At 36.0% G+C, this 71,274-nt stretch overlaps 1 long non-coding RNA gene across 1 annotated transcript; it reads left to right on the plus strand.

Annotated features, from left to right (window-relative positions):
• The first annotated feature begins 18,894 nt into the window (after nucleotides 1-18,894).
• LOC138140071 (uncharacterized) lies at nucleotides 18,895-20,147 on the plus strand. The gene is made up of 2 exons (XR_011162435.1): nucleotides 18,895-19,559; nucleotides 19,613-20,147. It is a non-coding gene; the product is annotated as an uncharacterized lncRNA (long non-coding RNA).
• The last annotated feature ends 51,127 nt before the right edge of the window (nucleotides 20,148-71,274 follow it).

Here is a 71,274-nt window from a genome sequence, read left to right on the forward strand (position 1 = left end):
GGGAGCGTTTCCGGAGCGGAGCTACTCAAGGTCCGGTTAGATGTCCCGAGGGCGCTGTCTAGGTGGAGCCAAGAGTGATCGTCCGTCCAGCTTGTCCGCCGGAGGAGCTTCTGGGGCAGAGCTATTCCAATGTCCGGGTGGATGTCCCTAGGGCGCTGTCCGGTCGGAGCAGAAGAATAATCTTAGCTCTTCTGCGTGATGTTCTGCAATTTGTAGGGTCTGACGATGGGAGAGATGGGTAGAAGGGAAGTTGCGGAAATGATCAAATGTTGGGGAGACGACGAGGGCGCTCGGCGCACTGCAACTTTGGTACACTACAGCCTTTTTTTTCGCCCTGGTTCGGAATCGAACCCGCGACCCTCGCGTTCCTGAGCCGAAACGGACTCCCTTAGGCTATATTCTGCCTATATTTTATTATTGTAGTTGTTAAACATACGTATTTTTGTAACATGCATTTCTTCAACCGTATTTTGTTCTGGTTCTTTATTATTTTTCGTCACTTTTTCTCCGTCCTTACCCGTTTTATCCGTCAGTCCATACATTTTTTCCTCTATATGTTCACTTGCCTCTATGTAATTCAATATAAGTATCTTTAATAGAAGTAATATTTAAAAGAAAACTTCACTGAAAATACCTAGAAGTTCAGATTCCGACATATTAGACGAAAATAATGTAGGAGCCTTTACCAATTGCTGCAATATCGGGATCAAGTTGTGCAGGTGGTGATACAGGACCGCCTCCAGTCATTAAACGACTTTGCCGCTCTTTGGTCGTAGCTTCCCTTTGGCTATGTTTTAAATTTGCCCACAGCTTTTTCAACTGCATTACTGTCCTCTTCAAATGTTTATAAAAAATCAACCGCTGTTGTTGTACTCTTCAGCAATAATCTTTCCAAGCCTCTTCTTTTTGACGCAACGTAACACCATCGCTCTTTTTATTTTCAACGATTTCAAATTGTTTCAATATCCCTAAAAATTTTTTTTCCATGGAGGTATAATGGCAATTACCTTTGCTGCCACAGTGAGAAGACATTTTACAATCATATAATAATGACACCACCAAACACCACTTTTTGCACAAAATTATACAACTTGCAACTATTTTGTGTATCTGAAGATACAGGTATAATAATTTTATTGGAAGAAATATGATTGGTTCAAATTACGATCTTGCCCGGAATATAAATAAGATGATCTTATTTGCCGTCTTATTCAAGACGGTCTTATTTGATATAAGACGAACTTGAACAAGATCGTCTTGGTCAACATGATCTTATTTTGTGACTATGAATGTGCGGTCCGAATAAGATCATCTCATCAAGCAATAAGATCGTCGTGACCAAGACGGTCTCAAGCAAATGCTTGAGATCTGACTATGAATACGGACCCGAGACTTATACAGGGTTATTATAAATGTTTGTAGTCAACGAGCCCATGAAAACAAATGAAATTTTTTCTTTTGCCGTTCCGTAGTTCCATACGAAAATGATACGAAGTAGATTATTATTCTTGACATTAGGAGGTTATGTTTACCTTGAAAAAAGATTCTTTGAATTATTAACCACAACAGCGAAGATTCGTTTAAAGAGATTATTCCAACGTTTTCATACCGTGAGTAACAGTGACTAAAATCCATCAAGACGGGATTTGTTATCAAAGTGAACTTTAAAGTTCATATGGTTCAATCCATCTCATACGGACAAGAAAATTTAATTTTCGGCCTCCCAATCTGGGAAATATGGCGTTACCTTACACTTTAGGTCAAGGGAGCTGCGATTCCCCGAACAATGTCAAAATTTTTTAGTGGAGTGTGGGAAAAATTTGGTGGAGTACGGGAAAAATGTGCGGACACCGTTAATTTATTCTTTTCACAGTTACTTTAAAATTAAAAGGTCCATACGTTACTTTAATTAGGTGTAAAAAACAGAAAAAACACCCTGTATAATTTTTCCGATAAATGTGTTTGTTTCATTTATATCGACCAATAAATAATCATAATCGTAACAGGGAAAATGCAACCTATTGGGTTGGCAGCTGTATATGTCAAAAAGTTTGACAATTGTTATTTCATAAATCTGCAAAATTGCACAATAAAACAAAACCACACAAGTTGATATGTATATGGTTTTGTGTACCTACTTTATCCAGTACTAACTATTAGTGCTAAAGTGCAACTGGAAAATAAAAATATACCAAACATTCTAACCTCAAAATCTTGTATTCACCTGAAGATGATTCGTTTTTACCAGGAAGTACAAGACATTTTAATAATTTGCAACATTATTAACATAATTTATTTTGTAAAATTACAGTTGTTGTAAACATTATTGTTACAATTCTCCACTTTAGAGAACAATGCAGAAATTATTTGGTTACTGTCAGCTTTCAGCTTTATTACTTCTGGGTTGAATGTCAGTATGTTGTACTGGTGTGATGGAATTGTCAATGTTGGTAGTTACATTGGAAGCAACTGCTAAAAATTCAAGTAGATTAAAGCACTGTATCGAAGTTTGTGACACAACTCACCATTGTTTGAGCTGTAGCTGCAACACAGTACATTTTGTTTTTGATGTTGAAGGAAGGCCATCAGTCATCACTAGACTTAGGCGAAAAATAGTGTCCATAGGGCAATCAAGGTTCAAATATTTGGCAATTTTATTTGAAATTGTTTTAATTGTATTAATACCAATTTAACCTAACTTCCATATATTTCTTCACAGTTTCAACCCAGTTTGGATTGGTAATGGCAAATGATCTACAAATATTGGTTTTTGCGTCAGTTATCAATATAATATCTTCTCTTGACATTTTCCATTTTTAGAGTATGTAACTCCTTTCGGAGACAGGCACCACAAACACCTATTAATAAAACTGTCTGTAATAAAATGTGGTTTATTAAAAATTTGTGAATTAAGGAATAGTAATTACATACTTTCATGAGAAGTAATTGTCTTATGTAACTTTCTTTCGATTTTGTGGTAATAATTCAGAATTTAGTCCTGCTACTAATCGTGCTGCTTCTGGTGTCACATTTAACTCACTTTCTGAACTAGACATTGTTTCAGTCGATTAACACACGCGAATTAAATTTTCAAGCACTAACAATGAAAATTTAACCTAATAAGCACAGCAAATCATTTGTTAGGAAAAAAACAAATGAGCGGTCACCGTCCTCAAGGAATTGATTCCACAGCATTCGATTCTTTATTGACGATGTCAAATTCTACAATAAAATTAGTCTTGATTAAAAAAAAAAAAAATATTTTGGTCAGCCGGAAAGTCTAGTACAAATGTCGTACGGGAGGTATTTCCCGGCGGTCCAACTAATCAGCCACTCGGCTGCGGCATCGTGGCCGAAACCAGTTGTCGCGCCGGAAAATTCACCTCCCGTACTCTAATGTAAATAACTATTTCTCTATTTCAGTTTTGTAAACTTATCCACTGGTGTTCAACCACATGTGTGTAGAACTGAATTGCTGCTGTTAAATTATTCAATGGGTACTGAATCATTTTTGTTTTAATAAGTTTCGAGGAATCAATGTTACCACAAGATTCCAAAACTCTTGATGGAAAACGAAAGAATGAAATCTTCGTGAATAAAGACATTTTATTTATGTGTTATATGGCAACAAATTAAAGCTATTTGACTGTCTAGCAAGGTTTTATTGTTGTTGATGTGCATTAAATTATTTCCAATGTTACAATGTTGAGGGACAGGATACACAAGATGGGAGACATCAGACAAGTTTCCTGTATGCGTTGATCCAATCTCGAATAGTCGTCAACGAAATCAGCAACAAACATGGAAGAGGAGGTATACTTATTAGTTCTAACGTTGAATACAATCAGGTTATGAACTTACGGCAGGACCATCAGTCCCTGGTTCAGGCTTTATCTTCATGATCGCTGCATCCAGCGTAGACTTGACAAATGGAAGTTTGGCACCTACCAGCCTCACGGCAATTCATGTTATACTCGGGCAGTCTGGCCTATCCCTATCCCTATCAGGCACCATCGCACTACTTCTTTAGATCTAAACTAGAGAGTAGACGAGTGGAAACTACCACCCAGTATGATATTGCCCAGCAGGTTGGTTATTATTACAAAAGGATTTTCACATATCACTTCATTTTAAATTTAGGTTTTTATCATTTTTTCACATTTCACAGTTAAGTTATTCACTCACACAGTTAAGTTATTCACTCACACAGTTAAGTTATTCACACACTCTTTTAAGTTATTCATGCACACTTCGCACTTTTAAGTTATTCGCACACACTCTACACTCTTAAGTTACAAGAGATGTTGGAAATGGTCTCCGTTCTGTTGTAGGCATAAAGCTACTCGTCTTTTTTTATTTTCAAAAATATTCTCTAATGTGCGGGCATCAATATTTTGACAATGATGTGTAATTTCAGCCATTAATTCCTCCTGAGGATGTAATTGCTGTTTGTATACGTTATCTTTTAACCATCCAAATATTGAAAAATCAAGTGGCGTCAGGTCAGGAGAACGAGGAGGCCATTCTGGATTAAATCCTCGACTTATGATACGGTCCGCACAAAATCCTTCCAAATATGCTAAATTTGCTCTTGTGGGAATGAGCTGTAGCTCCATCCTGTTGGAAATAACTAAATTGCAGCTCCTCATCATCTAACTGGTTTATAAAAACTTCTAATATTTGCTCCCTGTACCTCGTACCATTTATTGTGTCTTGGAAGAAAATTGGCCCAATCACTCTTCGACGAGATTCAGCCAACCATTCACCAACCTTTATGGGATGCAAAGGTGTTTCTTGGAAGACATGAGTATTTTCTGTACTCCAAATTCTACAGTTCCGTGAATTAACATACCCTGAAAGATGAAACCATGCCTCGTCTGAAAAGAATGACAAATTCAAAGTTCTGTTATCATTCATGTGGTTGAAAAACCAGTTGCAATATGCAACACGACGTGGATAATCTGCTGGTTTCAGTTCTTGAACCAATGACACTTTATAAGGGTGCAAATTTATTCTTTTCTTCATAATTTTCTGACATCTGCTCAGTGGTACACCTGACTGCGCTCACAATCTCGGCAATGACGTTCTGGGATTTTGTTTCATTCTCTGTCTCAAATCTTCAACAATATCTTTACCAACTTGAGGCCTGCCCGACGACTTTCCCTTCGAAACATCTCCAGTTTGGCAAATCTATCCACAATCCTTCGAATGTGGGTCATTAAAGATTGTTCCTCTACGTCTAAATTAGGAAACTTTGCTCCTTCGAATGTGGGTCATTAAAGATTGTTCCTCTACGTCTAAATTAGGAAACTTTGCTCGATATTCATCTTTACATGCTTGCACACTATAAAGCACGATTTATAGTTCCGTATACATATAGCATAACATAGTCAAAAATTATAAACATAACATTACTTTTAAAATTCAATTTATAGTGCATAACAAAACGTGATATGATTGTGACCTTTTTAAGTGTCAAACTAATTGTCAAATATGTTTTGTGAAGACGAGGTTTTAGAAGCTGCTGCCTGAGCTGTGGTCTTACACGAGATAGGTGGTAATAAAGAAAAATGGAAGAAACCACACCGTCCTCAAAGTCTTTGGAAGACTTATCGTTTCTATGGAAAAATATTAAAATTCCGTAACTTTCATGGTACATAACATAATAATTGAACTTGGCCAATTCATATGTAAACGGATACCGACTTATGTTATGTTAACGGATCTATAAATGAATACATTTGATTCAGCAGGATTCAATTTTGATATGTTATGCCATACGTACATGTTACGGAACTATAAATCGGCCTTAAGACCATTCTCCGTTTTCATCTCTTGTAGCATTTCGATAAAATGAAATAACAATAACAACAAGTATTCTGTTCCACGGTGTACCCCATTGCAATCCTAAAAATCCTTTTAATTCTAAAAAATGTGTCTAAAAGAAACTGACAATTAGAAGAGAGAATTTAGAAGAGAACACGGTTAACCCGAAAGTAAATTTATTTGAAACTTACGGAATTTTACTAACCTAACCTTGATCGCTGTTGTATTCTCGTCGTTGTCTGCTATAGTCGTCTGTGGTGTTAACTCTTAATCACAGCTCTTAATAAAGACTGATTTTTATTCGAAGGTAAAAACCAAACAATAAAAAGCGGCAACCAGTGGTTTGACACAAACAGTGACTTTTACAGTTTCAGTTGGTCAGGAGCTCACTCATGCCAATATTCCACTAGGTACAGTGCACAACCCGAACAAGCCGGCACAAATTCATGGCCTACTTGGACTACAATCATTTACGATAACCCTGTATAACTATTGTGCGAGGGTAGGGGGTGACGAATGGCCCCAAAGCAATGAGCGGTGGTCGACTGCATTCGTCCCAGTCGAGTTTTAGGGACCACAATTTTTGTAAAATTGTCTTTGCCGTGATTGTTATCGGCGCAACCAGACCCAGTGGATCGAATAAACGCGCAATGGTACTTAGAATACATCGTTTTGTTATCGATTTATTGATATTTTTTTTGAATTAGCGGAAAATTGAATTGTCTGAATGACAGTTCCACAGAATCTTAGCGTTTTGGTTTCCGGTTGCCGATCTAATGGTACATTATGGTTTCGTTCTGAAGCGTCAGATAGTATTAAAAGAGGGCTATTTACCGCGAATTTATGTAAATTAAATTCTCCCCCCTTTAAAATTTGTACGACTTCATCGCGAATTTTTAATGTAGACACGATGGACTCGTTACCCATTAATTGGTCATCCAAGTAGAGTATTATCTGGTGGGTGTCTGGAAATTGTCAGGCCTCGGAGCGCGCGAGTTCTCGCAGGCATTTTATTGCAAAGTACGAAGATGAGGCGTAACCATAGGTAACTGTTGTTAGCCTAAATGTTTCTATTAGTTTGTTTATGACGTCCCGCCAAAGTATCAACTGGTAATTTCGATGATCTTTGTCGACTAGGATTTGTCGGTAGGTACATCTTTTCGATGTCGGCCGTAATGACGTACCTACCGACGGGTGCGAAGTCCGTTGTGCGTTTTCATTGAACCATCAAAAACGATCCTCAGCTTTGTTGTTAAGCTACTTTTTTTCATGACCGGATGGTGGGCCAGGTAATACGCCTTTGAAGTGTCAATGAGCAGATGGTTTATTTTCTCCATGTGTCCCAAATTTAGGTACTCCCTCATAAAACTTGCAATAGTGCGATTGTATAGTCCGTCTTTTCCCATTTCGTGCGTTCCCGTTTCGTGCGTTTTTGGGTTTCTATGTGTTTTAGTGCCGTTTCGGGCGCCAAAAAATTGGGTAGTGCCATTTCGTGCCTCGTTCTTTATAGGGCTGAGGGAAAAATTATTATAAAATGTCTTCACGTCTAATGTGAAAAGTGAAAAACATATTTATTTTGGACTTAAATGCATTCAGATAGGTAGGTATAAAATAAGTAGAAGTTTGTCATAAAGCCTTTACAAGGATAAGTGTACCTTATTCTATCCTAAATATATAGTCAAGTGAACGAAATCAATCCCAACTTGAAGAGTTTTAGATAACATTATTTGACAGCGAAACATACTCGTAGTAAATACGAGTATCTAGGTAGTTTTTTTTCACCCCATAGTAGGCGTTGAAGGGCCGATTGTGAACGCACTGTACCTACTGATTACGGATCACGGTTCAGCTGTTTGAATCTTACGTTTTACACGAGTGGCGCGTTCACAATCGACTGTTCAAGGCCTACTAGAAGGTGAAATTTAAAAAAAAAAAAACCTAATATAATGTCTTTGATTGAAAATATGGGGTGGGTATTCGGTACATGACCGTATCCCGCATTGTCAGCGGACCAACGCACGAAACGGTACTCGCCGCAGGTAAATACTTGGGACGATACCCGAATCGAGAATATTTTCAGTAACGCACGAAACGGCACTAATTCGTATAGTCCGGACAAAATAAATCCTGATATTAAGTCAAATTATTTAACAACATGATAACGATAATAAAGATTTATGGTAGGTCCTTCTCGAAAAGGGGCAGGTAAAATATATAAATACAGGGAGTTTTCGAAATTCTACCTGCAACTTTGGTGGTGGATAACCATCTGTTTCCCATCATAAATCTTTATTATTGTTTTCTTTAAGACTGTTTGTTGTTTGTTTGAATATGTTGTTAAATAATTTGAGTTTATAAAGTCAGGATTAAATTTTTTTTTTCCGGAAAATAAACTGCTATTTCGGAAAAATTTGTTTTCTAAAGACTTGAATCGTTTTATGGCAAGCTCTCTCCAATGACCTAAATTAGGAGGATTGTTGCGAAAAGGAAGTTTCACGGTAAATCTCACGGACAATGGATCACGTTGGCTGGTTTCTTCGAACATTTGTTCGCAAAGTTCGTCATCTATTTTTGAGTGGTTTGTTGAATTGGGAGATTAGTTTATTTCCCAAAACCTTTTTAATTGTGAATCTATAGATGAAATTTTCGAAACATTGCAAACGGAATTTGAATTTATTTGTGGAATAGGACCGCTGACTATCCATCCATCCCAATTTTGTTTTTTGGATAATTGTACCCAATTGATTTACATGAATTTGTCCTACGGAAAGGAGTTTCCAAAATAGTGTGCCTCCAATCAATCAATAGGTCGATTTGTCCGGATTGGTTGAAAATGGGGTCGGCCAATTTAATGTTTTTGGGAATGTTTAGATTTGAATTGATCGACACCGATGGCAAGTTATCTGTGATCTTTCCGACTACTAAGCATGAGAAGGTGGATTTGAAATCATTGTGATTGGATTTGATTGACTTTGCGAGCCGTTGTCCAGTAAAGCGCGTAGTTGATCGATCTTGTACTTGGATCAGAGCTGTCGATAACAAAATTAGTTTATTAAACATGTTAACCGAATTTCTGGCAACGATTGACGATGTGGCAGCGAGTTCTTGAGATTGATTTGCATTTTCGGTGAGATGCAGTAACGAATTGTGCCTTTTGTGGCATTGTCTGCAATTGCCGGAGTTGCAAGACTCGGTATTGTGTGTGGCGCGTAGACAATTTTCACATAACTTGTGCTGTTTAACCGTATTTAGCCGTTGCTCTCTACGGAAAGTGATAAGAATTTTTGACATTGGTATAAGTTACGATTTTTATTGCACATGACGCATTTTACAGGATTGCCTGTTGTGTTAGCGTAAGCGTTTTGCTGAGAGCGAGATAATTTTTGATTCGTGTTCTTTGGAAATGAATTGACTTCGATGGATTCTAACGTGTGACATCTCTGCGTTAAAAAAGTCGTTAATTCCTTGACGGTCGGTGATTCCTTTGTTAAGGTAGATGCCCACGCGGTAGTTGTGTTGACATCAAATTTTGAGCTTATTAATTGAATTAAAGATCATCCCAACTGAGAGTAGGACGTCCCATCGACTTTAATGTCTCAATGTTTGACGTGAAAGTGTGTAACATTTGACGTAGACCTTTGTAGTCCTTGTGGTTTATTGGAGTTATGGAATAAATCGCGCGTATGTGATGTTGAATGATCAATCTTTTGTTTTCATAACGATCCACCAAAAGATCCCAAGCGGGCGCGTAATTTTCTTTTGAGGGGGTCAAATGTTCTATGGTCACTCGCGCTTCGCCCTTTAAACTACTACGCAGATAATGAAAACGTTGTACCGCGCTCAGATGCTGGTTCTCGTGAATTAACGATTTATAAATGGCGCGAAATGTTACCCATTCCGTGAATTAAACCATTGAAAATCGTGGAGGTGCAGATCCTGAACTCTCGGTTGACGATTTCGAGATGGACGCGATCAAACTTTCGGCTTACCGTGAAAGTTTTCTTCAAATTGAAGCAACTACTACGGGACGAAGTATTGGGTGATTCAAAATGATTGTGGATGAGTATAGCAAGTATGTACGAAAATTTATGTGGTAACTGTGTGGGTAGGATAGAGTTGACATTTCTTAGACAGTTCATAGTCGCGCAATTTTCAAAATTGTCAAATCAATGTGCAATTGTATAAAAAAATCAAATGCACGCTTATGAAATGTCATATAAACGTCAACTCTACCCCACCCACACAGTTGCCACATAAATTTTGGTACATAGTTGACCAACTTGTCCACAATCATTTTGAATCACCCAATATGTCGTACCAAACTTAACCTATTTGTGATAAAGCCATAATTAAACGATGCAAATTTGTAAATTTTGACTTATGTGGTTGTCATTTTTGTAACAATTTTATTTGTCCATCGACTGTACGATCGGCGGACAAAACAAAAACTGGGACAAAAATGACAACTGTTCAAATCCAAATTTGGCAAATGTGCTTGGTTTAATACAAGCTTGCTAACAAATAGGTTAACTATATGATGACATCAGACAAAAATGCTACGTGTGACTACAAACATCATATCCAATTTCAGATTTTATCCGTTTTCAGGGCCTTTTTTTAAATCCACAAAATTTATAAAAACACGTACTATGGCGGACAGTAAATTTAGGCCGCCGAGTCATTCGCTTGACATCAAAATGTGAAGCTGGCCTTCTATGCAACTATCCCCATTTTCGATTTCTGTCATTCTTGTCATCATGACAGCGATAATCAAAATTAAAACTGGGGAAAGAAGCATGCACCAGAGAGAAGTGCGTCCACAAATCAGCTATGGTGGTTCGTCATGATCTGTAAGTTACGAAAAGGGCGAAGGATATGCCAAACAGCTTGAAAACCTCAGTTTCACCAACTAACCCATGCCTCTTCAATGCCATTAAAAAGATACTCATTGTAAACATTCTATCTAGAAATTATTGAACGCTGTAGCCAGAGGCGGTATTTTCTATTAGAGCCTTGCCACAAAACAGCCAAGCAGTTCCTGGATATCTCTACAAGTGCTTTACAAGCATCACATGGATGTTTTGTATTGAACCAATGAGGGATTTAAGTTTCTCTCATACTCTTCAGCAACAAAATGAAAAATGAGAATGTTTTGGTTTAACGTCAATAGTAATTACAACTTTACAAATTAAACAAAACAGACCTGGAAAAACTAGTATTTGGTCATTGCAGCGTTAAGATTGAATGATAGATTTCGGTGGTATCTCGGTGCTAATGCCTGCCGGTAATCGCAGTCAGAAGTGCTTCCCTATTTCTAAGTATTACCCGTCGCTGTCACATGTTTCACCAACAAACCCCACATGTTCTCTATCGGATTTAAATCCGGACTGCGATTGGCCCAATCAAGGACGTTTATATTATGATTATATGAATAATTGTCTTGGTGAAAAATAAAATTATTATTTGCAGAATGTGGTTCTACAGAAGCTAGCATCACATTTTTCAAACATCAATAGTTAGCGTCTACTCTAGATGTAGTATTACCCCAGGACTGTCTACTGAAACCCACACCCACATGTTGACCGTAAAACGTCCACTACATTCGACCGAATCAACATAATATTTTTGATGATAACGGGTATTGGTTGGCCTATATACCCTTATCCGACCGTTGTGGCACGACTGGAAAGTCTTTTCGATGTGTGTAGTAATGCGAAACCAACCCTTTCTGCCACATGATTACGCAAGTCACTCGTCTTTATTCGTCGCCGAGCAGTTCTAACGGACCCTGGAAAATTTGTAACTCCGACGGCTTCAACGGTGTTAGTGAAGGGGCTATCCCGACCTACATTTATTACTGCTTCGTCCTGTTCACCGGAAGATATTCGGGGTTTTCCAGAACCTGGACGCCGATCCACAGTACCAAATTGCGTCCAGTCGCGAAGAATTGCTTGTACGCCGGTTTTTTGAAATACGCAAATGTGCCGCAATTTGTCTACCAGACATGACACTGTGGGCAAGAGTTACAATTTTCACTTTGTTAAAATAAGAAACGCCTGGCATTGTAAATAATGTGTAAAATTGAAAAAAAAAAATCAAATTTAATTGGCACATCAGTCATAATGACAATAAATGGTCGCTTGCATTGACTTTTTTGAAATGTCAGAAATTTGCCGGCCTGAATTCATTGTCCGCCACTGTAGATAAAGGTAAGTTTAATAGTTGCATATACAGGGTGTCTCAGCTAAGACTTTCGAGCCTAATATCTCGGTTATTTGCCAACGGATTTTTATCAAATTTAAAATACGGATATTTTGGACGGTGAAGGTTCAGTTAGTAATAATAAAATTACCTCAAGTTAAAAAATGTAATTCTAACACATGTTTCCTTTATTGAAAATTAAGCGCAATGATGATTAGATTGCTAAACATTAAAAACGGGTGTCTACACAAACAATTAACTAAATCACTCGTCTGATTCAACGAAAAGATTAGATTTTGTTGTTAAAAATTTAATCTAAATTTTGAAGGCATTTGAACAGTTACCTTTTGAAACAATTGATGAAAAATTGGCAAGCAACATTTTGTATACCTCTTAAAATCCTGCAAAAGTGGGCGCGCTTTATTAGGAAAGTGAAATTGTGTAAATTTATTGAAAATAGACTACTGGTGCTATTCTCCAAGCAAAAGTTGCCCACTGTAACTCTATAACCCTATAAGCTACAGTCTGTAACACAAAATGGTATTCTCTAAGCGAAATTGTCTCTGTAACATACATTCTATAGCTTACAGTCGCTGTAAATTTATGGTGGGATAAATGGTCACCATAAGCACTGTAAAGCCTCTGTAAGTCATAATAAATGTCAGTACATGTAATCTTTCTTAATAAATATTTCATAATACATATTTAAAAATAATAAATAAAGAATCTCATTGGCAATTCAACGTGGAAATGCTGCAAGTATTTTAGGCACTCTGCCTTATGTAACTCCACTTGAAGAAGTGCATTGTTTATGATTTATATTGTATAGGTACATTCAATTATTAGTCGTTTGATGATCTGCAATTTTATAATTGAATGCCGATATACAGTGAGCGGCAAAAGTATGGAATAAATTAAAAATTAAACAAATTTTTTTTTCAAAAAAATATTTGGACCTCAGGTCAATTTTAGTTTATAAAAATACATATTTTAATACAAAATAAAATTCCAAGTAGTCATTTGTTTTCGAGTTATGACGTTATCGATAGTTTTTTTTTAAATTTTAATAGCCCTTTTAATTCTCTAAACGTCAGTATAAAAATTTTGTTATCTTACATAAGGAAATTTTTGAGAAAAAAAAAAAAGTTGGAAAAAATAAATTTTATAACGAACAAAAACAAGTCAAAAACTGTGTTAGTAAGTACTTAAAATTATGGAATTAAATGTTCGAATTGCCATCCCCTAGCTTGTTGACAATAAGCAAGTTTATGAAGAAATTCCCCCCGTTTTAGTTTTATCTAGTTTTATCCCCGCACCCAATCAAAATTAAATTTTCTATACGTTGTGTTTCTGTTAAATGAGTCATTTTAGAAAACGTTTTGTAAAACAAATAACACATACGTATGAAATTGACAGTAACATTTGACTGTTTGATTTTTTGACTTGTTTTTGTTCGTTATTTTTTCCAACATCGCTTATGAAAAAGATACTTTCATCACTCAATTTAGTGAGGAAAATAGGCGTTTGCATCACTAGTGAGGAAAATGGAGAAAGTAAACTCACTAGTGAGGCAAATATATTTAACAATCTACTACATTAACAATCTACTACCTACTTATTAATATAAAAATTGGGATGGAGCCGAGTCGAAGACCCGGCCTAGTAACTTACCCGACATCAATTTAAACCAAGCTGAATTGACCCGAGATACCTACCTAATTTTCTGTTAAAATTATTACCGCCGAACTATAAACACGTAAATAACTTTATAAGCCGCCATATTGGACATTCTCGCAAATAGTATATATCATTTCCAACATAAAAACACATGCCCTTTCAACTGGTAATGTCAAATTTCCATGTCACCTCATTATTTTTTCGAGCAACCCCCGCCCTCTTCCACCCCTCGTAGTCGGATTGACACCAAACTCTATTCGGTGGTCACTATTACAGAGTTATTTCCAATGGCAAGATCCGAGATTATTTTGTTAAAAGTTTCAGCAGTTATCGCCGTCGATCTATGAAGACGTAAATAACCTTATAAGTCCGCCATATTGGAAAAATCCGCAAATGGTAAACATCGTTTTCGACATAAAAACAGATGCCCTTTCAAACGGTAAAGTCAAATTTCCATGTTCCCTTATTATTTTTTCTACCTACCCCCACCCTCTTCCACCCCCCGCGGTCCGATTGACACCAAAAGCTTTTCAACTCGAGAGACCATGGGTAAGTTTGTGTTGGTCAAATTTGAAAGCAATCGGTCAAAGCGTTTTTGACTAATCGTGGGAGAACGAAAAGTGGGACAGACAGACGCACAGACAGACATCATTCTAAAAACTGTATTAACGTGTTTAGGGGACCTCAAAACGTAAAGATCTGATGAAATTAGCAATTCGAAATTTTGGACCGATCACAATAACTTACCTACCTTTGGTCGGGTAAGTTAAAAATTTAAAACTCTGTTATTTGCATTAACTGAAACTCCAGATCCGGAAGATTCAAAAAATAGGGAAGTAAAGTAATTACATATAAAGAAATTTAAAATTGACTCCTCACTCGCTGGCGCTCGAGAGTAGGTATATCATGTATTGCTCGTTGAGAAATCAGGCACTGTCATCACTTACAGTGTAATATATTATTTTCCAAATTTATTTTTTTTTCTCAAAAATTTCCTTATGTAAGATAACAAAAATTTTATACTATCATTTAGACAATTAAAAGGGCAGTCAGAATCAAGAAAAAAAATAGGGGGTTTCCATTTAAAAAAAGTATTGATGACGTCATCACTCGAAAACAAATAACTGGTTGGAATTTTCTTTGGTCCTAAAACATGTATTTTTATAAACTAAAATTGACCTGTCCAAAGATTTTTTTGAAAAAATTCTGTTTAATTTTTAAGGAATTTATTCCATACTTTTGCCGCTCACTGTACCTAAAACGATAAATCTGCATTAAACAAAAAAGTAGGGTTTTTAAACTTGCATTTCTCCACTTCAAATTTAAACTTGGCCGCTTCTAATTCTAATTTCTTACAGCTGTTTTTCATTACAATTACCTTTTTTAAACTCTTCCAGCAACTCCTCTCCTATTCTTCTACTAGAGCGATTTTCTTTTGGCATTCTTGTTCTTTTAAATAGTTTTCTTTTTACATTTTCATTTTTTCTTACGCTAAATTGATCTTCACAAACAAGTTTACTTTGTTCAGTAGTTTTTTCGTTTTCCAACATTGCCATCGCTTCTTTTATATCATTCTCCAGTGGAATGCATTCTTCACTAATTCTATCATCTCCACCGCTACAATCAGGTTGGGGTGAATTATTTTTTCTTTGCTGCTGCAAACCCGCAAATACGAGAACTTCTGGAGATCCTGTCACCACCACATTGCCCTAGACACCAAGACCTTGATCTTCTAACGGTGACAATTTAATTTCTTCACCGACTCCGCCACCAGTTTTTAGTCTGATTGCGGCAACTTTTCTATACTTCGCTCTAGTGGCATTTTTCCAGTAACTGAATCACTGTCAATTTATAAATATGCAATAGATGAAGTAATGAAAATGTATTTCTTATATTTGCCCAATCTTTTGGCGATAAAACGGGACAGTACCAATTGAGTTTAACTTCTTGGACAACTTATCCCAAGACTTCCAAATGTAATTTATGGAAATGGTTGGAGTTAATTTGCCAAAATGAAAAATATCATCCGTTTCCATTAATTTTAAATATTCTCCGTACTGCTCGGAAATTGTATTTTGGCAGCTTTTTCGTTTTTTAATGTTCATTTTAACCCTTTTCTATTTTTGAAAGGTACGAAATTTGCATTGTTCACTCAGGCAAAGCTTACTTCACTAATTTTCAAATATATTAAATAGCTCTGTAAGGCAAATGCTTACAGAGGTATTTTGAGAATCCGAATTTTATGTATCTCTGTAAAGACGTTTCTTACATTGCTCTGTTAGCTACATACTGCAACTTTTTACATTATGCAGTGAAAATTTAGAGAATAGCACTCAAAAATGGCAGACATTTCAATATTGTTGAAAAAGGAATACTTATTTACACTACGAGAGAGGAAAGGTAAATCTTTTGTTCACGCGTCGTTTCAAGTGAACAAAAGCGGCCTTACTCCTGAGTGCTGTATTTGGTTTTGTTCGATACCTGACATAACTCCTTAGTAAATGAATCTGAAACTTTATATTCAAAATTTTAAATAAAATTAAAATAGATAAATAAATCACATTTTCGGAAAGATCTGTTGCTATTGAAAAAAATAAAATTCAAAATAAACAAAGTTTTGTAAAGTCAATAAAGTGAAGGTGTACACGTTGTGGAAATGGATGTTGAAGAATTCTATGTTCCTAATGATGTCAGATTAATAATGACAGTTCTCTATTAAATTTTTACGTGTTGCCAACTGAAGCGCATTAATCAGGGCTCTCTCGATTTTTTTTTTTATTTTCGATCGCACGGTATCTGCAACAAAGTTTAATTTTAGGCTGAGCCATCGTCCTGGATATTATCTTTGGCTTCATAACATTTTTGGCATGTATCACAAGTTTTGCACATTTTGAACATTTTTCCTATTATTCCCAGAAGATGATGAATTCACCGTATTATTTTGGTCCGCCAGTTCTGATAGACCCTGTATAATTTGAAATAACAGCCAAGTTCTTTAACAGGTATTTAATTGTTATTAATTAACATTTCACAATTGTGTCTTATTACTATCGTAAACATGAAATATCATAGTGCAGTTGTTATTTGCATTTATACTAAATTTTCCAAACGATGTTGAGTCACTTGCATTTGCACGTGTATCGTCTGTAGAAGTGAATGGCGTGGATTCGTTAAGTGGAAACATTCTTTTTGATATTTCGATCTTCCTATTAATTGAGTCATCAACGTAGCTCTCCGCAATTTGTGTTGATTTCCATGCCCCTGCACGTTTCAGCGTTAAAGTATCGCCACCGGCATCAACAACCATCGTTGCTCCAGTCCGTCTAAGTGAGTGACCTGTATACAGTACAGGCTCTTGTAATCCTAAATATTCAGCAATTTTCTTAGGTTTTGTGCCAACAGTATGCTGACCTGCATTTAAGGCGACACATTTTCCATTCCGATACGTTAAGAACAACCTCAAGTCCTCTTTTGAGGCCGTAAGGCCGCATATTTTCGATAAATAGCACAAGGTTTAAAACTACACCCATAGTCCGTTATTGTAAAGCTCCTAGTTGTTAAATTTTTGGTCTCGCGTAAGGTGACAACAATATATTTGGTCAAATCCTCCACGTCATTTAAAGTGAGGGATAGGAGCTCTTCTCACCGACAACAACCAAATACACCAAAAATGGTAATTAATGACTTTGGAAAGCAACCACTTCTCGTCAGGAGCTTCAAGGATAAATGTTTCCACTTGCTCCTTCGTCAGAACTTTAGCTTTCTTAGGAACATAACGTTCATTTTGTTTTTTCAAAAATGCAACCAGTTTATGAAATCTGGAAATAACAAATAAAAAGGTGACTTTTTTCAAATATAAAAGGAAACAAACCCGCGAACATCAATGTTTTCTCTAACTGCCAAACAACTCTTAACCATTGACCATTTTGACCATAAAGAATTCGGGCTTAATTTGTTGGATAAATTATTGATAAACTCTGTCCACTCATAGAGTGCTTGACATAAATGTTACTAAAAATGTTCACTCTACGCTACAACAAATAGATCCGGCGCGAAATTAAAAAAAAATGGAAAGAGTAAGTTTACACGTGATGTTTTATTATTATTCTGTTTGCACTTAGGAAAGACGAAATAAAACTTCAGTACAGTAGGAGTAATATATTAGGTTTTATTAATACAGGGTATTTCAAGAGTGATAATGTGCCCGACAGAATAAAAAATGCAACCCACAATACATTTTCGAATTTCCGAAAAAAGCTGGCTACTGAAATTAAAATATCCAGCTTTTTCCAGAAATGACTAAACACAAGCAAGAGATTATTTAATATGTACTCCTATTTAATGCACGACCAATGTAAGAAACTACATTTCCAACGTATGGACTTAAATCCCACAATGTTTGTATGTAGTCATGGTCCCACTCAGTAGCTACATATTCATCTTCAACCATTGCCACTGGATCTATTTGATGTTGTTTTTTGGCAATTTCAAATCTGCGGCTACCCTTACTCCCCCGCACAACGACGGTTAGGTGTTGAAGGGCAAAAGAGCACGGATCTCTCTCTCACTCCCCAACTGTCGCGACAAGTGGTTCGGTCTAATTTGCATATATTGTTCTTGTTATCCAAATATAGTGTGTTAAGTTTGAATCGCCTTCTTTGCTTGCGTACCCCTACCGAGAATAAGCGATAAGGCAAATATTATTGGACCTATCCAGCGATTACTGAAATTTCCATCCAAATAGTCTAACAATTCCATGAAAATGAGGTGGGGCTCCATTTTGTTGAAACCACATATGTTGTCTCGTATTCAGATCAACATTTTCCAACAATTGAGCCAATTCGTTCCGTAGAAAATGTAGGTATGTACTATTACGACCCAAAAGGCCACAAAACAGACTTCAGCGGTGCAGATTGGGGTGCGGAAGGGAAGAGAGACACAAAAGTCAAAAGACAGCACAACATTGATTTATTCCTCGTTACAGGGGCGGCTTGCCCGGTTCCTGCACCTCGCAGTGTGCGATTTCATTTAGCACTGGTCACTCCTCGTTTGGGCTTAGGTTGGTCGTCGTGTGATTCAGTGGGGCCGAAAGTGGCTCGAGGGTGGACCGTACTGTTTCCGGGAATAAGATGTAGTCGCCGGAGGGGCTTATCAACATTTTGTAAGTTTCTTGCCATATGGAAATATACAGGGTCTATCAGAACTGGCGGACCAAAATAATACGGTGAATTCATCATCTTCTGGGAATAATAGGAAAAATGTTCAAAAAAATCTATCTTAAATAGTGATTAGGAAAGAAGCAATTTTAACTAACCAATCCTGTTGTTGATGTTAAGTTACCTATAAATTAGTTATCCTGCTTTATTTGTAACTATGGATGCATTTCAAATGATGCATATGCATTGTTGGGTATCCGCATTGTTTGTGCAATGACGGACGTTTTTAGGTAATAGTATTTTTCAGGTTATAACGGGCCTTCAAATAAAATTATATTTAGACCTATGGAAGCTCAATTGTTTGCAACATTTTTCCAGCGTAGAAAATGACACAAGAATCGTCTGGTCTGACATTTAACGAAATAAAATTAGGTTAGAAAATATTTTTAATTTTTGTAGTGCATTCATCTCAGATTATTGAAATTCACATTAATAAATAATCCAAACATTATTGGACTTTACCCTGTAGTAAGGTAATTTGCGGAGCGAACAGTCGCCACTATTTCACCAACCTTTTCTTTTAACGTGTACGTTGTGTGTGATGCTACTTCTCGTATCCTTGACATTGTGGCCAAATGGAGAGACAGTGCTCATGATTCGAGAATATGGGCAAATTCATATTTAAAGGAACAATTTGAGGTATGTTTTTTATGTCTTAAATAAAGTGTGTGAATATTTGTTTTTTTTTGCAGAATAATCAGAAAAAGGGGATTCTTTTAGGGGACAGTGGATATCCATGTAGTCATTACATGTCGACTCCTCTTCTGCACTCTCATAGTCCAGCAGAGGAATCTTATAATCGCGCCCATAAGAAAATAAGGGTGATAATAGAGTGTTGCTTTGGGCGATGGAAGGGAATGTTTCGAGCACTCCAAAATGGCATGCAAGTGTCTTGGGAGACAGCTAAGGCATGTATTGTGGCAATGGCGGTTCTCTACAACATCAAGCTGGACTTTGATGACAATTGGGAATACGAAGAGGAAAATGTAGATGATGATTCCTCTGACGAAGACCCAGACCATCATCCTGCACAAGCCCCACCCTCCATTCTTGGAAATTTGTTTAGGCGACGCTTCATAGAGGAGCACTTTGCATAGATAGAACGGGGGAATTTTCTGGCATCTTTAATTTCGTTTCGTTTGATTCGTCGATTTTTCGTTTCGGTTTTCATCCAGTATAGTTTTGTTTTGTGTTACATGAATAAATACGGTTCTTTTTAGAACCCTTCATAGTCGTTTTATTAGTACCAACATGCGTATATCGTCAGATTTAATTGCTATTATACGCGATTTTAGAAGATGAAATTCCGACCTTCGAAAGTATGTATAAAATCGACTCCTACGTCCATAAAATAGTTTTTCAGTTTCTTTACCTTCCTATTGTGACAGACAACAGTAAGTTTCAAGTTAACCTTATGAATCAGTCCTACGATTCAATGTACTATCGCTGCCAAAAATATGGAAACACTTACTTTTTTACTTTGCAAATTCGTCTTTTGCTGTCAACGAATTATAGGCGTCCCCATTTTATTCTGAAATGAAGTCACAAAATATTAATTTATTATTTAAATTAGGAATTTATATTTAATGTTATGTTCATGTGTTTAGATTAACGTTGGTGTTTGCATAGGTATTTTTGGCCGCGATAATACAAATTTTTTATAATTTCAACGTCACATTTTTCCCCAAGTTCTACACTAATTCTGCTTTTACAACTGGATTATTCACTCAAATTGTGACTGCAGTAATTTTAGCTGCTAAAGTAAGTGGCTGATTTGCGGTCAGTGTATTCAGGGTGTAACTAAATACGGAACAGTGAATGGTTGAACAAAATAAAGTTGTAAATTCTCGGTCAAAGGATCAGCCTTTAAGTGGGATTTTTCCAGTTGGGTGGTGCGCAAGGTCGTCCATCTGACTTAGCGTTAAAAAAGTTCAAAAGTTATTGGGAGAAACAAATTTTAATGAGAATTTTAAATGTTGCTCAAGTCGACCTTAAGGCTCCCACACTGATTTTTTTTTTAATATCTCTAATTTTTCCAGTTCCACCTCATGCTTAGTTTCCAAAATTTCCGTTTCGTTGATGCGCCTCTCGTTGTTAATCCTGGCCTCTAAATGTGCCTTGTTCAGTTGAAGCATTTCTTCTTCAAAAGCACTCATCTCGTGCCGCCGTTTTTTGCCTTTTGGTTTTTTTACAGTCGCATTGCTACCGGGATCTGGTTGGGGTTCAGGACGGATGGGAAAACTATGACATATAAAATAAGAATTTTTCTGTAACGATGCATTAAATAAAACTTACTTTTGTGTCTCTGAATTTTCAATTAATCCTGTTGTGGGATCTATGAGACCAATGGATTCAGGCTTGATAGAGGAGGAGGAGGAGGGTAAATCCTACAAAATTTTCAATAGTTGCGATAAAAAATGGTAAAACAAAAACTTTATGGATATCTAATGAAATTTAAAAATAATTAACTAACTGTAAAATAGTCCGAATCAAACGCAGACACGTCTTCTTCAAAGTCGATGGGACAAACATTGTGAATTGCCCAATCCATATCAGAGGGTGTCTCGCTCTCTGATGGACCTGGACAACCCCCCGTTTTTCTTTGTTCCTTTTTGAATCGGGTAATGCCGGTTTTGGCCGCCTGTTTCATTCGAAAGTTTGAAGGAGATGGAATATGACCCGCTTTCCTCATTTTCTCCGCCAATTCTTCCGACAATTTCCTCTTTTTTTTTAAATGTTCGGATCCGCGGTTTTGCTCTCCAACACAACGGAGTGCTCCTGAACAAAAGCCAGCGTCATCTCCTTTTCTTCGGCAGAAAAGTTACCCGCCCGGATTCTTTTTGGTTTGGATGACATATCTTTGAAATGGAAAATAGGAATTTTGTAAAAACATACAGGTCGACCAGAACAGCTTGGCGAGTGACGCAGTGGACTGAAATCCCTCCCACTAGCGGAGCGCACTTGTCTGTTGGGCTGGAAGTGTTTAGATTGTGTACAAACGTGATAAAATCAGCGCTTCAAGCTTCAAGTCCGGGCTGTTTTGAGCAGATTTGCTTCGTTGAGTGTACCGTACCATAGCCATATCCTTGTCTTACAGAGAATCGCTCGTTTCCTCTTGTACGCATCTCAGTCGCCAAGCTATTCTGGTCAAGCTGTAAAATGTGACATAGGAACAGATTGGGCTGTGGAAAAAAAGGAATAAACAGTAGGGGAGACCGGTGTCAAATGTAACAAAAATTGTTTTGTATTTTTTTCCTGAGGAACCCCTTAGTAATTTTTATCAAATTATTTTTTGTCAACATAAGTAACCATTTGACATACTTATACCGATTTTATAATTTGCCTGCCAAAGATGTTTTTTTACAATAGTTCCAAAATTATCTCACGTGTCGGATGTTACTATTGACACCTATTTGGTGTCATTTCTAACAGGACTGGTGTCAATTGTTACAAACATTAACAACAACAAAAAATATACAGAACTCACGTAACTTTATTATAAAAATTTTGAAATTAAACAGTATTCATAAATAATACTAAAAAATTAATCTGAGAGACAATTAATGCATACAAAATAAGGATCTTCATTAGTGCAACTAACATGTGCCCATTGTTTGCAATCTCTACACTGGATCCAGTCTTCTTGGCTTGTGTTATAAGGGCCAAGACATACTAAACAAAAAGTTTCCTTATCTTGCTCATCCTCTTCAAATGAATCGCTGTCATGAACAGTTTTATTTTTTTTGGTCGGTTTTAACATGTAACAATTGACACCGTCTCATGTGTTACAATCGACACCATGTTGACATTTCTGATTCTCCACCTCCCTTATGATACATGCTGTATAACCTAACAAATTTAACGTATTCAACAGATAGCTAAAAGAACATGCATTGTGGGGTCTTAATCAGATTTGTAATAAGTATAATAAACCAGGGTGTAGACCGAAAAATACTTGTGTGCGGAAACTTACGTTTTGCTGCAATTATCACAAATCTTTTTAAATAAGAACAACGCGACCTACTTGCATTGCGCCAACCAATGCTCGATTGGTAAAGTAGATATGCCATACGTTGTTGAAGACTTTTCAAACTTTTTATCAAAAATGGCGCTAAAATCAACCCTGTAGTTTCGACACCTGTTACAATTGACACCGGTTACAATTGACACCGGTCTCCCCTACCTACATGTGTGTATAAAAAAAATGAGAGTAACATTCTGTTTTTTAAGTATATTACACATTTTTACAAAAAATATATTCCTGATTTTTCGTTATACAGGGGGTGTCCCAAAAATGACGTACTAACGGTGCACTACGGTGTAGAAGAGACTACCGTAAACGTCAGAAAAATGTTAAAAAAATTCTATTGGACTTATTTGCTAATTTGGCGGCCTTTGAAAGTGGCACTTAACAGGTAAATTATTTCAAAATATATGTATTAAATTGTCATGACAGCTACCTCTAGTCGTACATATTATCACAAAGTACAAGATTACTTACTACCAATATCTAATCCTGCATAATAGAGAATTTAGGAGCTTTGGAAATCGAAAAAAATATTTTAAATCCACTACGGTAACATTGCATGGTAATGTTGTGCGAGTACATCTTTGTTTACATTATATTACCGTTAATAATAATAATGTAAAAAGTTCGTCGTACTTCTTTTTAGTTCTTTTTAATTTGTACCTCGGTACATTTGAATTTGGCGCGCGCGACATGTGATGACAAAGATCGCGGCGTGTCGTTCTTAGCCTGTAACAAGAGAGGGGACCAACCTTCGAGATTGTTCGAAACGAAAGAAAGCGAATAATAGCTTTAATGCCGTTTCTCTTGTTACAGGTAAGATTGTTTTATATTGTAAATAAATTTGGTGATGGGTAGATTAAGAAAAATTGTTACGTATCAATAAAAATGCTCTTGTTACGGGAGAAACACACTATAGTTTTTTTCGCACTTCACGAAGACCCAGAAAACATTATAATAATAATAAAAATTGATTTTTTTGTCTGAAAATTTTTTTCCATATTTTTTTCGTGTACATTTAAACATCCTCGATACAGTAGTAAGTAGTTAGGACGCCATTTTTGGGACACCTGTATATATAATGTTACAAATTGTTTTGTCAATTTTTACCAAATTTGATTTACTCACTTCCAGAAACCACAACAGAAACACCTTAAAAAAGTATTAAATGATGTTGCCAGATTCTTTTTATCCATTTAAACATCAGAAGCTGTGATTAGCTAATTACGATCTAAACAAGGGGTCGTGATAGGTAGGTCTATGATTAAAGTCGTGATTAAATTTAATAAGGTGTTTTGCTAATCATAGCCTAATGACGGTGTCGTGATACGGCCCATTGTCTTTAAGGTTTTTCTAGTCATGTTATTTGAATTTATATTTATTCCTGCACTCCCTGATGTGTATGTGACTTTGGTGAAGGTTTTATTCAACATATTTGCTATTTCTTTTGTGTCCTCAATGACCCTGCCATTGGTGGTTATTGCTATTAAATTAGTTATTCTTTGTCTACCCGAGCTAATGTTATTGTTTATAATATTCCAAGATGTTTTAACGAAGTTATCGATATGGTATGTGGCAACCGATTTTCGGTGTATTTATGCTTAGCTTTTTTTAAAGTATTTTGATAGGCTTTGGCCAAATTGTTGTAATATAATCTAATATTATCGTCTCCGGTGTTTTTATATAACCAGTGTACATTTTTTAACTCCGCTGACATATTAATAATTTCAGGGGTAACCTAGTTTTTCGTGTTGTTCTTTTTGTATGGTTTAAGTGGAAAGGCTGTCTGTAGAAATGACGTAATTATTTCTATAAATTTTGAGTACTTCTGTTTAACTGCGTTCAAGTTGTATACTGATACCCAGTCGTGGTTTACAAGAAGAGAACAAAACTTGAGTTGTTCCTCGTGTGTGAATGATCTCCTGAGTTTTTGTTTATTTCTCATAGTTATTATGAGGTATGTTTAATAAAATTGCATCATGATCGGAAAGTTCTACAAAAAAGCTAACCGCTTCGCGTTCTTGCATTTGGAAATTTATAAAGATATTATCTATCAAGCTTTGAGAACTCCTTGTTGGTTTGTAAATTATTTGTTGAAACCCATATCTATGTAATACATTTTTGAACTTGACAGTATCGTTTTTATCGGACAGGAGATCAATGTTAAAATCGCCACTAATTATAATTTGTTCAAATTTTTTGCATGCTTTGTTTATAAAGTATTTCAAATCTTTCGAGAAACTGTTTAACGTCAGAACCTAGGGGTCTATAAAGAGATATCACCAGTATGTTTCGGCCCTTGTATTTTACTTGTCCTCCGGCATACTTGAAGCGCTCTTCCTCACACGGCACCGCCAATTGAGCTGGCTTGCAGATAAGAGCTCTGTCCACAAACAATGCAACTCCTCCATACGGTGTAGGTCTATAAAAAGAACTGCATAAATGATAGTTACTGAGTGCAAAACCATTAAGTTCAAAATACTTCATCCAGTGCTCACATATCGAGACGATGTTCGGCTTATGGGTACTAAGCAAGGCTTCCATATTGAGCCTCTTGTTTCTGGCACTCCGAGTGTTGAGCTGAAGAATTTCGTTGATTTTCAAAGCTATTGTTCGGTATTAGTCTGTTATGGGTTCAACCTCCAAACTGAAACGAACAGTACTACGTCTCCGATATTTATTAATTTTTGTGTTATATGTCTGTGTTATATTATGTGAATTTGGAACAGCTATATCTAAAAGATATGCTTGCTTTTGTTGTTTATTTGAAATTATAATGTCTGGTCTGCTATGCTTAATATGAATGTCAGTTAAAATTGTTCTATCAAAATATAACTTGTAACTGTCATTTTCCAAACGACTTTCTGGTGTATAACTATAATGTGGTTGTGTATTCTTTAATAAATTGAATTTAACAGCTAAATTCATGTGTATAATTTTAGCGAATATATCGTGACGTTTTTTATATTCGCTTTGAGCCAAAACGGTGCAAGAAGAAATGATGTGTTCAATTGCTTCCCCTTCAGTTCCGCAAATCCTACATTTATCAATTATCGATTGTAAACCGCATATGTGTTTTTTATAATTTCTTGTATTTATAACACGATCTTGTATTGCAAATATAAAACCCTCCGTCTCAGGGTGAATATTTGATTTCTTAAGCCATGCATGAGAGGCCTGAATATTAATTTCTGGTTGTTCCAGTTTTTTAAAGTATCTCCCATGTAAAGACTTCTGTTTTATATTTGCTATAGTGTCAGGTATATTTGGCTTAACAATATCTGAAATTATATTATCACTTAAATTTAAAGGTGTGTAGTCTTTATCGGCTGAAACCAAAGCATTAAAAAAGGTGTTATCACGAGCTCTATTGAGGAAATAATTTTTTAGTGAAGCAATTTGATTTTTTAACAGTATTTCTAGATTTGAAAAACCCCTACCACCGTTTTCGCGTGGTAAATTAAATCTTTCAATAGCAGATTTAGGATGGTGTTTACTAAATTTGGTAAAAAGAACTCTAGTTTTAATGTTTATGTTCTGTAAATTAGTTTTGGACCATTTTATAACACCGAAAGAATAGGTCAGTAATGGAACAGCATATGTATTAACTGCTTTAATTAAATTATTACCGTTTAATTTTAATTTTAAAATGGATTAAATTCTTAAATAAAATTGCTTTTCTAAATTTTCTTTTATAATTGAGTGTTGAATATTATTTGATTGATAATACCTAAATATTTATAAAATTCTCCTTTATTTAAATTTGTAATGATTTCTCCTTCTTGAGTTATATATTCTAAATGTTCGTAATGACCGCGACATATTGATTGCATTTTACACTTATCAATACCAAAACTCATCCCAATATCATTTGAGAAATTTTCAGTTATTGTTAGTAAAGATAAAATGTGATTCTTTTTTGATGCATAAAGTTTTATGTCATCCATATAAAGAAGGTGATTTAATTTGGATAGTGTGGTATTATTAAGTCTAATATTGAAACCATATCCAGTGCTATTTAATAGATTTGTCAAAGGATTAATGGCTAGACAAAACCATAAAGGACTTAAAGAATCTCCTTGATAAATTCCCCGTTTAATTTGAATAGGCTCGGATTTTAATTAACCATGAATGTGGTACTGAATCATAGGCTTTTTTGTAGTCTATGAATGCGGTATAAATATTTCTATTATTTTTTCTAGCTTGTTCCATTATTACCGTATCTATTATGAGTTGTTCTTTACAACCAAAACACTCTTTAACACAACCTTTTTGTTCTTCATTAAGTATATTTAATTTTTGACAATGGTCGTAAATTATTACTTTAATGCAAGATGTCATAATTTTATAAATTGTAGGTAGACATGTGATTGGCCTATATTTTGATGGATTTTTAGTATCGGAATCTTTTGGTTTCAGATATGTTATACCATGGGCTAAAAACTCTGGAAATGTGTTAGGTTCCCTAATAAATCCGTTAAAGTGATCAAGTAAGCATTTATGAATACAAGTAAATTTTTTTAACCAAAAGTTATGAATTTGGTCACCTCCAGGGGATTTCCAATTATGTGAACTATTAATATTTTCAACTAAAATTTCATGGCTAATTTGAATATGATGTCGATTATTACTATCTGGTATATCATTTTCTAAATGAGGAATCCATTCTGCCTGATTATTAAATTGAACTTCATTTGACCATATGTTTGACCAGAATTCTTTAATTTCGTTTATATTTGGTGTACCATTATTATTTCTAAATAGTTTGTTTTCAAATTTCCGTTGTTTATTATTTTTATATCTTTTGAGTCGTTTAGAATAAATATTTAACTTCTGTAATAAAGTGTCTTTGATCCCACCTCCATCCGGCGGACCGGCGTCTCGCCTCCGCATTTTGACTTTTTTGTGTTTTATGTTCTGTGTCAATGTTAAGGAATTTCCTCACGATGTGACATGAGTATAATAATATACCTTTTTGAATTTCAACCACCAATGTGTTCTCTAAGTCCAAAATGTTTAAATTTTTAAAAAGAGATTGGGGTACTATTCCTGTTGCTGAAATTATAAATGGTAAAATCGAAATTTTTTCTAAACACCAAAGATTTCTCATAGCAACGGAGAGTTCTAAATATTTATTAATTTTTGTATTATATGTCTGTGTTATATTGTGTGAATTTGGAACAGCTATATCTAAAAGATATGCTTGCTTTTGTTGTTTATTTAAAATAATAATGTCTGGTCTGTTATGCTGAATGTGAATGTCAGTTAAAACTGTCCGATCAAAATATAATTTGTAATTGTAATTTTCTAAACAACTTTCTGGTTTATAAATGTAATGTGGTTGTGTATCCTTTAATAAATTGAATTTAACTGCTAAATTCATGTGTATAATTTTAGCGAATATATCATGACGTTTTTTATTTTCGCTTTGAGCCAAAACGGTGCAAGAAGAAATGATATGTTCAATGGTTTCCCCTTCAGTTCCGCAAATCCTACATTTATCAGTGATCGATTGTAAACCGCATATGTGTTTTTTTATAATTTCTTGTGTTTATAACACGATCTTGTATTGCAAATATAAAACCCTCAGTCTCAGGATGAATATTTGATTTTTTAAGCCATGCATGAGAAGCTTGAATATTAATTTATTTCATCCTGTGTTAAATTTCAATACTTTACGTCATCAGTTTGAATCCGGGAAAACGCAAAAAACGGCCGGACGCCGGTTAAGTGTTGCTATTGGAAACACAAAAGTAACAATCGTACAAATCGCAATAACAATTATTCAGATTTAAGAAATGTTTTATTCAAACTAGATCTAAATACAAATTAACAATTTAACTATTTCGGCCACAAAGAAGATGATGCACTTACTTTCTCAGACTAAAAACGTTAGTTCACAAATAAAATAATACAACCATTTAAACCAAATCTAAAAAATAGGCCAGCCAGCATAACCTCTTCCGTAGGTAATTTTCTTCACATTATTTTCTGATTTCCATTTACAAAAATGGCTGCATTGTTTTTGATACCTTTCACCAGACTTGCTACTCTTGCTAGGTATTAATTCAGCACAGGCTTCTGCAGATTTTCTTACAATTTCTGGAGGATTTACTTTAGAAGTCATTTTGACGCACCAAATTATTTCAACAAAATAAACAATTGCCAAACAGCCGTTGCTAATCATGTTCCAAAAATGTGACTAGATTTGGAGCATTTGTTAAATTATTTTGAAATTAATTTCAATGTTTCTTTCAAACGAAATTTGAGGCAGGATGAAATAAAATACATAACGACATTCGTCCGTGAACTCTTTTTACAGTATTCGTTTCGAGTTTCAAGACTCGGCTCCTTCGTCGCCTCGTCCTTAAACGTCTCACTCATACTGTAAACTATGAGTTCCCGGACTTATAACGTTAATTACTATTCTGGCTGTTCTAGCTCTTTAAAATATCTCCCATGTAAAGACTTTTGTTTTATATTTGCTATAGTGTCAGGTATATTTGGCTCAACAATATCTGAAATTATATTATCACTTATATTTAAAGGTGTGTAACCTTTATCCGCTGAAACCAAAGCATTAAAAAAAGTGTTATCACGAGCTCTATTGTGAAAATAATTTTTTAGTGAAGCAATTTGATTATGTTGTAGAATTTCTAGATTTGAAAAACCCCTACCACCATTTTCGCGTGGTAAATTAAATCTTTCAATAGCAGATTTGGGGTGATGTTTACAAAATTTTGTAAAGAGAACTCTAGTTTGAATATTTATATTCTGTAAATTAGTTTTGGACCATTTTATAATACCAAAAGAATAGGTCAACAATGGAACAGCGTATGTATTAACTGCTTTAATTACTATCCCACCTCCACCCGGCGGCACGGCAATTTTGCCGGAGTACATACACTATTACGGATAATACTATCAAGTAATAGTGCAGTGCTTATCAACATAATTACCGGCGTCTCGCCTCCACATTTTGACTTTTTTGTGTTTTATGTTCTGTGTCAATGTTAAGGAATTTCCTCACGATGTGACATGAGTATAATAATATACCTTTTTGAATTTCAACCACCAATGTGTTCTCTAAGTCCAAAATTTTTAAATTTTTAAAAAGAGATTGCGGTACTATTCCTGTTGCTGAAATTATAAATGGTAAAATCGAAATTTTTTCTAAACACCAAAGATTTCTCATAGCAACGGAGAGTTCTAAATATTTATTAATTTTTGTATTATATATCTGTGTTATATTATTTGAATTTGGAACAGCTATATCTAAAAGATATGCTTGCTTTTGTTGTTTATTTAAAATAATAATGTCTGGTCTGTTATGCTGAATGTGAATGTCAGTTAAAACTGTGCGATCAAAATATAATTTGTAATTGTCATTTTCTAAACAACTTTCTGGTTTATAAATGTAATGTGGTTGTGTATCCTTTAATAAATTGAATTTAACTGCTAAATTCATGTGTATAATTTTTGCGAATATATCATGACGTTTTTTATATTCGCTTTGAGCCAAAACGGTGCAAGAAGAAATGATGTGTTCAATGGTTTCCCCTTCAGTTCCGCAAATCCTACATTTATCAATGATCGATTGTAAACCGCATATGTGTTTTTTATAATTTCTTGTATTTATAACACGATCTTGTATTGCAAATATAAAACCCTCAGTCTCAGGATGAATATTTGATTTTTTAAGCCATGCATGAGAAGCTTGAATATTAATTTCTGGCTGTTCTAGCTCTTTAAAATATCTCCCATGTAAAGACTTTTGTTTTATATTTGCTATAGTGTCAGGTATATTTGGCTCAACAATTAAATTATTACCGTTTAATTTTGATTTTAAAATAGATTTAATTCTTAAATAAAATTGTTTTTCTAAATTTTCTTTTATAATTGAATGTTGAATATGATTTGATTGATTAATACCTAAATATTTATAAAATTCTCCTTTATTTAAATTTTTAATGATTTCTCCTTCTTTAGTTATATATTCTAAATTATCGTAATGACCGCGACATATTGATTGCGTTTTACACTTATCAATACCAAAACTCATGCTAATATCATTTGAGAAATTTTCAGTTATTGTTAATAAAGATAAAATGTGATTCTTTTTAGATGCATAAAGTTTTATGTCATCCATATAAAGAAGGTGATTTAATTTTGATAGTGTGGTATTGTTATGTCTAATATTAAAACCGTATCCAGTGCTATTTAATAGATTTGTCAAAGGATTAATGGCTAGACAAAACCATAAAGGACTTAAAGAATCTATTAATGTTTTATTATATTCATTATATTTTAAACAATGTATTCGGTTGTTATCTAAAATGGATTGAATACAATTATTTAGATGATTAGAATTTATATCCTTTAAATATTGAGTTATTCTACCTAAATCTCGTCTGATATTGTTAATGCGTTTATTTAGTCTTCGTTCCCATTTTGGTAATTCTTTAGCTTTTATATTATTTGTCTGGTCAATTTCTTTTGAACCATTTAATCTGATAATTGTTAAAGCTCCACTATATATAATACTGTGTAATTTTTTAAAACTTGTGTTATTTACAAATTTAGGTAAAATGAATTGATTTAAAATTTCAATCATTGCAAAGAATTTTTTGGAGCTTTGTTGTTTAGGTAATAGTGGTCTATTAAATGGTTCTATATGTTCAAATTCGTTCAGAGTTCTATTAAATTCATCTTCAATTTGTTCTTTAAAATTTTGATGGTAGTAAAAATTTTGATTAATAACATGTATATCATTGTAACTCAAGTCTAAATTATTTATGTCGTTTTGTATCGTGTTTGGTGTTGAATTATTTTGATAACAGAAAGAGTCATTATAATTTGGTAAACTTTGCGGTTCAACAGAATTTTCAACTAAATTATTAGAAACTTCATTATTGTCAGAATAATTAATTGACAATTCTAACTTTACATCTTTTTTGATATTTTCTAAAATTGCCGAAGGGATATAGTTTTTCTTCATAATGACTCTCCTCTGGTCAGCTAAATTTTGAATAGTAAGCCTGTAAGTACTCACAACATCCTGTAGTTTTGTGATCCGAAAATATTCCCGTATAATGAAAATATTCATTTCCATAGTCCATTTTTTGCGTTTTCTAACTTCTGTAGCACCATTGGATTGCAGTGTAGCACTTGCAACAACATTTGGCGCGTTTTTATTAGAGAGCGAATTTATTGACATTTAGACAGTTGTCACGGCACTCTATACAGGGTGTGGCACAACTCACGCCCTAGAGGAAACTGACTTGTGCCGACAGCAATAACATTACTGGAAAGACTGATTCCTTTTTCTTATCTGCTTTTTTAATCGACTTAGAAGCATATCAAATTCACCAATCCCGTTAGTCAAGCTCGGAAAAACTAGGGGAGAACAGAATGAATGAGGGCGTTGCTTGGTTTCCAAAAATATTTTCATTCTACTCAAAATATCTGGTCGACTGTATTTTATTGTCAAATTTAGCACATTATTGCACTGTCAAAAAATTTAGGTTAAGAATAATGTCAATAAATTTAATAAAAGTTGTCATCGTATAGCCCGCAACTATTAATACAAATTTATTATTGGGCGGAAGTCCTAAAGCAAACAACAAATGGTGGTTCTAAAAAGAAGCGAGTTTAATAGAACGAAAGCAAATAATAACAAAGCGAAACACAAACAAAACTCAAAAAAAGAAGAATTAAAGGAGATGCTCAAAATGTCCACCATTCATTTCGAGACACAGTTGTGCACGCCGTAGTAAATTTAATTTAGAGGCCCTGACTATTTCAGGTGTAATTATTCCAAAAGTTTCTCGTAATCTGTTTCGAAGATCCTCCTCGTTATGAATGGATCGGTTGTAAACAACGTTTTTCACGTACCCCCCATAAGAAAAAATCCAGAGGATTGAGATCCGGAGATCGTGCAGGCCAGTGGCGTAGACCACCTCGTCCGATCCAACGATTAGGATACATTCGATTCAAAATAACTTGCACATTGCGACTGAAATGACACCCGGTGCCCCGTCATGTTGGAACCACTGATTTACGAGAAAAATCAATGGAATATTTTCAAGTAAATGAGCCAGTTTCATGTTTAAAAAGTTTGCGTACACAGCTCCTGTTAAACGCATAAGGAATTCAAAAGATCCGATCTGAAAATAAAGAATACCTAAACACGCTTTCTTTATTTTTTACAATCTTGACTTACCACTGAATCTTCCACTGGTCCTGACCACAAATTTACGGAAAATCGACGCTGAAATGCACGCGGATAAGTAGTTCTTGGATTATCGTACGACCAGACATGCAAATTTCGATGGTTGAAACATCCCTGCCGACCAAAACTTGATTCGTCCGAAAACAAGATCCGTGAAATAAAATTTTCATCTTCTGTCGCTTTAATAAGCAACCAAACACAAACATTTCTTCGAGCAGGGTAATCTTCTGGTTCGAGATGTTGCACACGAGTATAGTGGAAAGGATGAAGTCTGTTCTCATTCAAAACGCAGTACCGATCTGCTGGAGATATCTACGTCTTGGGCAATTTCTCTTATACTCCTAGTTCCATCTTCTTCAACGATATTCAGTATTGCCTCTTCATTAGCCAAGGTCCGTGCGGTTCGTGCACCTCCGGCAGTTTCATTTCGATTCGGCAAAAGTTTCCGTGTTTCTTGAGCCCTAGCAAGTACTCTCAAAATTATTTTGTGATCAGGAGAAGGTCGGTCAGGAAAACGATCAGAGAAAATTCTTGCTGCCTCCCTAGCGTTCAACATCTCAACATAATCGGCAGCTGAATACATCTCGGCAGAGAGAAGAAAGCCTGTAAGTCGAAATCCGCGTCACAACGGGAAACTGGCCTGGTGTAGGAAACTCGGCAGCGATCTTTACCTCAGATGGTGGTCGGCTTTCACGTGGTGGTGTACGGCGTGGTGGTGTCTTCGCTATCCGACCTGAAGACGCGTGCTCAACCTTCTCAAGGTTGCGAAATGACAAAATGTTCGTCCAAGCAGCACAATGGAGGTTCGCTGGTGACCTAATCCGACGTACCTATCGTCGATGGAATCAACCGGCCAAGATTGCGGTTGCAAAATCCAATTCGTCACCAGGACCGACAAGACACGCACTCTCACTTTTGACCAACAAAACCACAAGTGACATGGCCGCCCTTCCGCCCATAATGCTCGACGGTTCGACTCAAAAACGGAAAAAAGGAGAAAATCACTAGAAAAGTGGGTTGGTCGAACTGAAGAGACGCGGCGTCAAGGTGGAGGTGGAACAGGAGGTCAGAATCGCTGACGGAGTCCGCGGCCATCCGATGTAAACAAACAAGATAACCTCAAACGGCTCTGACGACGGGGTGGAAACGACACGTTACAAGTTTAGTGTCAGTGTTATTTTTTATTTATATTTTCATTTCTGTCACGTTGCTATAGTGCTAAAATGTATGTAAATTTTATTATTCAAATTAAAATCGATTCACGATGAATGTAGATGAGGGATGGCTGTGATTTATTTTTTATCATGTTATATAAACCGACTCGATTTTATACACTGCCCCAAAAAAGTTAAGGATATTGCTGTTTGTGAACAAGAAAGGAAGAACAGGGATCATGATCGATACACATGTGTAATTTCATTAATTTTCAGCCAAATCAGTACAGAATGGAACTAAAAATAAAGTAAAACCTTTGAAATTAAATAAAGTTATAATTAAATTAAATAAATTTTGTTTTAATTTCAAATAATCGGTATTTCGTCCTCGTACCCGTATAACTTCTCTAATACGACTGTTGCGCGTGAATCAAAGGCGAATAATTATTCTATGATTTATTGAGACACACACTAGATGTTTGCCGATCTCTCGCATACATGAATGACTTACACTTTACACTTGATCTACTGTCAAGCTTTGAATTATAAGTGTACAAAAATGACTTACGCTTGCTCTGATGTCAAGCTCTGAATTGCAAGTGACTTATTCAAAAACTACCACTATTATATAACTACGAGCATGGGGGGTAGGGTGGCAAATGGCCGACGCCTCAAGCCAAGTTCAGGTAAACTGAACATGGTCCCGCCGTTGAAATGCTCTGATTTCAAAACAATATGATTAATTGACTTAAATTAAATTGATATGTACAAAAATGATTAAAACTATAAATATGAACAAATCCTTAATTAATTAACCTACAATACATATCATATATACATAAATCTTTGAATCATTGAATCACAAATGACAACAACACTAGACCGGTAAAGGGCTCAGTTTGTGCACTGATCGTTTCACCACACCACTTTTTGTTCGGACCGACACAGTACGCACTTTTCCATCGCGTCCAGGTTGCACTGCTTCGATGCGACCGAGACTCCAACACAAGGGGGGTATGTTGTCCTCGTGGACGATGACGATGTCACCTACAGCTGCAGGGCGCGTTGATGTGGCCCATTTTGAGCGTTGTTGCAGTTCGACAATGTATTCACGAGACCACCTTTTCCAAAAATGTTGGCGTACTTGTTGGATTTTCTGCCACTGGTCCAGTCGATGGATGTTGATCTCGGTCACGACAGGTTCGGCTGGGGCGGTGAGTGCAGTTCCAATTAGGAAGTGGCCAGGTGTGAGTGGGGATAAATCATCGGGATTTGAGGATAGGGAAGTTATAGGCCGCGAGTTGAGGCATGCCTCAATTAATGTGAGACATGTGTACATCTCTTCATATGTAAACAATGACTGACCTATAATTCTCTTGAAATGAAATTTCATGGACTTAATACCTGCTTCCCAAATACCGCCCACATGCGGAGAACGAGGAGGTATAAAATGCCACTCAACATTGTTCTCAGCACAATTCGAAATGAAATTTTTGAAAAGTTCTGATTTTGTGACTTCCTGATGAATGAATCTTAATTCGCGATCGCTTCCCTTGAAGGTGGTTGCGTTATCAGAGTACATTCTTGACGGTTTACCTCTGCGGGACATGAACCTTTTAAATGCTCCTATAAATGATGATGACGTACAGTCGGTAACCAACTCTAAATGAATTGCCTTGGTAGCCAAACATATGAATAAACAAACATATGCCTTTATAGACCTCTTTCCACGACCTTTTCCTTCTCTTATAGAAATAGGTCCGGCGTAGTCGACACCGCAATCGCGAAACGGTCTGATAAGATTTACTCTGGCGTCAGGTAAATTTCCCATAATTTCCTCATAAGTGATTGGGGATGCGCGTCTACAAAGTACACAATTATGTAGTATTCTTCGGATGGTATTGCGACCGCCTAAGAGCCAATAAGATTCTCTAATTGCCGCTAAGGTGGCTTGAGGTCCCGCGTGTAATTGACGCAGGTGTTCTCGTTCTACAATTAAATTTGTTATGTGATGTCTTTTTGGTATGACAATTGGAAATTTTTTGTTGTAAAAAATGTTTGCATTTACCAATCTCCCGCCTACTCGGATAATTGAGTCTGCATCCAAAAATGGGTTTAATTTTATTAGTGGACTAGATTTGGGCAGTGGTTTATTTTTTACGAGACAGTTGTATTCGTCGGGGAATGCTTCTTGTTGTACTAATTTTACAATAACATTATGACTAAACCTTATTTCCTTAACAGACAACGGTTCGGTTATTTTTTCACCTTTAATTTTGTTGTAAAATCGAAAGCAGAGGGCAATGATGTTAATTAATTTTTTGAAAGATGAATATTTTAATAACAATTCGGATGATTCGTCGTTAATTACTGCTTTTGTGCATACAATTCGACTTCGTTCTTCTGTTTCGGAAGGATTAATGATATTTTTGATATTGTCCGAATGATCGGTTTCGTTTTGCCACAAAAATGTTGGTCCATTCAACCATAATTTATTGTCAATCAATTGTTTAGGAGTACAACCACGAGAAATAATGTCAGCTGTGAACGCGACATGTTCTCTAAAACGTAAAAGAATGGAATACAAATCTGACTGAATTTTGGGACCAATTAACAACAGGTCGTTTAGACTTTTTTGATTGGAGGTTTTCGCCGACGCATCAAATACCACACGCAATTGGGTGGTCGTACTCTCTTCCTTTGTTACCCCATGATGCGGTAAATAATAACAAGGATTGTCGAGTTCGTTTGCCGGTACCTGCTCAGCATGTCCCTGTCGGAAGTAATCTTCAATCACTTTCGCATAGACCGTTTTAAAACCTTTGTCCCTTCTAAATTTGCATTCTAGCGATTTGAAACGCTTTATGGCACCCGCTCTAGAAGTACCTAAATTACGTTTTTCCTGTTTAAATGGTAAAGGGACCACGTATTTACCCGTCTTCGACCGTTTATGATGGTCAGCAAATATTTTCTCACAGAGAGCTTCGTCTTGGTTTATGATTGTTTCGTTTTTAAAAGAGTCCAGTTCCCAAAACTTATTAACCATCTGTTCGAGAGCGGGTTGTACAAAGTGGCATAAATTTCGAATTGCAATATCCTGTCCATTGTTGTAACAGGAATTTACAACAACCCAACCAAGTTTCGTTTCTTGCAGAAGAAAGTTTTGTGCCAAAGATTCGCGATTAGGCTTCAAGAGTTGGAAGAAAACTTGAGCACCAATTAATAAATCTATTGCTCCTTTCACATGAAATGTAGGATCTGCTAATTGGATGTGTTGTGGAAATTTTAAATTCGCGGTTGAAAATGAATTACATGGCAAAAATTCGGAAATTTGAGGAATTACTACGCACGACAAATTTGAATTGTAATCTTCATAATTCGACTGAATTTTGATATCTGTTACGTTTGACGCATTTGTTAGGGACTGATTGATGCCAGCGACTGACAGAACTACGGGTTGTAATTTTAGTTTTAACAACTTTGCTACTCGTTCTGACACAAAATTTAATTGAGAGCCGCTGTCTAAAAGAGCCCTAAATACGTGTTTTTTACCCCAATGATCATAAACTTGGACTTGTGCCGTAGGAAGTATGACGTTGCTAAAATACACTTGATGTGAATTTATCTTCAAAACAGTTGGTGGTTGTTGATTATTATTTCTCTGTGAAAGAGTTTCATGTAATAAAGTGTTGTGCGATTCCTTGCAAATTTTACATCGATATTCCGATTTACAAGTGGATGCTACATGATTATCGCGAAAACAATTGTTACATAAGTGTTTTGAATGAACGAGATTGATCCTGTCTTTTACCGTTAAATTGATAAATTGTGCGCAATGAAATAAGTTGTGATTTTGCGAACAACACGGACAAGTGAGGATTTTGTTGTTGTCGGAATTTGATTTTTTGCCTTTGTTAGTCGACACATTCGCGACTACTTTAGGGTTCACCTTTTTTGAATTATTGTCATGACTAACGGATTTGTTAGACATTAGATGTAATGTTTCTAATGTTTCACATCGCTTTTCTAAAAATTCCTTTAGTTGATCCCATGTGGGTGGTAGATTGGTTGTTAATTTAGACTGCCATTCTCTTTTAGACACGAAATCTAATTTTTCCGAAATTATTGCAACTAAAGTAACGTCGCGGAACATTTGTGGGGTGATATCATGTACATTGAGAGCTTCTAAATGACTTGATACAGTATCTAATAACTTTCGCAATTCCTGATACGATGGTTTGTTTAAATTGTTGTGATTTAAAATGCCAAAAATATGCTCTTGAACAATTAATCTTTGATTGCTGTACCGATTTTGTAGAAGACTCCAGGCAATGTAATAATTTTCAGCCGTTACCTTTAGCGATTCAATTGTTTTAATTGCGTTACCCTTTAAGCACGACTTTAAATAGTGAAATTTGTGAATTTCTGAAAGTTGCGTGTTTTGATCGACTAGAGCTGAAAAAGTGTCGTAAAAAGAGGTCCAGTCAGAATATGAACCATCAAAGGACGGTAATGTTAATTCTGGTAATTTGACTGGAACTGATTTTTGATTTACTTCATTTGAATTTGAAATCGGATTTGAAATTGTTGTTTGTTGACTTTGTGGTTTATGTTGGGCTTCCAAAGTGCGTAATTTTGACAAAACACTGTGGTAGTCCTTATCAAAAGTCGTACCTTGATCTGCAGTAGAAGTTTGATTAAGAGAGATTTCTATATCTTCAATCTGCATTTGAATTTCAAAAAACTCATCATAAATAGGTCTTAATTTTGTTAACCGTTCTTGAATTTCCATTAAACATGATAAATCTGGCAAGGCATTTTGAGCCAATGTTAATTTGCGTTTTATAGCTCCTCGCTTTATGTTTAACGATGAAAGTGTTTCGGCAGTCATTGTTTACTTATGAATTGTAACGTTGATACCGAAAATTGATTGAAATTGGGAATGGAAAAATGGATTTGAACTGCACTTACTGGTGTGAAGTCTGATGTCCACGCTGCTGAGGTTGACTTGGACGTGAAGCTGCTCGTTGATGTCCACGCTGCTGAGGTTGACCTGGTCGTAAAGCTGCTCGTTGATGATGTTCACGCTGCCTAAGGACGTCCTCGTCGTGGGTTTTTTCTTTTTTGATGTTACGGTGTGGAAACACTTTGTTTTATGATGATAATGCGAGAAATCCGGCTCGAAGGACCAAAATGTTGCGCGTGAATCAAAGGCGAATAATTATTCTATGATTTATTGAGACACACACTAGATGTTTGCCGATCTCTCGCATACATGAATGACTTACACTTTACACTTGATCTACTGTCAAGCTTTGAATTATAAGTGTACAAAAATGACTTACGCTTGCTCTGATGTCAAGCTCTGAATTGCAAGTGACTTATTCAAAAACTACCACTATTATATAACTACGAGCGTGGGGGGTAGGGTGGCAAATGGCCGACGCCTCAAGCCAAGTTCAGGTAAACTGAACAACGACGAATTAAGTTGTCAATCTCTTCCTGGGGGATCTCTTGCCACAAAATAGGAAACAAGTCACTCAATTCCCGAATATTCTCTGGATAAGGCAAATAGTCTGCGAGAGTGTTTCCAAGGTCTCAGGCGGGTTCAATGGGGTTGAAGTCCGGAGATCGTGCAGGTAGCTGAAAATGTTGAATTGCCTGCAAATCTAAAGTTTCCAAAACCAATCGTATCCTGTGCAGACGAGCGTTATCATTCACATATCGAGAATATCCTTAACGTTTTTGGGGCAGTATATTTTTTCCTGCCAGAAATTTGACATGATTGTTCCGGCATCCAAATTTGAACTACGTTGTTTAATTTAATTAGATTAAAAAATTCTGGATAGAAGTTTTCTATTAGTACCATATACGAGGGCAGTTCATCAGTTATTGTCCTTAACATAGAAGCATACAACTGAGAAATTTGAAATTATTGTATTTTTTAACATAGTCCCCTGAAGGACTATGGAAAAAATCTTTGTCTTGTTGCTCATTCACCAAAGTCATCACCTCTTAGCATCAGAAAAATGGGTTCCTCGAAGACGTTCTTTTAATTTTGAGAATAGGAAGTAGTCAGTAAGGGGCTAAATCAGGAGAATAGGAAGGCTATTGGAAAATTTCAAAACCTCTGTTGTGAATAACAGCTATCGAAACACAGCTTTTGTGTGCAGGAACGTTGTCTTGTTGGAACAGAACGCCGCGTCTCAATTTTCCTCGTCTTTTTTCTTTTATGCCTTGCGAACTTTTGGTATTAATTTTGCATAATATTCACCAGGCATGGTGTGCCTACGTGGTAAATAATCAAAAGGAAATACTTCTTCAAAATCACAAAAAACTGTTTCCCATTATCTTGCTGGCTGAGGTGGGGACGCGAAATGTTCGAGGGGGCAGTGAGCCTTCGTGCCTCCATTCCATACTTTGGCGTTTTCACACTGGATCATAGTGATGGACTCAAATTTCATTTACCAAGAAAACATTTTTCAAAAATTTATTTGGGTCTTTATTAATTACCGCCAAAATGGTCTCAACGAGGACGCGCCGTTAAAGTTTTTGGTACCCAACCTGCCGAGATTTTTTTGAGTCCCAATCCATCGTGCAAAATTTTTTCCACCGTACCTAAGGAAAGGCCACATTTTCCACTATAAATCTGACAGTAACTCTTCGATCAGTAAGAACCACAGCATGGGCTAAATCAATATTTTCTTTCGTAACGGATGTTTTCGGAGCACCAGCACCTGGTAGCTGTTCACAAGACTCTCTTCCCAATTTGAAATCTCGGGACCAGTTCTTAACAACTTGATACGAAGGCGTAGAGTCAGTCACCTAACATTTCCAACGGTTCCTTATAAATATTTTGGAACGAAAAGTCCTTTTTACAGAAGTGCTTTATCACAGCTCTTGTTTCAATTTTTAAAAAATCGCAAACACCACGACGAAATTAATTTAACAGTTTTTAAACAGAAATACACAGATAAACGTAACTTGTCGTACGTTAATGTTAATAAATGACAGTTCCGAGGAACACAACTTTTCATCTGTCAGACAACGGCTTCTATGTTAGGGACAATAATTGATGAACTGCCCTCGTAATACATATAGCATTAATCAACTTTGCACATTTATTTTTATAAATATTCAAATTCGAATTTTAGAGGCATTCATACTCAAATTATGATTCAACTCGAAATACGTTCAAGCTGGCAACGATGTTACCGTTTCCGTCACATAATTTAACCTTAATTGAAATCAACCTAACCTAACACGAAAGCTATCAATTGCTATTAGGGAATTTTATTTGTTTTGTAGCTACTACCAACAATGTTACCAAATGTCATAGCCACCCGTTATCCACATTCATCGTGAATCGATAATACCTACAGCAACTATGCCAACTTTATTTAGCAACTATGCCAACTTTATTTACATTTAGGTAACCCTCCCCGATTTGAAAAAGTCTGAAGAATTTTTTCCATATTTTTCTCGTGTACATTTAAACATCCTCGATAAGGTAGTATGTAAGTAATTAGTGCGCCAATTTTGGAACACGCTGTAAAGAATTTGTTGACCTCATCACTTGTAAACGTTTTGGATTTTTTGGTTTATAATTGTCAGACATCCGTTTTAAAAATGACACAAGTTTATTAAATTTGCTGATATGGATGTTGTGTTTTACATTAATAGTGGCTTTTAACATCGAGTAGGTGGACCATAATGTTGGAGATTTTCGGTTCTGATTTTTCGACGAAGTATGCAAGTAGGATATTTTCATTCACTTTTCCTGGACACTTTTTCCTTTACACCATTTCGAAAAGATGCGGTAGGTGTGTTCATACACTTCTTTCGTTTTTTGAGGTAGAAGCCCGGCAATTGCGGCATTTGCCGCTTCAATAATTTCAGAATCTTCATCTGAATCACTCATTTTCACTTTTATTGAGAGTGACATAAAAAAGAAAATTTCAATAAACATATAATGTTTCCTTAGTTACCACAACTGGCCACCGCACTTGACCAAAATGGAAGCACATAAAATTACAGTAAAAATAGGTTTTGATTTAGTGGAATTTAAAACAAAAAATATATAAACGACTGGTGTTAGCGTGCTTTTTTTTTCATGCGTGTGAATTATTCAACTCGCCTACGGCTCGTTTAATAAACTTCCACACTTGTGAAAAAAAGTTATACCGTGCCTTCAAATAAATTCGGAATTAGAGTTGGCTCTGATTTTATTATGAAGTTGGTAACATGGAATTTTTAAAGACACAGCAGTGACCTTGGACAGCACAATACACGTGTTTAAATGTCTATTACCAACCGTTAATAGACAAAAGATATAAATCACAGCCTACTCTAATTCCGAATTTATTTGAAGGCACGGTACTTCTAACACACGTTGTCTAAATAACTATTTTCGGAGGTAATGCACAATCTGGCGTTGCATTTATGACATCCCAGACGACTGGTTTCCGTTTTGCAATACCTGCATCTTCCCCTTCAGAAATAGACGGGTCAATGTCCAGTGGTGTCCTTTCGTGACAGATCGTCTGGCCTTTGAGCCACAGGATGTCGTATCTTTTCGAGTGTCTTCTGGCTTTCTGCGCTTGGTCTTCCTTTAGCAGTTTGCGCTAAAGATTTAGCTACCTCCATCCTAAATGTTTTCAGGGGCATATGTTTCTTGTTTATGTTGTTAGCTTTGCAATCATTCCGGTATAGCAGCCACCCATTTAGTCGTACAACACAGATCTCCAGCATGTAGGTGAACAGGGGGAAATACCATCTTCTAGCTTTGCTAGGACTCCTATACTGCCTCATCAAAGCATTTGCCTTATCCACACCTCTCATTATGCTTATTATATGAGAGTATGTATTCTTGAAGAACAAGGTACTATCGAATTCGTGAAAAATTTGGACAGCAAAACGTCGTAGTTATGTCAACTTTTCAAAAATGTAGTGTAACGTTTCTACGTACTTTATGGCCCGGTTGTATAAAGCGATGTCAAGTCGTTGTTAAAGTTAATAACGGGTGATTATTAAAATTTTCACTTAGGTTGGCTATGGATCATTCTTTGTTTTCCGTTGCACCTTAGACACTGACAAGTTTGACATTATGATTAACATTATAGGTTATGTTTCAATTGTACTGACTGACATTTGTCGTTCGTTCTTGCGTGCGTCTAAAGACTCTAAAGTAACAAAGAAAATAAAAACTCGTTCAAAGCCAACTCCAAGTGAAAATTTTAATAGTCAACCGTTATAATTGTTGTCTGATTGAAGGATATTTAACATTTTATTTGAATCAGCCAATCAAATGGGCGGATTTCCGACTTGACGCGTTGTTAGCTGACACGATGTTAACTAAGCTTTATACAACTGGGCCTATGTTAACTGGTTACTAATGTCGTAGCCAACGTTAAATAACTAGCCGTGCTGAGAAAAAGGCAACGTCGCAATCGTTCAGACTGGCGGACCGGGTGAACCGCCGAACATTGAACGCCTAACAAACAAAAAGGCGCGTTTTTACACGTTCTCAATAAATTGAAATTGTTTATTAGATGATTATTAGTATTACAACAATTCCCATCTTACCCCCATGGAGTGAAGAATTGATGATATCTAATTTTACACTGTCCAGCAGTAGCGGCTCGTAACAAAATCAGAAGGGGGAGACAGAATAGATATTTATAACAAAGGTGCTGTGCTACATACTTTTCCTCATCACCGTAGAGGTAGAGTGCAAGATGCGTTTTTCGTAACAAGTGACTAAATAACTTGTGGAGTTAATTCTTCTCCTTTTATAAAAACTTTTACTTGAAGACATTCATTAATATAAATTTTTGTCTCAATATTTAAAGAATTATTAAAATTCAATGTAAAAAATATATACTTACCAAATTCAACAATTTTATGTTCCCAGCCAATCAAAGTAAGTTCAATTGAAAATGTTGTTATTAAATCATTAAAATTGTTTATTATATCTGCTTTCATAAAATTCTCTACTTCATCGTTTTGCCTTTTAGAAATTGTTTCACGCCTAAACTCTGGATCAGTTCTCTCTTTAATTGCTAGCTTTGATAGATAAGACGCTAAATTTGGAAACACGCTAGGAACAGCCGCATCTTTTAGTCTGGGGCTTTTTAAAAGCAATTGTAGGCAGCTTCCATCAGGTTGCAAATGTTTATCATATAAAATCATATCATCAGAACTAAAATGTAATTGACACTTGAAGCTGAAGTTTTTTCAAGGGATTGCTTTTAACCATGCTTGTTTGCGCTCTACATTTTTGGGAAATTTGAAAACACTTACACCGCGATTGTTTTGTGCATTTCTTAAAGACGAGTCGTAATTACTTTTACATCCTGTTACACAAACACCTACTAGGCATGTTTGAAAAATATTTAAATTTTAAATACCTGTTACAAGTTCGAACCAACGATATTTCGTTTAACACACAAAAGTTAGGTTAGGTTTGTCTCGGTTTAACTTCCACCAAGTTGACGGCTTTAATTCCAGAAGAAAATGCCACAATTTATTTCACAAACTCTATACTAAATTCCCTTCAACTTTTAAACAACTTGGTACCTTAAAATTTTGGAAATAAACACAGTTTTCTGAAGTTAAAACGTTAAGATCACTGTATACTGCATAAACTGACTCGGTCCTAGGTCTGCGGGCATTGTTGCCAAATTTACTTGAGCACGGCTAGTTCATTTAACGTTGGCTACGCTAATGTCCAACATGTCAAGTAGATAACCTAAATACGTTTGTGGTGGTTGGTCTACCTATTGGCACGGCAATAATTCGAACTGTCATAATGACAGACGTTTATATTTGACATTTTCATGTAGCTCAATTTACTCCCAACAAAATTTTGCTGTACTAGTTTTTCATGAACTCGATAGTACATCCATTTTCCATTTCTGTTCTTTATTGCACCTTTCACCGACTTCAAAGGTTCAGTAAAAAGTCGTTGGTGAGCGCCTATGCTCACTATCAGGCAAGGTCGATGACAATGAGATAAGAAATGTAATGAATAAAAAATTATGAGATTCTACCATAACAATGCTCCCAATCCCGTGATTAATAATAATTGAATAGTGAAACGAAATTACATCAGCCGCGCAGTTCATGATAAAATGTACTAGAAGGAATATAATTTTTGCACGCCGCTCGGTCAGTAATAATGATAACAACAAGGAATGAAAGATTTTGAAGCGACGGCCCTCAATGATACCTATATGCAAATGAATTTCACCGTTCCTCCGGGACCTGGATCCGGTGGCGGCTGAAGTGTAGGTTCCTCCAGGTGAGCCTCGGGGACGACGTCGGTTAGTAGACGCCGATGTGGATGTAGATCCGCTCTTCGGCGTTCAGTTCTGAAGAACCTTACGCGGTGGGGCCGCTGATCCGCAGTTCGCGCTTGGTTCTGGAGTTCCTGAAGAATCGTCGCTCCAGCCAGCCCTCGTCGACTCCACCACGACACTACACCAGCACCTACTGGTGGAGACACCCGTAAAAGCCTCTAAACAAAAGGTCGGAACTGCCCTCCTCGTCGCTGGTTCCCTCTATTTATAAGTTTCGCCCCTCTCCCGTTCTCCGCTGAGGTTTTTGGCGGAAACGGATACGATTCCAATGGTGCGATGGGGTTCTAACACGTTCTAGAACATTTGCGAAGATTTTAAAGCGCGCGGCGGTTTAAATCGTAACAGTACCTCTTCAGGATTTGATCAAAACCTTATCAGTCTCAAGAAGACAGCTTCCTATTCTATTAGATCTAATTGTACCCAAACTCAAGATATTCATTTCATCTTTCAAAAATACAAACAATTGCAAGTTTGAAATAACACGTGTTCAATCGAAAAGTTCATCAAATCGGCTTTGATCTTTGTTGCTATCTTTGTCTAACCAACTTAATTTACGATGTTGTTGTCTTTTAAGAAATAAAGTCAAAGCCAACTTGATTGATTTCAGTTGAACACTTGCTAGTTATTAACGTCATAAGGTCGATATGAAGCAAATAACAGACGCAGCTGAATATTGTAAAATCGAGGCGAAAGCCGAGATTTTATAATCAGCCGAGTCTGTTATTTGCGTATCGGACGTGTGGCGTTCAGTACACAGATAATAGACTTATATAGTTTATATAGATAGACAACTCTCAACACAACATGTCAATCTTGAATAGTTGATCCCGGTGTCGCCATGGCGCGTCTAGCGGGATATTCGAATGCTTTTTTTACTTATGTACTTGTTAGTCTTCCATACCATTATTGTCTATACTTTGCAAGCCTTTAGTAATCATTCTAATAAGTTGTGTTATTAAAATAATTGTAAAAACTACAAAATACAGACAATAATAGTGGTGTAAAAAATGTAGAGGTACCAGTAAAAAAAAATGTTTTAGAATTTATAAAAAAAAAAAAACTAAAATATTTAATGTATACAAAAGTAAAAACTTGGACATGAAATAGTACAAACAAATAAGCAACTATACAAGTTGCTTGATATTTTTTACATAAGTATATTGTCACAGGAACACATGCTTTCCGTATTTGAAGGAGTTTGCCGCCGACTTGCGGTAACAGAATGGACTTGCCGGGTTTTCCTTCGACCCATTGCTCCCCAATTCAGTCGAACACACGCACGATAGGAATATATATTTATTTATATAAAAGAAAATTAACTTGTGGTACAAAACCAAAAGAATTGCTGTTTTTTTTTATTGACAGTTACGTATTATTAATTTTTTTGTTTTTTAAAATAATCGTCGGTGCCTAGCGTCCCGCTTCCTGGCAACAATATACAGGGTTATTCTAAATGATTGTAGTCGAAGTAGGCGTGAAAACTCAATGTAAAATTTATGGTTGCCGCTCCACATAAAAAAACATGAAAATTATGTGAGTAAGTGAGTACACACGGGAGTTAAATTGGGTGCAAAACAACTCAATATTTCTGGATTCAATCGTTAATTCAACAAAAATAAATAAAAATCTCATCACCGCACTTTTCACCTAAAAAATGACAGTGACAGCGACAAAACTGACAGTTCACATGAAAGCGGCAAAAATGTAATAACATGGGCATGGCCTACTTCGTCTACAATCATTTAGAATAATCCTGTACAAACAATACTGCAAAATGTTTATAAAACATACCTACAAAATCATGATTATTTTGACACTGGGGTATATTCAAATTAATGCGTTGATACAATAAATTTAAAAGGGAGTCATTTACATTATTAACTAAGTTTGGCATATAAAAATAAGCAACTTGGTAACACAAATTAAACAGAGTAGCAAATTTATTCCTTGGGCGAATAAGGGAATGTTTGGTGTAATCTCTAAACTTGATCAATTTGTGTTCCTCAATGTCCTCATCTGATGTCACTAAAATTTGTCGGCATTCCTTACAAACACCAATAATTTTAAATATCCGTTTGCAAATATAGCCAGTGATGTAAGATTCCACTTCACTCAACGTCCTGTTGCAGTGACTTTTCTTTGTCGTGCTTGTACAACTTTTAACGCAGCACTTAAAAACCATGGTGTAACAAAACCAATTTTAAAAACACACAACTGAAAAAAATAGACACGTGAACGTGAATAACCGTTAACACTTAACACTGCAATTTTGACAAACAAAATGTTTGACAGACAGTACGCGCATGCGCGCTTCAACTAGTGCATAAACTAGTGTCGCCAAATGCGACACCGGGACGAACTACACAAAATCAACGACCTTGAGCTGAGTGCGCTAAGCCTGGTTCTTGGTTCAGTACTTTTCCTGACGTGGCTCAGGGTGTTGTCTTTCCGGAAATCGCTCTGCGCATTCTCTGGACGCCGCAGCTGCATTCTGCTAGCATTGTCCATACATCTGTGAGCTCGTTATTTCCATAATAATAACCCATTCTCTGACAGTATTTTTGATTTTTTTTGTCAATTCTAATTTCTAACAAATCAGCGCAAATTTGAGCAGACCGGTTTCAAAAATTTCAAAAAAAAACCTTATTGTAACTTCATCGCCGTATACATTTTATTAAGGTGATTTTGCCTAAAACTCTTTAGAACCCCGCATTCTATCACATGTTAAAAGAACCGCGTCAGCTTCGAAAACACTGTATTATCGGAATCGAAGATGATTTGATCTTTTTCAAATTTATGGGAAATCATATTAGATATAGCCCAATCCAACTCAGTTACAGCATTCTTTGTTTCCAATGGAGGTCTGCCGCCTGTTTTCTGTCTGTAGGTTTTCACTTTGGAAACATTTTTCTTTGCCATCTGCTTCATTCTTACATTACATTTCTGTTGTTATTATTAAACATTGCTGCGAATTGGTCATGGATTTCTTTTCAAGCTCTCAATTTTCGGGTGTTGTTATTCGTGTCCGTTGTCCGTTTTTCTATCACAGGTAGCCTTTTATTTATGCGAAGTATAAGCATGTCCTTCTCTTCTTGGGACCAGTTGAATATTCTTAATTGTTTTTCGTGTTCTCCCATCTTAATAATCTCCAATTGTAATAAATTATCGCCAACTTTCGCATTTATTTGTCACTTTGACATTTGTAGAGCAACGGCAACGTTGTTTGTTGACTATCGTTGAATTAAATGTAACCACACTTTAATACTCGATCCTTGATAATGAAAAATTAGATACATGGTAATCGCTGCTAGCTTGTGTTAATAGTATCGGGCCTTCAAATAAATATATATTTAGAGTAGGCGTAGGCGACATTCTAATTCTGTTAACAGTGTAAAGTCATTTTTGTAGGTAATCAATTATTCTCCGGAGTTCCAGAGGTTAGATAGTAAGCTTTCTTCCAATTTCATATTGTCCTATTCCATGGAGGGGGAATAGGGAGAATGCACTACAAAAATTAAAAATATTTTCCAACCTAATTTTATTTCGTTAAAATGTCAGACGTTTCTTGTGTCATTTTCTACGCTGGAAAAATGTTGCAAACAATTGAATTTCCATAGGTTGCTCTAAATATCAATTTATTTGAAGGCCCTTTATATTACATACCGAGGCGGAAAGTATTCCATTCCTGTTGAGAGAACAATAGTTTACCGAGAGGCTTGACCTCGAGGTGAACTAGTTCTCGAGACACAGGAAATTTAATAAAACAAGCAACATTACAATAATAAAAAATAAATAAAAACCAACCGTCACAGCCATCTCTACTTACAAGCCGTGAAGTTAGAAATCTGGAAACGTCGCGTGTGTATAAGTATTTAACAATTCTTGAGCAAAAAGAATCATCAAAAAGTACGAGTATTAACCACATTAGCAATTAAAAGTATAAAATCAGATAACCTTTATGTTGATTTTAGTGTTGTATGCGAATGTGGAACACCATGTGAAAAAATATACGTCCTTGCGGCATTAATTATGAGCAATATAGTGTTAAATAATTATAGTAAAAATAAAAATAATGCTTGTCGACATGAAAAACTTAGTACAAAGAAAAAACTTACCACTTTGAATAATTAGCGAATATGTAGGTACTAAGTATTAAAATCGTTGAAATCTTAATAATGTTTTTTGTACGACACTGTCAGAATTTGAGAATTTTCTCTTGTGTGAACGGATTTTGATAATGTCACAACTTGTCAAAATGAAACGTCAAGCTAATTTTAACGATTTTTATCGAATTTTGAGCCTTTAAGAGGCTAGTCGAACAAAAAAACGTTGTATTCAACTCGCTCGTGTGTAAATTTGGCATTTTTTGGCACTCGTGGCCCTTTAAAACGCGTTTCACTCGCGTTTTAAACTGGCCCACTCATGCCAAAGAAGGTCCAATTTACACGCAAACTCGCTAAATAAACTACAATTTTTATACGTTTCCCTTTTATCCATCCTTTATTCATTACATTACTATATGAAATTTAAAAAAATTACCTACCAAAAAACGAATTAACTAGATAAGGCGCTTTGAGCGGCCTGGCGCGTAGACCCACTTGAAGGCGACTAAGCGATGTTGCCAATTTTAACTTCACGGCTTGTAAGTAGAGATGGCTGTGCAACCGTTTAAATGCAGGTACCAAGGTGCATGTCAGGGGGTGTTGGTTAGTAGCGCGCCGCGGTCAGTTTGCCCTTTGCTAGAAATTTGATGGCCCCAAAAGGTACAGGACACTTGCGCACAAATGAGGGATTAAGATAATAAAATACACCTATACCGTTAAACAGGTAGGACTACTTATTGCCCTTTGCAATGCACATGTTTCTTTTCATCTTGCTATTCTTAATAAAATCTGTAGGTAAAGTCGGGTTGTTTTGTGGAATTCTGAAATTTGAGAAAATCTCCAGGGGGTGGATAAATACAAAAAATAAAATTCGAAATATAGGAAGCGTTACAAATAGGTATGTAACCAATTTAATTAAGTTCTACATGTAAGAATAATGCTATCGCTCGATTTGATTTTGTAAAAAGAGTTTGTTACCAATATTGCAAGAAATAATATAAATATTTCCCCTAACATTTCAGTGTTTTATATAAATCTATCACCTAGATGTGATTCGCAGGTAAACTGACCGCCGCGCGCTACTGACCAAAAGTCTATTACTAACGGGTGACTATTAAAATTTTCACTTGGAGTTGGCTTTGAACGAGTTTTTATTTTTTCTGTTACTTTAGACACACGCAAGAACGAACGACAAATGTCAGTCAGTACAATTGAAACATAACCAAATTAAGAGAAAAAACATTTATTGAAATGTCAAACATGTCAGTGTCTAAGGTGCAACGGAAAACAAAGAATGATCCATAGCCAACCTTAAGTGAAAATTTTAATAGTCACCCGTTACTTGGCGCGCAACTGCTCTGTAGGATTAAGCCCACCCGTAGATTTTTCTGACCGCGGCGCGCAAGTGACCCATGCCCGATGTCAGGTCAGGTAGCGAAATGTAGAGGATTATCAGAGACGGGCTAATTACACGAAAATGAAACACAAAATGTTTGCTAGAAGTTTGACGGCCCCAAAAGGTACAGGACACTTGCGCGCAAATGAGGGATTAAGATAATAAAATACAGCTATACCGTTAAACAGGTAGGACTACTTATTGCCCTTTGCATTGCACATGTTTCTTTTCATCTTGCTATTCTTAGTAAAATCTGTAGGTAAAGTCGGGTTGTTTTGTGGAATTCTGAAATTTGAGAAAATCTAGAGGGGGTGGATAAATACAATAAATAGAATTCGAAATATGTATAGGAAGCGTTACAAGTATGTAACCAATTTAATTAAGTTCTACATGTAAGAATAATGCTATCTACCGATTTGATTTTGCAAAAAGTGTTTGTTACCAATATAGCAAGAAATAATATAAATATTTCCCCATTTCAGTGTTTTATATAAATCTGTTACCTAGGTGCGATTCGCAGGTAAACTGACCGCCGCGCGCTACTGACCAAAAGCCTATTACTACTTGGCGCGCCACTGTCCTGTAGGATTAAGCCCACCCGTAGATTTTTTTGACCGCGGCGCGCAAGTGACCCATGCCCCTTCAAATATGTTTATTGAATATACAAATTAAATTTTATTATAATACGAAACTGCTTTCGCATAGCGTGTTTTTCCATATTGCATCACACCAGCTTTAAAAAAATTGCACAATTAATAATCAATTGTTTTTTCACTGTTAATAACTTTTTGATCATTCATTGTACTCAGAGACAAAATGTTAACTTGTCACCAGAAAAATTGATACTAAGTATTTGTATACTTACCCTTAATTTTAAGTGGGGTGGGTAGGGGTACCTACCTTATTGAAAATCTTGGAAAAAATTAAACATTTCACTGAATTTTAACTGGTGGCTAATGGCCAGTCCCGATGGACCGCCGCCGCCGGTCTCTAATCCGATTACAGGTACTTGGAGGAATTCGTTTGCCGATAAGGATCAAAAAGGTTGAGAACTGCAAAAATTTGACCGCCTGGAGGAACTCATTTGCGACCGGCAAAATGTTAAAACTTAGTAGGCGCACACGATTGAGATTGTATTAAATTTTAGTTCACAAAAGTCAAACCAAATTGACATTTGCTCAGATTTTTTAACAAACAAAAGAATCGGCACACAAATTAACACTCAATGTCTTACCTGAGAAAAGTAAATTACGATCCCAAAAAAACGTACAGAGATCTTCACAATTGGTGTGGAAGTAGCGCCCTCACAGGTCAGTTATGGGTTTTATTACTAACCGATTACGACTCATTACTGACTCCTTTTTTCACTATTATTGACCGGTTGAATTGTACGCGGTTAATCGCTCACTTTCCAACCTTTAAGGGGTTCGAAAAGCTGTACGTTACTAACCGATTGTGAATAATAGTATATTATGATACGAGTTTATAAGAAAGCCTTTAAAGCATGCGCGACGAGTTTAAGAGCACGACACTTAGCGGAGTGCTTTTAACGTCGCAAGGGCTTTAAAGGTCCTTATAAACTTGTATCATACGCTATTTTTTATTATACCTGCACTAAAATCTGAAAATTATAACAGAAAAAGTAAATTGAAATTCCTTTTCCGAAGTAATCTGTGTCATTATGAATCGTTGATATAGAAATGGTCAATTGTTGTTGTTTCGTTACTATTATAAATTTTATACAGGATCTATCAGAACTGGCGCACCAAAATAATACGGTGAATTCATCATCTTCTGGGAATAATAGGAAAAATGTTCAAAATGTGCAAAACTTGTGATACATGCCAAAAATGTTATGAAGCCAAAGATAATATCCAGGACGATGGCTCAGCCTAAAATTAAACTTTGTTGCAGATACCGTGCGATCGAAAATTAAAAAAAAATCGAGAGAGCCCTGATTAATGCGCTTCAGTTGGCAACACGTAAAAATTTAATAGAGAAAATTCATCTTAAATAGTGATTACTGATTAGGAAAAGAAGCAATTTAAACTGACCAATCCTGTTGTTGATGTTAAGTTACCTATAAATTAGTTTTCCTGCTTTATTTGTAACTATGGATGCATTTCAAATGATGCATATGCATTGTTGGGTATCTGCATTGTTTGTGCAATGACGGACGTTTTTAGGTTATAGTATTTTTCAGGTTCTAGTATTTCTGCTAGGATGTTCCCTATTGGGAAAACGAACTGCGTACTCCTGAGCAGCAATTGTGGCACTCTCATCACACTGTCCATATAAGACAAGCATATCAAAATATTCTGAAGAAGTAAACATTAAGCGTTTTTAATGACTTTTGTAATTGTCAGAAATAATTTATTATGACATAAAATTCAATTATTATGCCTTTGCAACAATCAAATTTGTTTCGATAGTTACTAATATAATTGCTTAAGGTAATTTTATAGCTACACGCGATTGGTCAATTAAAAACGTTCTTATTTTAAAATCCAATGAGGATGGATTTTTAAAAATATTTTTCCTATGATTCCCAGAAGATGATGATTTCACCGTATTATTTTGGTCCGCCAGTTCTGATAGACCCTGTATAAAGGTCTATTTATCATTGTTCAAAATGTAGGTGAATTCATTGTTACCTAAGAAACCCTTAAAACTTTAGTGTTTTAGAGGCCCTTTTTCGCACGCATTTTAGTGTCAAAAACACGGATTATGATTCAGGTATAATAAAAAATTAAGAGAGATTGGGAGATTTTAAATTGAATTAAATTAACCCAACATTACAAAATGCAGTAGAATACATTAATTAGAGCATAATTCCCGGGCAAAAATGTTACTGCTTGAAGGATATAATTCAAATTTTACGTGCGCTAAGTGCTACTTCCTCTACATACAATTTAGTGATTTTTATGTCAACCAATCTCTCGCTGGACAAACTATAGTAGCGACCATAGGATTAGTAAAAAATTGTCAGTGAATAGCACCCTATATATACAGGGTGATTCTGAAATAAGTTTGGAAAAAAATGTGAAGTATCCTTCACACAAATTAATTCTGCGTAAATGACTTTTAGAAGTGAACTCAAAAGGATGGAAATTACCCTATTTTCTTGTATTTTCAACGCCTATGAATAGGGAAAATTTGTCCGAATTTGTTCATTTTATTGGCAACCATTGTTACATCAACTCCACAATAAAGCACACTGCTTTATTTAAATGTTTCTATGGAAATGATCGCGAGGGGTTTGTGACTGACGGGCACCTTTTACCTTTCATTGTTGTTGTTGCTAAACTACCAAGAAAATCAGGTAATCACCTTTAACTCAGCAGCTTACTAGCAATTTTAACCAACTTTTCAATCCTTTGTATCTCGAAAACGAAAAAACTTTTATAAGAAAATTTTTTTGTCTATAACTTTTTCTCATTATCACCAATTACCGGTTTTTTGTCCAAACTTATTTCAGAATCACCTTGTTGTGCCGTTGATCTAAACTTTTTTTTTTTGTTAAATTATTAATGCAATCATCACAATTGACTTTCTTTTTTAATTTATTGATTTAAAAACTACACACATAAGTCAATGACTGATAAATAATCAAAATTTGCTATAAAAGCATTATTTTCATTAAAAATAGGAACTTGAAAATTTGTCAATTCATTTCTTGTAGTTTAACCATGTTTTTTTACGTCATGTTGAAGATTGAGGTCTTGTTGTTGATATTTCACTGAATATAACTTTTCTTTTACCATAACCTCAATTTCTTGTTTGACATTTTTTTAACTAGATTCGCTTATACTCTGAATACTGGTTATGAATTTGTGTACAATCTGCTACATATATTAAAAATGACACTGACAGCACTGATGTCATTGAAAACGACTATAGACTGTGGTAATATTGAATTTTGTGAAAAAAGTCTCATACATTTTCCAAGATTCTACCTTCATCCTTTTTGCAATTTTAAGGGCAACTTTTGTTTAGAACGGTCGTTTTCAAACCGAAAATAAACTGAAGATAATGTGGTTTCATATTGCCAGCCTCATATTATGTGATTACGGCAAATACATTTTCTATTGGGTCTTGGTTTAACATTCTTGTTCTTAAAGATTTTAAACTCGCTTTACAAATTTCCCAGACATATTTTACGGCTTGTTAAGCCACCCATGGTGTATCCTCTTTGGTTAGCCCTGTTTCTTCACTATAAAATTTCCAACTTCTAATTTTGCATTTAATTTGTTCATAAAAGTTTCAATGGGTAGAATTTGAAGTTAAGGTACATCTCAAGCGTCATTCCAGTCGAATTAAAGCTATCAAATAAATCGTTAACATCTTTAATAAAATATGCAGTTTCTAATGCTTCAGATGATATCTGCCTGCAATTCACAATAGTCTCTAAAGCTGTCGTCATGGAGGCACAAAGGTTTTTTGCAGCCACAGAAATTTTTTATTTTTAAAAGACGACATCTATTTATACAGGGTGTCCCACCTAAGACTTTTAGCTGTTGTGAAGGGGCTGTTTTGTATCGTCTCAACAGAGGTCTCAATCAAAGCAAAGTCGTCAAGTGTAGATAGCCTGTGTCTGCCTGCTTCTGGTCTGCAACGTTCTACTAGGCCCGTTCTTCGTCACTTTTTGACAACATATAAGAGTACTTTTTGCTGTACCCAATCTTTCTGCAATTTGGCCAATATACAATCCTTCAGAAGCAAGGGAGGCTATTCTAAATTTTTGAGGGGTGGAAGATGCCTTATTTTTTACAAGAAAAAAGTCAATAATTTGAAATGATCGTCAATGTTCACCTGATGTTAATGCTTCGTTTACATTTTTTGCCAATCAACTACAACTACAACTTCCCTGTGTTTCATCTATCTCCATAGAATCTATTGGGTGATTCAAAATGATTGTGGATAAGTATGGCAACTATGTACGAAGTGTACTATGTACAGTGGCAATTGTGTGGGTGGGTTAGAGTTGACATATGTATGGCATTTCATAAGCGTGCTTTTGATATTTTTATATCATTGCACGTTGACTTGACAGTTTTCAAAATTGCGCGACTATGAACTGTCAAAGAAATGTTAAATCTATTCTACCTACACAGTTGCCACATATATTTTCATACATAGTTGCCATACTTATCCACAATCATTTTGAATCACCCAATATAAGCAATACAATGACCGTAGTTTAATAAGAATTTTGAAGAACCAATAGGTATACAGTGTGGAAACTACTTGTGGAATAAATTCAGTAATTTCAAAACTAATGAGTAATGACAATTGTCGAAATCACTGAAACAGGTCAATTTTTATTTCTCATATCATAATGCTTATTTTAAGTTACTTCACTTCTTCATGACATCATCCATTTTTGAGTTGACGTCATCACCAATTTTTTTAAATGACAACCCTCACTTTTTTCTTCTGTTTCTGATAGACCTTCTTATTACCTAAACGGTGAATGAAAAACATTGGTACCTTACATAACAATTTTTTTGAGAAAAAGACAAATTTTACTTCAAACATTTAGTTTAATTTTTAATGCAAAAATTTTAATTGACCTTAAAAAAAGCAAACAAAGATCTAAGGTTAACAATAAAATGTAACGCAAATGTTGAAATTGTCCCCCGCCAACTATTTGGCACTCACCGACACTTTGTACACTGCACTCAATAATGTCAGGGCTGATTTGTTTCATTTCAGCGCAAATTCTCTAGCGTAAATCTTCTAAATTGTTTGGTATATTAAAATAAATCTTCTATTTTAAATAATACCCATACAAAAGATTTTTTTTTGTTCGACACTGTCAGAATTTTAGAATTTTCTCCTATGTGAACGGATTTTGATAAATGTCACAACTTGTCAAAACGAAACGTCAAGCTAATTTTAAAGATTTTAAGTGATTTGGAACCTTTGAGGGGCTCGTCGAACAAAGAAACGTTGTATTCAATTCGTTCGTGTGTAAATTGGGCTCTTTTTGGCACTCGTGGGCCTTTAAAACACTCGTTTCACTCGCGTTTTAAAATGGCCCACTCGTGCCAAAAAACGCCCAATTTACGTTACGTTTTTCAGATAACAGTGTACGCTAACGCCGGTGTTGCTAGGCAATAGCGTAACCGATTCATTATTACAATAAGCGGTACAATATACGGTAATTTCTCGCGAATAGCGTACCGGTTATTTTAACGGAACGTAACGCGAAAACTCTATTAAATAAACTACTATTACGTTAAAAATTAAATTGAATTTTTTGAAGTAAAATTTGTCATTTTCTCAAAAAAGTTGTTATGTAAAGTACCAATTTTTTTCATTCATCGTTTAGCTAGTATAAAGGTCTATCAGAAAGAGAAGAAAAAAGTGGGAGTTGTCTTTTAAAAAAAATGAGTGTGACGTCATATCTCAAAAATGGATGACGTCATGAACAAGTGAAGCTACTTAAAATAAGCATTATCATAAATAAAAATTGACCTGTTTCAGCGTTTTCGACAAATATCATTAGTTTTGAAATTACTGAATTTATTCCATAAGTAGTTTCCACAGTGTATAACTTCTTGTTATTAATAGTTATTTACGAACCGAGGGCGAGAAGACATTTTTCGCACATGAGCGCATTATTTGAGGCACAAGCGTCGAAGGGGGGAGTGCTTCATTTGCGCGAATGTGCCGAATACGTCTTCACGCATCGAGGTTTGTACAATATTTTTTGAAACGAACATTAGCATTTTAAAATTATTACCCAATAGTTTCGAATTTAGTGAATAGATGGCGCTTGCCGAAGTGTCAATCGAATTAATAGCGATTTATTTTCATTCTTTCGAAATTTTTAACATCCAAATTGAAGAAATGACGTTTTGTGAAACAGATTTTATTATTATCAAGTCAAATTATTTTCAGAATGCTCAAGAAGGCCAATGTTTTTGGATGATTTTGAAGCACTAGTGCGCGAAAATCGACGTTCGCGGTTAACTGTTGCGTTTGCGAAATGTCATTTTGAAGTTAGTTAGTTCAAGAATTATTATATCTTACCTTCTGCTGAGAATTCATCAGCGGAATTGTCGTGTTCACTAAACTGTTGGATGCTTACAGGTCCGGGGCTAGCCATTTCCAAACATGTCGATTTTCCCCCATCTGCACTTCTTTTTATGTAGGTGATGGAAGTTCTTATAAAGGATAATGGTTTAATATAAATTGTAAAAATGTGTAAGATTTTAAAAACGTGTACCTTCTTTCTTGGATGCATTCATCCAAACATGTTAGGTCATCGTACCATGCCCATTTAGTAACATTTTTGGGACCAGTACCGCTCTACTCGCTTTTTGCTTTTTTCCTTTCGCGGCTAGACCTATGCCTGATGCTTTTTCAAACCCGTTCACATTCAGTATCTACAAGATCAAAGAATCATAATAAGCTTGTTTGTACAGGTAAATAATTTGGTAAATGTAAAACCTGTTACAAGCAACGTTTGCCCAATTTCTTCCCAAGCATTTGTCACGATTCGAAAATTCCGTTCCGTTCGTTTTTCGTTTTATTGCGGATTTGGCCGGAGTGGAAGGCCCATGGGTTCCACTAATGCTTGGGGATGCACCATCGTTACTCGAACACCTCGAAAGTAACCTTAAAAGTAACGAATTCAGTAAACTCTCGCTCACAATTAGGCCGAGAGTAATCCCATGTTACCGCGACCGTTTTGTTTGTGTCTTTTTCCTTCCCGATCCCTCATCCTCCCGTTCGCTTGTCGTTGTCGTTAATCCTTTCTACCTTGCCTTCTCTTTTGGTTTTCCTTGTCGGCTTTTCTTCCATTTCTTTTCGTTTGGCCCCAGCTGAAGAGGCAGCTGGAATCGTGCCCTTAGCCTCACAATTTCAGCGGGACGGTAGCTACATACCGTCGGGTTTGTCAGGTCGCGAACCTTGGCCCTACGCCAGAAAAATTTCGCTCTTTCCTATCTTCTTCTTTCTTCACGGCCTAGAGTTTATCGGAGTTGAGTAGGTCTTCTGAATGTACCGTTAACTTACCTTTCCCTTTTTTAAGACCAACTCCATAAATTCCCTTCACCTTCTCGTCCCTAGACATTTTTTTTCCTTTCTTCACGGACCTCTCAATCCTACTCTCTTCATTTCCCGAAACACCTGGAGACGACGGCGTAGGCATTTTGGCCCCCTTTGTTTTGATTTTTCTAACCTATTTCGGTCCCACTGTCGCGCGTCAAAAATTCGAGCACGCACGCACCTGTCGGTTCTCGATGTTCCTTCTGTCGACAGCTGTTAAGGTCTGTTTTCCTTCACCGAGACTGGTTAGACTTTTTTGGGCAAGGCGATAAGTTCGCATTTGGATGCCACTATTCCTCTTTCGTAAAAGTACCGTGACTGGGTGAACTTCGTGGCAGCGTTTTTTGTGCATCGCACCGATTTTCGGGATTTTCGCGAAGTCTCCTGTGCCCGTCAGAAGAGTTGCGTGGTTCTCCGTTTCGTGCTGGATAGCGTACCTTTTGGAACCCCAACTCTGTCGGATTTTCCGGATCTTGGGAGTCACGGACTTTTTTTTAGCTTTTCGTCGCCCCAAAAAAAGACCTCACGCCGATTGAGTAAGTCACAGTTTTCCCGTCGTACGTTACCTAATGGCGTTCTCTTCTTTCTATGAAAGGGTCTTTTAAGCGGATCTGTTACGAGGACCTTTTGTCGGACCCGTTCAAGCGGATCCGTCGAGTCCCCTTTTATTCTTCTTTCCTTCATCTCTACCGGAGTCAGCAGCGGCCTCAACAGCGGCAGGACCGCCGAGCAGCGAAACCCCGCAGGACGCCGAAGAACGACGCAGAAGGCTCAGGTTAGATCGTTCCCGAATATTCACCTTCAGGAACCGAGCCTCCATTTTGCTCGTGTCGGGTATCTTCATCTCTCGAGGCCGCAGCAGTTTTTCGGCAGGGAGATAACGTCCCTTCTTTTGTTTTACCGTCTTTCTCTTCTTGTGTCGCGTATTTTGTCATATGTGTAATTAGAATTCAAACTTTTTTTATAATATTATTTGTAAATCCGACGCCGGTAACTTTAGAGTTGCGCTTTGATTCGATACCGTTTGTTTTGCGGTCGCACCGAGCTTGTACAAGTATCGGCGGCGGCTCGCGGGAATTTCATTTTTAGTTTATATTTATTTTGTGCGTTACCGGTCAGGACCGTTCACTAAATTTTTTTTGTTTGCTGCGATTATATTTGGCTTTGGCCACATCGAACAGTAATTTAATTTTTCACCAAAAATAAATTATACAAATTATTTTCTAATTTCACTTATTATTGTAAATATTTCATTGTACCAGGGAATACAACTTAATTAAATTGGTTAACTGGGACACGTGTGTTTCATTTCGGGTATCGGCCCCGGAGTATCATTGGATCCGGATACTCCCGAAGTGCCGGAGGATCCTGGCGCCCTTACTCTCTCGTCTTTCGGGTCTGGCTGATTCGCTCCCTTACCCCGCCCAAGACTGAGCTACCGGCAACAATTGCCAACCGCCGACCCAAGAATTCGAAAAATAACGAGGCACATTTTCCTTGATCCTAATATCCTTGTACCGCTTATCAGTTTTGTTAAATAAATACGGCTGCGACCGGACCAAATTGATTAATAATTCACCGTTTACGTTTTCCATCGGTTAAAAAAGCAAGAATTGCAGAATAAAAACCGACTAAAATGCCAAAGCCTATTAAAACTTCCCCTTTCACCATTTATCACACAACAAAAAGAAGATTTCACCACTAGAACACAGTACAACTTTGGCAGTTGTGTATACAAGGTGACACGAACCCACTTTTTTAAAGGAATATTCAATTCACCTGTCATTTTTCAAATATTAACCAATAAAATAGCAGATATTTACTTTCGTAGCCTAGCAACAGCAAATTCCAGCGAATATTCCACTAGTGAAAATATAACTGGGTATTCTACTAGTGGTTGCAGTGAATATTTTAGCCTTTTTCTTCCTACAACTGAGAAAACGGACGCCATACCGACTTTCGTAACTTCCGTGTATTTTTCGGCAGGTTTTTTTTGCAGATTTACGAACTAGCTTTTATTTTATTTTAACCATTGATTTGGTTCATTGAATAGTGTGTTGAATTCAATTCGTATACTAAGGACAACGTAAAACGTAACATTTCATCTTCTCCGCCCATTACATTTTCTTAGTTACCAATCAAATATGTTAAGACGATCTTATTTACACAGAAAAAAAATCTGACATTCGAATTGTCTAATGACATTTTATTTTTTAAAACCTAAAACAATAATTGTGGACTTAACAGCAAAATTCTAACCTTAAGTTTTTTACGTTGCAAATTGATGAAAAATTATACACATTGAATCTGGCTTTGATTCTCATTGGTCAATTTATGTGGGCGTAGCAGATAAAAAGTTATAACGGCAATACTATAGTCAAAGAAGTAGAATATTTTTATTTTCGTGCTGCGCACTCATGGTGTTCACAAAGCGAATGACCATTTGTGATACCAGGTCAAAAATATACGACAATCTTTGACTACTCGTGTTATTATAAGTTATAACTGACAATTCAACTCGCATTCTCTCGGCCAATCAGATTTGAGAAATTGGTCAGTACGGTTCAATCACGCTTTTTTCACTATTTATTGACAAATTGCTATAACAACCTTTTTTAAATTTCACACTACAGTGTGGAATAAAATGATTTACATCTAGTTACCTTTCCAATACCCTTGTAAAATTCGAAGTGCCGCTCTACAAAAAAAAAGAAGGCAGTACTTTAACGTCAAAATATACATCAAAATTTGAATGTACTTTATTGCGAAGAGATGATGCAGTGATTCAAAAAACGTAAGCCATAAAAGACATAAATAGATATGACGGGAATGTCGTAGCTTACGTCAGTTGTAACAGATTTAAATTCAGATTTATGATTATGAATTTTATAGGTTATTTTTGTAATTATTGGACGTTATGGCCTTCACAAACCACCAAAATCGCTGCATGTTGGAAATTTATTTTAGAAACGGCGTAAAAATTGATGGGCAGTGGGTTTAATTCACACGTAATGCTTTTGAAGATTTCCAGGAAAGTTCGTGCATTTTGAGACACTCACCAGAAAAGAAAAAGTACATTGTTTTACTTATATAGGAAAACTAGAAGTGTAGGACGTAAATAAGGTAGTGGGGGATCAAAGATGAGAAATGAGGAAAACATTGAAACGGTACAAGTAATTGAGGAACAGCAAAATACTTCAAAACGCCATTTACAACAAGTCAATCTGTGCTCTATAGCACTTGTCAGCGTATTCACGATCTTCATTTACATCCTTATCGTTTACAACTAGTTCATGAACTACTTCCAAATGATCAACCTCGAAGACAACAATTCTGTCAGTGCTTTGGATTCAGCACCGTCGCCATTATTTCTTACGTACGATAAGAGATGCATAAGGATGACATAAACATTACAATTATGTAGGCGCATTGTGAACACTTACATTTGCTTCCATTTGTTCATCTTAATGAACTACGAATTTGTTATGTAGTTCTTTGGCTTATGTCCATTGTGAACAAGCACTAACACAAACAACGAAACCGGAAACATCCTCGAAAATTTTTTCTTCCTACATATTCTTTATGTTTAAGGGATTGTTCGATGTATCCCTCTGCTACACTATCGGATTTCCATCCTCCTTGTCTTTTCAGGGAAGTAATATCACCGCCAGAATCTACTAGGAGGGTGGCAGAAGTGCGGCGTAGACAGTATCCATTATACAGTATGTTATTGAAATGCGTTAAGAAAATTTAAACTGTGATAGAACTCATCAAAACAAATTACTTTTCTATTTACCATTTTTTCGAAAAATCTTTCTAAACCCAGATAAAATTTTAATTAGTTTGATCGTAAATTCTAGTACCCGCCAATGTGTCCGTGCGTACATTAAAAGCGAAAGAATTTAAAAACTTAGATAGTCAAGCAAAAACCAATTCTTTATTCGTAGTAATTGAGAGTGACATTGAAGTTACGCACCACACTTGATCAAGGGCACTAACCTTTAAATTAAATGTTCGAATTGACGCCCTCCGTAATCGATGCACGCTCTTGTGTGCCCTTAGAGCCACTGAAGCTTGAGTTCTCATCAACATGTCAGTATTTTATCGAATTGCCTCGGTGTCAACTGGAGTCTCATACACAATCTGTTTTAAATGGCCCCATAAAAAAAGTCACAAGGGTTTAAGTCCGGTGAACGAGCTGGCGATAAAACTGGTCAATTACGACCTATTGAAGAAGCCATTGACAAAATGCAATTCGACGTGGTGGATCTTCTGATTTTAAGTGTTGGGCGCGTTGAAGATGATAAGGATGTAATCCCTGTTCGTGCAGCGTTCTCCAAATTGTAAAACTGGAAACGTCAATTCGTAATGCAAGTCGTCGGCAACTAACATTAGGTTCTTCGTCAACAGGACGGGACAGGACTAAAAGTCCCATAATCCCTTAAATGCTGGACAGCATTCACAAAGGTACGTGGACAGGGAACTTGGCGACCGGGATAGTTATTTGTATAGCAAGGCTGCGAAATCCTACTTTGACGAACCGAGAGAAAAATTGTCGTCAAGGCCGCTTTGCGGCCGAGACAAGACAATCTCGAGGTCGTCACAGGATTTCGTAGCCACGGTGTACACAACATTTTGTGTGCAACCCGAAAATTTGTAATTATAAAATGAACAAGTAAAAAAAATAAAGTCGGCCTACATGCCGCCATGTCGCTATGGAAACGACATAAATAAAACAATTCATTTTGAGAAAAATTGGAAAAATGTCGCAAGAAAATTACAACGTTTTTGTTGCGTTTACTTCCCCGGAGTTAAAAAATATTGCAGATTGTGCAGTGTCCAATTTAATACCAGAAAAGTCCAAACGGCGGTACGATAAGTGTTACAATGACTTTAAAGAGCGGTGTAATAAAAATAATGTGAAAACGGTGTCAGAGAATGTTGTTTTGGCTTATTTAATGGAAAAATCAAAAACTGTGAAAAGTTCAACTTTATGGAGCACATATTCAATGTTGAAGCTCACGCTGAACATACGGGATGGCATTGGTGTTACAAAGTTTCTGAAATTGGTACCTTTTTTGAAAAAAAGTCAGTTGGTTATCAGGCGAAAAAGTCTAAGGTATTGACACGAGAACAGATCAATTTGCTGTATAATCTGCCCTTTTTTAGGTCATTTTAATCATGGGAATATCAGGAGCCATGCGAAGAGACGAACTAACCAAAATGTCTATCGATGACATCAAGGATGAACATTCTGTATTAATAGTGGCCGTTCCTGACACAAAAACTGGCATAAAACGAACTTTTACTGTCACCAATCCAGAATTTGTAAGATTATACCGCAAATATGCAGCTCTTGTTCCGTGTACTCATCCAGAGTTAAAAAAATATTATAAATTGTGCAGTGTCGCATTTGAAACCTGAAAAATCGAAACAGCAATATAAAAAATGTTGCAGTGACTTTGAGACTGATGTAACAAGAAGAATGTGAAAACCGTGTCGGATAATGTTGCATTGGCTTACCTATTTACTGGAATTTATTTATTGTGGCAGGTAAATGTTAAATTCTGTTATGATAAGTTATCATCTGCTCCCTTTTAGGTTATTTTAATCGTGGAAATATCAGATGGGTCTGTTCTAGATCAATAATGGGGATCTTTTTTACCGACTCGTCATTCATAAGGCGACCACTCATTTGAAATTGGCGGGAACTTCAAACCGGATGAAAATTCTGTACTAATAGCGGCCGTTCCTGACACAAAAACTGGCATAAATCAAACTTTAACTGTACCCAATGCAGATTTTGTAAGATCACACCGCAAATATAGAGATAGATATGTTGTAACTGTGATAATAAATAAATTTTGAAATTACTTACTTTTACGGCCGTCGTCAAGGCAACGGCTGTGAAATTCAATTTCGCGGCCTGCTCTTGGTACGCGAAGTGCTCATTTCGCGTACGGTTGCACACAAAATCTCTTCATGTACCTACATAGAAACGCCTGGTTCCATTAGCATTTGATAAAGCTTCCCCTTAGATGAGGACCATGTCCGTTAACTCCGGATCAGTGTACCTACTGCACCATTTTTAACGATAATTACGGGAAATTCACTTTCTAATAAATTGTAAACACGGCCGCATGCAGGTGAAGGACGTGACTAAATCGTGTCAGTAAGTTTTTGCAAGACCTATCCGCCTGGGTTTTTGCCGTATTTACTTTTTTGGCGTTAACGTTTTTCGTACGAAGCCGTTATTCTTTCACCGTCCCATCCATAAACGACTCGATGACACGGAATACGGTGAAAATAAATTCGAGCATAAATTTGAGTTTTCAAAAAAATGATAAATAGAAAAGTAATTTGTTTTGATGACTTCTATCACCGTTTAAATTTTCCTAACGCATTTCAATAACAAGCTGTATTCATTTACATTTTCCAGGTTTAAATATTGAGCTGTTTGTTGAAGAACACTACTAATTTTGTGGATGCCAACTATATACCATTAACGATTGTTTCAAATTCGGACTATCTATGAAAATCTGACATTTTAGTTGGCAGTATTGTGATTTGTCATTATAAATGTATTTTAGGTTATAATTCAACCGAACGCTGCTCCGAGGTTATTAAATTTTTTAAACAATTGACGCATTAGGAACAATAATCATAAAATTTTAATTGAAATGAAACATACATATTTGTAGGGCAGTTCTGGGTAAATTATTCTTAACTAAATTAATGACGAAATTGACAACAATGCGAATATTTAAAAACGAAACGTCATATGACAGGACCTGACGCCAATCTAACAAAAAAATATCTTGGCCTGCTGCGTGTTTAAAACAATCGTGAACGGATTATACTTGTCGGTGACACACTCCGTCTTGATAAAAAGTCGACGTTCATTAAAATTTTTCGGTCGAAGAGCTAGATGTTTTACTATTTTATTAACCGTAAATGATCTGGGTTTTTTGGTTTTGGTATGAGGAATCTTTACGAATAAACCTAATTTAATTTCTTCAATATCTTCAAATTTTAATTTGACCCATTCCTGACTGCGACATGCTCCTCTCACTCCGAAGATTACAACGACCTAAAAGTCAATTAATAAAATGTAGGCCTTTTATTAAGGTTGTAAACTTACTTTCATCATTAAGTATTTGTAATCAGGAGCATCGTTTAACAAAACTTCTATTTGGCCGTAGCCTTCACCTTGCTTTTAGTTTCGTACATTTTTCTATTTCTACGCCATTTTTTATACTCAAAGTCGCTTTTACCATTGAACATTGCGACCACAATGTGGATGATTAAAATTTTGTTTGCCAAATTGGCAAAATACCAATAAAACGTCCTCTGAATAAGTTTTAATGTTTTTTCCGGAAATAGTCTTTGAAACAACATTTTCCTGTTTATTTACGCGCAGGAAAAGCGAATTTTCCGGACTAGTACTGTAAAGACTTTACAAGATGCAAAATACATTTTTTCGATGTTTTTTACTTTGTAACTATAGTTACCAACAAAATTGACAAACTTGATTTTTGTGGAATTTGTAAAAAAAATTTCTAAAATTTGTAAATTTCGTCTTTTTTACGATTTCCGGAAAAATTTAATACCAAACATGTCAGTAAAATCTCTTACTTGACTCGGAGCTTTAAAATACTCGGCACAAAGTGCTTCGTATTAATTTAGCTCCTCTTCAGTAATGTGAAATTTTCCTGACTTTTATGTAAATAACTGGGTATCTCCTCGCACTATTTCATGAAACGATTGTGTGCAGTCTCATAAATCTCTCGCGATTTTGTTTGAAGTAAGTCTAACACAACTTTCTGTGCCACTTTTACCAAATATCAGGATTCATCGTTATTTTCAGAAAATATAAAACTTAAATTAATTTGAATTTGTTCACAAAACAATGACATAAAGAAACAATGTCATGACTACGTAGATACGAGTACGCGATTCACTCGGCATGTCATTAATACACTGATCGGCACAAGAAAGGACTCATTATGATTTCTTTAATAAATGATCTTGAAATTATATTTGTGCTTATTTTTCTTTATTATAGTTAAATTGGGATATTTTCAATGATCAGGAGTGCTATGGAATTATTTTGTTTAAAAAATTATTAGAAAATTTGCGCTACTTCCATGTTGTGTTTTTGTCGGTTGATTTACGTGTTAAAAGATTTAATTTGACAATACGAGATACTAATTGAAAATGCTGTTCAAATTTTGGCAATTTTTCATAACAATTTTTTATTTCTAAGTAGGGGAGAGTCGGGAGGTTTGGGTCAATTTTCACTGTTGAATTTTTATTTAATTTTTGTAATCGAATTCATAGCTCAATTATACAGCATCGCGTAGAGCATATATTATAGAATCTGTGTAAATAATTTGAAATAGGACACTGTAACTTTCAAAAAAGTTATTTGAAAAACTGTCGGGCATGTACATTTGACCCAAGTGTGGGAGGTTTGGGTAGGTAGTGGGGGATGTTTGGATATGTAGTCATTCATGTGAAAAATTGTTTTTAATGATGGTAACATCCGAAGTAGGAACATAGCTAAATATTTGCAAGTAAATGCCTAACATAACAAACATAAAAATTATGAAAATAAAAACCACAGTGAACACATGAAACATCCTCACATAAAAAATTAAACAGACCTGCGCTGCCTGTTCTCCTAGCAGGTTTAGAACTCTAAGATAAATAATAAAATGTAGATAATAATAATGGTAATGGTAATCTCAACGAATAGTAATAATAATAACAACATAAATTAACGTAAATGCTTAATAAAAGTTAAATCAATTCCGAAGACTTTATGTTGCACAGACCGGCTAGTACCTCCAACTGAAACTGGAGGTGGTAGTCGCAGCACAATATTTCCAAAATTGATGTCATCTACTTTATCTTCATTTTCCGGAAAAAAGAAAGTGAGTGAATTACCTCTTCTTCTCATAAAGTTGACCGAACATTTTTCATTGCTGTGTATGTTTTCGACTAGTCCTACATAATGAATATCAGGCGACACTTTTCGATTGCTTTCAGTTGAAAATCTGACTACAATGTAGTCTCCAGAATTCAGTCCATTGACAGAGTGGTCAAAATCCTTGTCTAGCTCTTCAGGGACGTAATTGGATTCGCCAGAACTCACATTTGAGCAGCTAATGTCGCTATCCTCACTCTCAGATTTTTTTCTCCTTTTAGTTAAAGTCTTGGTCTTCAATGATTGCTTCTGCTGTTTCGCGATCTCGCTTTCGTCTATGTCAATTAAAACATTCCTTTTTGCACTTTTCCGAGTCTTCAACATTTTCTTATTTTCCTGTCTTTCAAGCTCTTCTTTCTCGGGAGTCTCAGTCAATATCCTGGTCTTACCTGGTTTGCGTCCTTTGTTCGTTACTTTCCTTGGTTTTGCTTTTGGAAAAGGTCTAATCATTTCTGGAGTTAGTTTGATGTCGCTTGTTATAACAATTTTTGGTGTCCTCGGTTGAGCTGTTGTTGATACTGCATCAGGCTGCAATGTAATATTCGCTTGATCTTCCGGTGTGTGTATGATTTTCTAAAGCAGGATTTTCTCTGTCTGTAACAGATGACGTCAGAAAATCTGCCTCCGAAAATATGTCAGCATCAAGTGGATGAATTCCTGATTTCTTAAATCCTGACAGGATGTTTTGTCTTGACATTGCTTAATCGAAAGCAGTCTTGATCAACTCCGGTAGGTGATAAATAGTCAACGTCTTACCAGGATTAGAGGTCATCCAGGCAGAAGCTGCACCGCTGTAATATGCCTTGAAACGTCCAAAGGTTGTAATCGATGGCTGCAATGCGGTGGTAAGGTGAGCAAATGCACACCATTTGATTTTGCCAGAGAGACGACATCAAGGTTCACGTGACTTTCGTGATTATCCAATAAGAGCAGGCACGGATTCTTCCTTGTAGCTCCCTAATATTTGATAAAATGTTCCATTACCAGAACAAAATTTTCTTTGGTCATCCATCCACTTGAACAAGCTAAACCTAGAGTGTTCTCAGGGGCGTTCATAAGCATGTGAACTTTAAATCTCTTCAAAGGAAAAACTATAGCAGGAGGCAAAGTGTTTCCTGCAGCATTAATAAAGCAGCATACCGTAATTAATTTGCCTCTTTCTCCACTTGTTACCTGCCCCACTTGTTTCTGTCCTTTCATGGCAATGACTCTTGAAGGCTTATGAACAGTGGTGCAGCCCGTTTCGTCTAGATTGAAAATATTTTCGGCCGAAAATTTATGCTTATCCAATATAAACTTCAGATTTTCGAAGAACATACCAACATTGTGTTTATTAAAGCTTGTCAATCTTCCCAAACTAGTAGCTTCTGGTTGCCTCAACGACAGGTCTTTATTGCGGTCCATGAATCCTAACAACCAATCTCGTCCAGCAGATTTATGTTCATCCCATTCCCGTGGGTAAGCAATTCCCAATCGCTTAGCGAATTCGTATGCAAACACTCTTGTTTGCTTAGTATCTAAGCCATAATCCATTTTACTGCACGTTTGCAAGTATTCGCAAAGAAGTTTCTCCCGTTCCGCATTGAAAACTTGTCGAGATGAAGAATTGGCTTCATATTCGTAATTGTCCTGCTCCTCCACAGGAAGACTTTTAGCTTTCTTCACATGTCGCTGTAGTGATGAAAAGCTGAAGCCCAAATCGTCAGCCACTCGCCTAATTTTCATTCCATCTTTAAGAACGCAGGTGACGACAAATTTAATTTGCTCTTTGGTTTTTCGAGATCTTTCAGTTTTTTTAGTGTATTTCCGCGGCATCATACCCAGCCTGCATTGTAAGAGGCAAGAATTGATAAATGTATCGCTATACAACCTACTGATTTTAGTTGAATAAATGTATGACCCAAACCTCCCTTATTATGCGGGAGGTTTGGGTCATGATTCAAACATCCCACACTTTTCTGACTCATACCTCCCACTGATACAAAATCATAAAAATGTGCTAAGATTTCCCGCTCGAAGTGACGTTAGATTATGTTTTGGTACTGGAATGTATACTTAAACAATCACAAATTACAATGTAAAAATACCTACCGTGCTATTTTTAATGATAGAAAAGAAAACTGACTTAAAAGAATTTTTAAAACAATCACTTACCTGCCCAAGAAATCGATTTTATCACCGTCGATATGGATCACTCATAGATGCGCCGCGAATAACTTAAATAACAGATCAATACAACATGATATCAAAAAATTTTCTAAGACAATGAATTACTTAATTATCGTTACGTTATTGTTTTCCCGTACCACCACAACAACAAGAGAAAACTTAAATCTCCCAACTTCACCGGGGGAAATTTAAATAACGATTTTCTAGACTGATTGTCTCCAGGTCCGGCACATAAACTCACTTACGTCTCGAGAGCAACACTGTGGAAGGTAGAAATGATGCTTCACAAACACGGTGTTATACCAGGTGTTGGACAGAAACACAGATGTAATAATAATGGTGTTTAATCTTCGTTTCCTAGCTTTACAGTTTGACAAAGTAATTAATTAAATCTAACTTAGATGCCGCTGCGGGCGAAACACTGTCGTCTATGTAAAGTGATACTAGGATATACTCAAACGTTATTCCAAAAAAAAAAACTAGTTAAAGTATTGACCTTTAAGACAAAATAAAACTAACCAAGGTTAACAATACAAAAGGTGAGGTTAGAAGCGAACTGAAACGTTCCCAAAATGACACGCTGAAGGCGCTTAAACACTAGAAAAATTTACAAACAGTGCCCGTACTACCAGGCTATATCTCAACTTGACAATTCAATGAAAACTTCCCTTACACCGGGCCTGGGGCTTGAAATCCAGAGAGAGTCCCTGGAAGAGTGAGCTGGAGGAAGGTCCTCCGACTCCTTCTTCCGCCGCTGGTCTATCACGCCGTCCGTATCCTCGGAAAGTCCTCGGGGTCCTTCCTCCCCTCGACCCTTCCTAGGAATAGGCGTAAATTAGTCAGAGTTAACCCCGGTGTAAAAAAAAT

This window comes from Tenebrio molitor, chromosome 1, assembly GCF_963966145.1.
Source record: "Tenebrio molitor chromosome 1, icTenMoli1.1, whole genome shotgun sequence".
Lineage (NCBI taxonomy): Eukaryota > Metazoa > Arthropoda > Insecta > Coleoptera > Tenebrionidae > Tenebrio > Tenebrio molitor.